The following is a 69,522-nucleotide window of genomic DNA, read 5'->3' on the forward strand; positions in this document are numbered from 1 at the left end:
TTCAGTGTGTGTAAAAAGACGATCCACAAGCAGAAATATGAGATCCACGAGCAGAGATTTGAGATCCGCAAGCGCATTTTTGGTCGACAAATACAAAATGGATTCACAAATGCCTGATCGAAAGTTGTAAATGTTAAAGAGATATTCACAGATCTTTTTTTTATTTGTGAAAATATTTAGCGTATTTGCAGATCCGTTTTACACTTTCACATTTATTTGTGAGTTTGCAAATCTTTTAAACACATTTGTGGATGGTGTTTTACATTTACAAATCACATATTTACACACAAATTATTTTTATGTTCACACAAATAATTATGAGACATAAATATAACTCAATACTTTCTATACGCAATACTCCCGTGATTGGTGGTAAACAGTAACAGTAACTGATACCAGCGTCAACGTTCCGTTAAGCGAGCTGTTGAGCATCGTAGTTGGCAAATATCAAGGTATAAGAGCAATAAACTGTGCTAGAATGTGAAATTACGTATCCGCAACGAGCCAGCAGGTTGTTCTGGTGGACTTGACGCCATCCCCCGCTGTCTCACGGAGAGATACATACCGCGGGTCCTTCCTTCCTGCAGCGGTCAGACTATACAACCAGCACAGCCCCTAGACGTCCCACAGGGGATACATTTACATTGTTACAGCAGAGAATAGCCAAAGACAGCTTAATGTTACCTAAAGCATGCATACAAAAAGTATTAAAGATTAAAACAAGTATTTTTTTTAAAGTTACACATTGTACATAATACACACCCTGTAACAGTTCTGCGGATTTAGCAGCCATGTATTGCACCGTTTTTAACGGCATATATATATATATATTGCACATATTGCAAATATTGCACATAGTTGGTATTTATCAACAAGAGGTGTTATAGTCTGTGTTGTTTTGTGCGGGGTCTAAAGGTATTCTGATTTTGATCGCAAAAATCAAGCCAATACTATGCTGCGTTCATGGAGCTACGTGGAAGTGGGGAAGGACAATGCTTGATTGAGGATACGTAATTTCACATTCTAGCACAGTTTATTGCTCTTATACCTTGATTGTTGCCAACTACGATGCTCAACAGCTCGCTTGACGGAACTTTGACGCTGGTATCAGTTTACCACCAATCACCGGAGTATTGTGTATAGAAAGTATTGAGTTATATTTCTCGCGCTACCTAACATCCATGAAGGCAACATGACAGAGGGAGGCCTGCCACTCAGGATGCCAAGCCAAAGCCAAACTACCCTTTGCTAAGCCCCGCCCCCTCAAGCAACATCAGGGCCAAAAGTCTGAAAGCGAAAAATAAAATTCTGAAAGCGAAAAACGATCTGAAGGTGAAAAGCAATGTGAAACCTGAAAAAACAAGATTTGAAACTGAAAAAATAATTGTTTTGAATCTGAAAAGGAAAAATCTGCAACTGAAAAAAAATAAGGATTCAAATATCAAAATATGTATAAAAGTGAAATCTGAAAATAAATATTTTTATTCAAAAAAAATTGCTGAACTGAATCAAAATAATATTCAACCTGAACAATTATTTCAAATACTTATTTTTATTTTGAATACATCATTGTATTTTTCAAAGTTCAGGATAAAAACTTGAACTTTCAAATAAATTGTATTTTTTTGAATGATCAAAACTTATGACCTTGAAATAGCTCCATACAGAACGTCTCTCATTATATGTGTTATAATGTTTTTTAACGGACGTTGTCCGATTATATAATCATATGCGCGAACCGCTAGAGTCTGTTGATCTCCAGAGCAGCATGAGAATAACCTGCCGAAAGTGTCGATGCTCCATGGCGGAGGCTCCGGTAGGAATTGCCGGGATTTGCGTTTTTACCCCCTTAATGTCTTACCAATGGTTGAACAGCATTTCCGTGCACATGACTTGTGTTTAAAGTTCATAGTCTGTTTGAGTTTTACCCGTGTGAACGCAAACCGAACCTTCTGAAAAATGAAACTTTTTTTTTCAGAAGGTTCGGTTTGCGTTCACACGGGCAAAACTCAAACGGACTAGGGTATAATAAAAAAAAAGCACTTACAAATCCCAAAACATATACAAAAAAAAACATTCCGGAAGTGCTCCAGGCCTCTAGGGGGCGCGCTACGTGGAACAGATTGATGTCTGACCAGACATAGAGAGAACGAACAAGAGTGCTACAAATTGAAACCGGAGGGAACAAAGTTGATCGAAGTGGAAAAAGTCGATATATAAGAAGGTACGTTTTGATACAAAGAGCGTCATATTTACCCAGCTAGCGTTAGCTTGTTTGGTAAAAGAGCTTGCAAGTCAAGAGACAGCATTGTGCACCTAAATGTAACTCTTGACATCATATAGATATATTAGGTGCAGAGAGGAGTTGGTTTATTGTGCCCCAATGTGAATCCTAATGTGAGAGTTAAAGGACGGTCAACAATATAATGTACCTTGGTCAGTTTGGATTTATAGTGGCATTTATTCTTAATTAAAAAGTGAATTTATTTTTATTTCAGTCAGTCATTTGTGTGTTGTATGCAGGTGTGAGACATTCCAAATGTTCCAAAAGTGAGCACTCCACGAATGGACAACAGTTTGCCAGGGTAAAATAAAACATTGTCAACATATTATTTTGTGCCACAAGAAGCAGAATGTTTTAACAGTACAGTAGTTTGAATATATTTGTTTACCTTTATCAGACCTCTCAGGCACCCACAACCAGCGTCTGATCGGGTAAGACTAATTACAAATGTAATTATACCATGTAGGTTTGAATTTGTGAACATGAAATCAATAAATACCTTTGTGTGCACTTATTTCCTGGGTAAAAATAGGATGGAGCACCAACCCCATCCCAGGAAGAGGTCCAGTCTGCCCCGGGTCAGAACCACTACTATAGGTAAACGATGTTGACAGTTGCATCGTGACACAGTTGTTTGCTGTGTATCTTTATTTTACATTTGTTTGTTTGTATAGCCTCCAATCACAGTGGGTAACATTGCTAGGAAGCAGAACAATTATACTTTCATACATTTCCAAATGACACCCACAACATCTGACATCTTAGTGAAGACGATACATAAAACACCCACAAATATTTTTCAAAGATCAGATATTGTTTGTTGCATCCATTTAAAATGTTTACAAGGATTGTGCAGGAGTATGACACAAGTGCTGTTGTCAGTTTAGAACCCAATGTATTAGAAAAACAGGAAGAGGATCGACATCCTTTTGTAAATATGACTGTCATGCATATATTATGTATTTGAAAATAATTATTCAACTGTCTTCTCACTGCAGCAACACATGTACTTATCATTATTGATAGCCAGTCTGAGCCAGAAGACAAAATGGAGCAAAGGTATTAATTGTTACTATTACCACTTAATTGTTCTATCTATACTGTAAATGTTATTACTAGCTTCATCATTTAATATTACAATACATCACTTTGTCTTTCCCAGCACAGAATACCTGACTGCGGCACACATTGTTGCAGAACTCTCTGCAAAAATAACAAATACATCTTGCAGCAGGTTCAATATGAATAGAGCCAATGTGTGGGATGGAGCAATCCGTGGCTTCAAAGGTGCCTCATTCGACCCCTCTCATGAGATGTCAGTTAAGTTCACTGATGATGAGGGACAAACTGAGGATGGAAGGGACACTGGTGTTCCTAAGCGTGAGTTCCTGACCCTCCTTATGGAATGCCTGAGAATGCGAAGAAAACATCACGTCAGCAACTGTTTGTGCCCCATGGCGGTGTGACTTTCCCAGCCACTCACTGTTTCAAAATCTGATTCTAAATGTATAATGTTCTCTATAAAGATAGAACTAATACACAATTATGAATGTATAATATAAGCTGTTTTGTGTATTTAATCATACAATTTAATGATGGCTTCTACATATTTCACATAAACAGACAATGAAAAAATGCTTCATGCTGATAACTAGTGTATGCATCTGCCAATTAGTATTCTAAACAGAGTAGTGTGTTGCTTATTTCTTGCATTTGAAACAGATACAATAAAAAAAAGTGAACTTACTGTTGTGTTCAACTTCTGCCACAAACTGTACATTGTTGCCACAGGAGCCACAGAACACTTGAACTGTCCCCAGATGTTGGCCACAGAAAGGACAAAACATGGCGGCCTGAAAAGACATACATTGATGTAGTAAATCCATTTAATCAAGTCAATCAAAAACACAGTATAAATAGTGGTTAGCTAAATAAATAGAAAGATACATCATGTGTACCGTTGAATCTGTGTTTAGTCTCTCTCTCTCTCCTTGAATGTCTTCTCTATATTTGTTCTTGAGCATGTCTAATGCACACTACTATCCTGTCATTACTTTGTCCCTCTTCACATTTTGTCACTTCTCTCTCTCTCTCAATTCAATAGCTTTATTAGCATCACCATAGTTACAGGCAATTGCTAAAGCTCTGTATAGTTGCAACATCTATACACAAATACATACAAACAAACTGCTAAGAATTCAAATGTCCTTTTTCCGCGGTACTCACTATGGCCCGTGTTATTTGCCTGCACTTGATTTGTCATCTCTTTTAACAATGTTCTTCCCTCACTGTATCTTCTCTTCACTGAAGCTCTCCTCTCCTCAGCTGGTGTAGTAGTAGTTAGGCACGCTAGCTATATAAATATGACGCTCTATGTATAAAAACAAAACTTACCTTCTTATATCTTTCTCCACTTAAATGAACTTTCTTTCCTCCCGATTTCCATCACTCTTGTTCGTTCTCTCTAGGCCCTTTCTCATTTCATCAAATCCCCCTCCTCGACTCCTCGACTCCTCGGTCCTCCGGTAGTGACCCGGAAATGAATTTTAGCGCGCCATGTTGAAGGACATCTCATTTCTCTAAATGCACTTCGAGGACCGAGGATCGAGCGTCGAGGAGGCTCTCTGGAGGAGCTACAGTATAACCGAGGATACACTGATGGGTCCTCCACGGCTCCTTCGTGGATGCATTTCCGGGAACAGAGATGTTTCAAAGAGTCGTGACGCACGGCCGGACTTATCTCAGCCAATCACAGCTCTGCATGCATCCCCTGGATATTATTTTATGAACTGCTCTCATCGCAACGCGATGTTTACAGTGAGAACAGCTGTGAGGTCTGTGCAGAAAGCAGAGCAGTGTTACTGTATAATATATATCACTCAGTATAACAGGCCTACATTACTCTCTGTAGTTGCTGTAGTTTAGTAGATATCTACAAACAGTCGATATTTTTCTAAAACCATTTAGTGCTTCACATAATAAAATACACAACGGCTGTAGCCTGATTATATGCTTTAGGAGCTGTAGGTGCGTGTGGTACAGTGTGTAGGTGTGTGTGTGTTGTACAGTGTAGTGTGTAGGTGTGTGTGTTTTGTACAGTGCGTAGATGCAGCGGACAGACAGGTCTCAGTTGGTTTGGTGTCCTCTGCTTACTTTTAATACTTGTAAATAAAACTTTTGGCCCGTAATTTATTTCCCTCATTGTAGCAACCAAAGAGGGGGGAGGGTATATATCCAGTCTCTGAGAGTGTTACGTTATTATGAGAGTGCTCTGTTTGATTCTGAAATGGTATATATTTATATAAATATATATGTGTGTGTATGTGTATGTGTGTGTCCACATCTGTAGACTGTTATTGTCTAATTATACTGCACTGTGAATTAATCAAAGTAAATATATAAGTCGTCATGAACACATCTGTCCATCAGACAGAGGGCTGCTGTGCCTCCTGTCATCATTAATGGACGTCTCTTTAAAATGACCTCTCAGAGGAGAGGAGTTCTCATTTCTCTAACCGCCTGCTGCTTCCCCTCCTCTCTCCTCGGCTCCCCTCCTCGACTCCTCCGTTCGCATCTCCTGTGGGCGGGACTAAGTCTCGAGGATAGGAGTCGAGGAGGGGAGTTAGAGAAATGAGAAAGGGCCTCTATGTCTGGTCAGACATCAATCTGTTCCACGTAGCGCGCCCCCTAGAGGCCTGGAGCACTTCCGGAATGTTTTTTTGTGTATGTGTTTTGGGATTTGTACGTGCTTTGGACTTTGCATATCGTTTTGGTATTTGCAGCGATTTTTTGTTGCGTTTGTTTTCGGGGTTTGTGTGTTGTATTTAGTTTGCATCATTTCTGTAAATGCAGCGTTTTTCTGTTGTATTTGTTTTCAGGGTTTGTTTGTTTTTCATTTCATTATTTGCAGGTGTTTCCTGCTTATGTATGCGTTTTGGGCCGTTGTTCCGCGTTTGCACCTGCCCTGTAACAGCTAGCCCTGATGCTCACTCTCCCTGAAGGTAGATATTTGTTTGAAACTGTGGGGAATTGGATATCATTCATGTTATCCAAAAAAACGTAATAGTACATCATTAAAACGCTTTACACTGTATCAAGACTGTCAATTTGTCAAAGTTAGCCAGTAACTACAGCTTTGTTTGTCACTTACCTTCATAATTGTCGACGTAGCTGGATATGTAGCTACATCTTGAACCCCTTTTCTCTTTTGCTCCTCGGGGCTGAGCCTGCCGCTTGTACCAGCCGATGTACATCACTAATGTTAACTTTCGGTAGGTCTTGGAGACATCGAGTGTAAAATAGTGCCTATATAATATCTATACGCTATCTATCGCTCTTCCCTCTACCGCTCTACTGTAGACCGGAAGTTTACAACCGCACACCCAGCCGCCGGAAGTTGATAGACGCCATCTTGTGCAACTAGCCCATTAAAGCCGTTATAATGCATTAAATCAAAAGTCATGAAAGAGATAAGGAGGAGAAAAGGCGTGTGGTAGTAAGCAATTAATGTAAAATGTCGAAATCCTCTGTTTAACGCGATGTCGGACATTGAAGACTAAGGCGGGCGGCCCCCTTCTACACAGCACGGAAGAGGATAAAAGCAGACGGCCGACTTTTGTCTCTTCATTACCTTCTGCTTGTTCTATTACCACGTTACTTTATTAAAGTACCCATTTGAACCTTTTCAGAGACTCCACTAGTCTCGTTATTTTAAGGTTGGCCCACTGTTCTGTGTGTCCAGCAGAGCGACACATGTAGACTCACCCAAATGCAACAAGGTAATATTCACCATAAAGAACAAGCTGCTGTTCAGTACACAGAATCTAGTAATGGGGGTGAATTGCCATCTAGTGGCTCCCAGATGCACGTTCATTACAGAAAATGAAATTGTGGCTCACACTAAATATTCACTTATTGTTGCTCTTTGGTTAATGCCGATACCAAAGCTGCTCCCTATCATCAGGCAGCCGTCCCGCAGGCGGTTTGGCCTGATTGTTTCCAGCCCGTGGTCGTGGTGCCTGTTAGCAGCTGATGTTGCAGCTGTTGCTAATGCAGCGTGTGTTGGGCTGATAATGGAGACGGGCTGAAACAAGACAGCCCAGAGAGGAAGAGCACAGACTGGTAGCAGACTGTGTGTTATTCCAGTTTCAGTGTTAGTTGTGGTTAATAGATGCCTGTAAACACCCGGGGGACACAGTGTGTACTACATGTGGTGTTACAGATGTTAGAGGATTAGGAGGAATTATCTGTGAACAGGTAGAGAGAGAAGGATTTAAAGGTGTTATTCATGTGCAAAGCCTCAGTGTCCTCACGCAGCAGTTATATTAATGCAATGCTGCCCCCTGGTGGCGTACAACAAACAACAAACCTCAACCAGTTATTGTAAAATCATTATTTATTCAAACATTTTAATAGAGAAAATGTGTTTTTCTTTATTCTGGGTGGTTAAATTCTCAACTCTATACAAAACCATGTGTAAAACTGTAGGTGTAACATTTACAAATATACAGAAGGAAACGGCACCTTGCTGAGTCGGAGGACACCGTCAGTCAATATTGAAAGTACAAATGTGTGTTGGTGGGCAGCTACAAAAATAGAGATCGCTTTCAGGTAGATGCAAGTTTGGTATATAATAAGGGTTTAAAAGCCATCTATTTAGAAATCAAATGATTTTAAATGAACGATTTAAAACATGAAAATATGAAGAATAAACCTCTTCTTCACGCACTAAAATCTATTCACCAAACTACAATGTCTACGTTGATTTTAAACATATCCTAAGCACGTTGCATTTAAACTACATGAAACGACTGAAGCTTCACATGAAATTAAAATAAATAACTAAACATTGATTTAAGCTTGAGTTTAGTAAATAAATATGCTGACAATAAAATCAAGTAGCCTACTGGAGATGACTACTGCTTCGTGAGTGACAGCAGGGTTAATTGCTTTGCGATGGCTATATGGCTTATTCATAGTTAGGAAGGCAACTCAGTAGGTTACACAGTTCGGAGTTCAAACTAATTCAGTTAAAAAGAAAACATCTACAATCAATATTCAATAAAAATGTGTTGTTGTCTATTAAAAACAAATGTGTCGATGTCCATTGTTAACACAAATCATCTGATTATAAACGTTACTGTTCTGTGCATAACTGAAAAGTGTTCATTCATAAACCCTCTCGTAACACACATCCATCTTTGCACTTTCTTGAACAGTAATTAGCATTTGTCCATTTCTCTGATCATTATTTGAGGAGAGAGGCCATCCAACGTGGCTGCTTCTGTTCATCAGATGATCAGGTTTATCTGGAAAACCTCTGCCCTCCTCATTTAAAAAGAGTCTCTCTGCGTGGAGGGAGCGTTTGATCTCTCCCCCCTGACACCCAGTCTATTTGAGAAAGCCCTTGTAGAGGAAATGGGAGTGACTGGAAAATCTCTCGTTCTCCAAACAGAACAGCAGGTCCCTGAGATTGACGCGTGTGATTCGCTGCCGCGTCGGCCTGGAGCCCGAAGCCCCGCCGGAGAGGGAGGGACCTGACCCGGACCCCTGGGGAGGAGAGAGAGAGGGGAGAGGTTTAGGGTGGGGGGTCAGTAATGTTTGTCTTTTTTCACAGCCCGATAAGTTGCCACAAAAAAATGTATCTCAAGAGTTTGACCATGCATGCACCTTCACAGACTTGTCTTTTACACTTTTAAAAGTTATAGAAACACAATATTTTGTATGAAATATGTTGAGCCACAAGGAGCAGCATGGTGTCCGAGTTTAAGGCACCATCATGTCTTCCCTGTGCACTCCTGTTTTACACTTAAAGTCCAAGGAAGTGCAGTCTGTTATCACTATTTATTAGAACCCCAGGTGGTAGCCCTACTTCTGCAGTTGTCAAGGCAGTATATAGAAAGATTTAGAAGGAACTCAACTAAATAGAAGCGTACTATTTGATTAATAAAATATCAACTTCATACTGCAATAGAGTGCAATAAAACTAGCAGAGAGGTTTGGCTGAAACTATGGGAACAATTGTTGAAATAGAGAGCCATTTGGTATGAATGGGAGTGTGTGTGAGTGTGTATCTGTCTGTCGATATGTGTCTACGAACTATTCAGATTCAAACTAGTGTGAGTGTGTGTGTGTGTGTGTGTGTGTGTGTGTGTGTGTGTGTGTGTGTGTGTGTGTGTGTGTGTGTGTGTGTGTGTGTGTGTGTGTGTGTGTATCTGTCTGTCGATATGTGTCTACAAACTATTCAGATTCAAACTAGTGTGTGTGTGTGTGTGTGTGTATCTGTCTGTCGATATGTGTCTACAAACTATTCAGATTCAAACTAGTGTGTGTGTGTGTGTGTGTGTGTGTGTGTGTGTCTGTCTGTCGATATGTGTCTACAAACTATTCAGATTCAAACTAGTGTGTGTGTGTGTGTGTGTGTGTGTGTGTGTCTGTCTGTCGATATGTGTCTACGAACTATTCAGATTAAAACTAGTGTGTGTGTGTGTGTGTGTGTGTGTGTGTGTGTGTGTGTGTGTGTGTGTGTAGTCTGTTAGAAACTATGACCTCATCCAACATTTCCCTAACCTCTTTCCTGATACATGCAGTGAATCCCTATGAACCCTCTAAATGCCCTTCTTTACAGCCCCTTTGCAGGTTAGTCAGAAAGCCCTGCCGTCATGGCCTCTGTTGCTTACAGACAAATACCATAGTGTTTTGTTAAAGTGTTATTCCCTGTTGTTAGGAACTTCCCCGCTAACCATTCAATGCTACAGCAAATTGGACAGAATACAAAACTCTGCGACATCTGTTTTTCCAATAAATATTATAAAAAAGAAACAAACACAAACTCTAAATGACTGCAAACTTTATCGAAGTAGGTAAATAAAAAAAGATATTGCACATTGTTTCCTGAATAATACCGGGCTATTTTCTTTCAGCAAATGGTTATACACTTATTACAGAGAACAGGCTCTCCTTCTGTTGATGCTCCCCAGTGATTCAAAACCACAGTAAACAATTGAATGTGGAGAGAAACACCCCCCCCCCCCCAGTAATCAGAGCATAACCCAAAGCACGGAGTATATAGCGTATATATATCAAAAACAACTATCCCCATGGCTATTAAAATCTAGCACAGACAGAGGGTTGAGGTCAGAGGAGAAATCAATTAACTGAATCAATACCAGTGATGAGCAGAGGCTCTGAGCGGTAGCTGTTCTCCAAGAGGTAAGGTGTGTGACGTTAGGAGGACCGTGTGATCGTGCTAAATGAGTGTGACTGGTGTGATAAGGAGAGTCGACTGACATGCTCTGCCAGAAGCAACAAGTGGCTTCATTATTTTATTTTCCGAGATATGCGAGGTGCACGGATGACTGACAGGTCTCAGTCAGTGTCAGCTCGTCAGAAACGTTGTCTGGCGGAGTCATACTTGCCAACCTTGAGACCTCAGAAATCGGGAGAATTTCAAAACCACCGAGGGGGGTGGGGGGGGTGTGCTAGTGGATCGGGGGGGGGGGTGTGCTAGTGGATCGCCGGAGCTGTACTAGATTAACACTAACATGCTTATTGTAGTTGTAAGTGCACTGCCTTGCGGCCTGAAGCACCACCCTTGATGGAGCATAGGTGTGGGCTGGACCTGTATTTTACAGGAAAGGATTGAGCAGAGGGTAGAGTTGTCGATTCTTGTTCTGTTTTCTGTGATATATCTTCCTCACCCTCTCAGACTTTCAGTTGCGCGCGCTACTAAAGAGACGTGCTACCATAGAAACCAAACAATGGTGTAGTTGTATTAAAGTCCGAGTGGAAACAGTCCTGAGTAAATCTGATTTAGTCAGAAATCGGGAGAAATGCGGGAGAAATATGACCCCGGGAGGAAACCGGGAGAGGGCGAAATCGGGAGTCTCCCGCGAAAATCGGGAGGGTTGGCAAGTATGGGCGGAGTAGATAACTGACTGTTAGTGCTAACATTAGCCGTTTCTATTACCAGTGTTTTACATCGACAGAGCTGGTGTCTTTTTTAAAGTCTGACTCATACGTTGCTCTCCAATCAGTCTCCAGGTTATACTAATTAAGTATCATAAAGAGAGGTTCTCTGCAGCGCAGCGTTGATTCTGTTAACAATGAGTGTGAAGAAATATGTTCACCAAGACCTTTTCCCCAAGACTATGACGATGAGCGGACGACAGTATCAAACACTAACCGTGACGATATCAAAATGCAATATCTTTGACGGAAAAAGACTAAAACATAGTTTATAATTTGGGTCAGGATTATTTTATTCATCATATTTTGGTAAATTAGTGAACGTTGACTCTTTCAATGGGCCAGGTGTGTACGACTAACCACTGCGTGCACTATATTACTCATGAGCAAAGCCAGATTCAAAGTCATTCAACCTGCGTTTTTCATTATAAAATAATAACAAATGATCTGAAATAAGTTCGAATAAAATGACAACTTTTTTTTAATCGGCTAGAATAAATGACGAAAACTTAATTAAATCTGAACTCAAACAGGACATTTGATTCAGCACTAAAGGGTAATGACTTTGTCGACTAAATCATTTTAATTTGTTATAACTAAAACTATGAAGGATAAAACGACTCAAATGTGAAATATGTTAATAAATCTAAAGAGCAAGAGTAAGATGAATATATGAAATAGCCGATAAAACTAACACTGTTGTCGGGTGAGGATGACAAAGGTTGTTAAGGAAGATGCCAAAGGTATAAGGTGACTCCATGACAGGGGCTTTGATCAGCTGTGAGCCCATCTGTATGGTACGTAGCGTTACCTCGGCTGCAGCGGAGGAGGACTGAGAGTCCAGGAGCTTCCTCTTCTTCCTCGGTCCGATGGCAGCGAGAGCCGTCAGGTTGGCCTCCCTCTGCCTCACCTGAGCCAGCTCCTGCTGCTGCATCTGGGAAACACACACAGCAACACGGATATCAAGCATACAGTGTGAAAACATACAACAGACACTCATTCCTCGTCCTCTCATCCTACCTCTTTCGCCTTCTGTTTCAGAAGCAGCTGCTCTGGGTCCTCTTGCCGAGCTCGAGACTGAAAGGCCAAAGAAAGACAGCATTGATCACTGTTGGGCAGGAGAAAGGCCAAATCCCAGGTCAAACAGGGTCAGAGATGAGGGGGACATTGCAGGTGTTTGCCCATTAGCTAGAACTCAATGAAATACTTTCTAATTTTGCAGAATCTACATCAACTACTTGTGAGTTCAAGTTTCTAGAAAATTCACATATCCATCAATAACTATATTTAAATGTGTAAAATATTATTCATTCCTAATCAGGGTATATGCAGGAATCCTGAAGTCACATGTAAGACCTTTTAAGACCTTTTTTAAGACCCTTTCCGTACATTTTAAGACCTCATCGCCACTTGGAGTTTTAACCGGTTACATTGGCGACACACTTTACCTCACATTGACTATATACAGTATTGATTGTCCTTCCTCCTTATCTTCCAACCATTTGGACGCAGACTTGCATTTCTCCATAACGATGTTGTTTAACAACCGGCGTAAACGGACCTTCGCGCGCTATCAAGCAGTGAGCGTGCGATGTCCTGTTCAGATGACGTCAAACCCAACGGGATGCCAACAATAAACTACACAGAATCACACTACACACCTACGCAATGATTACATTCAGGCAGACTGTAGAATACAACCTCTTTGGACCATTTATATACTTATTGAAAATAAGCTACAAAATGTAATACCTTGGAAAATGCCGTTTAATACTTTTTAATAGCCTTAATTTTCGCTAAATTGATTTATCAATACTCTTTAAGACCCCGCGGACACCCTGCTAAAGTCACATACCGAGTAGCATTTAATTTGGTGCTGTAAATGTGTTACCAGTGCCATTTAATATATCAAACAGTACATTTGTTAGAAAATGTTCCAACAGAACAGAGTTGAAATCAATCAGGGCCGACCTTTAGTAAAACTCTAAAGAATATGAATGTTCCTCTGGCGAAGTGAATATCTTTGAGAAACCAACACATTCAATAAACACAGAATATAACAGCATTTAAACTGCAGTCAGTCTGTTTAAACCCAGAGTATGTTCAATGGACTGCCTGCTGCATGTAGAGTCACTCAACCCAGTCTCATGGCATTTCGTGTTCACCAACACGATTTTTAATCTATTGATTCGTGTTCACCAACACGATTTTTAATCTATTGATTCGTGTTCACCAACACGATTTTTAATCTATTGATTCGTGTTCACCAACACGATTTCCCCCTTTTTTTCGTGTTGCACAGCACGATTTTAAAAGCAATGTATTTCTACTGGTAATGACGCTCATGGAAGCACGGCATTCGTTTGTGTCGGCTGCCCTTAAAGGCAATGTGAGCGTCCATTCTCATTGGATAACGGAGAATTGTACACCCAGAAGTAAGTATTCCCCTTACTTATTGATTGTACAGTGATATCTGCACTACTCATCGAATAAAAAACACCAGATTATCCTTGTTAATTACACAACATTGATTGGTTTAAATTGTGTGCAATCAATGCTTTTGTATTTTTCCCCTTCGATTCGGAGAAACAAATATTTTTTCGGAGTAAAGGATGGCAGAAGACACTACACTACCCAGAATCCCCAGCTATCGTTTGGACTACACCATGTGCTCTGTTTGACAAACCCCGTTTTTTGTCACCATTCATTCCAATGGCTGGCGTCTATGTCACGTGATCTTCAAATTTATCCCTGCAGAAAAATAAAATATGGCCGAACTTTTTTAAAGTTAGTTTGGCCATTAAAATGCGTGTTGATGTCATTTGATGCGAGAAATATGAGTTGTTATTTCAGATTATGTGTGCAGTGGATGTACATGATCTTTAGTTTGCTAGTTATTACGAAGATTACTTCAGGAAGTTTTCATTGTTACCAAGGTGGTTGCTAGGGACGCTGCTATCGATATTATTTCTGTTATGTTGTGTAACTGTTTAATGGTGTTATCTTTATTGCTACCCCCTTCCCCGTCAATGTATAGTGTTGGTCCACAGCGCAAACGTATTAGTTTAACAAAATCCGCATCTAAAGATACGTTATTTTCCCCTGTGCAATTCCAGTCTCACATCTCACAGCACATCGTCATTAACAAATACCGGAAACGGACCGAAAACATTTTTAAAAATAAAAATAATACTTTATTCCGAGTGTGCTTGCTTTTCTCTTTGAATGTCATCACATAACGGCTTTGTAATACACGGTTCGGCTGCATTAAATATTACATATCTGCCGTAGTTCTGTATTTATAGAGCCCTGATGAGAAGACTTCTCGACAAACATGAGGAACTGAAAACGTGACGTGGATCATAAATATATCAGCCATTAAACAACATCTTACATTTATTTTTACACAATACGTCTCCTTGCAGTATCAACACTAATTCGGCTGACTTTTATATTTGATCCAATTGGTAGATAGGCTGTATTTATTTTTGCACAGCTGATATAAAGGGACACCTAGTGGTTAAAGCACGTTATTGAATTTCATTATTTTTATTATTAGATATTAATAGGATCCCTATAAAGTATATTCATTACTCGTTATTCTCTACTAATAGTTAATTAAAGACTGTATATAATGACTATTTTGCACATCCCTTTCAAGATTTCAAGATGTTCTAAGGTTTATTGACATATCATATAGGCCTACACAACTATGGTGTAGTTCTGCATTGAATGAAAAACTTGGGACGCAGGTTCCTCAATAGTGCATTACAAGACATCTATCAATATTTGTGCGTACCTCCAGCAATGTTAACTATGTTGAAGCACTTATTTTAACTGATATGCAACACGAAAAAAAGGGGGAAATCGTGTTGGTGAACACGAATCAATAGATTAAAAATCGTGTTGGTGAACACGAAATGCCATGAGACTGGGTTGAGTCACTGCAACAAAGTGCATTGTGAATTTTGCATTAGATCAAATCTCGAATATTTTATTTATTCAGGTATACATTACAGAAAGGCTTTTATTAGGGAAAACATTAAATCCTCTGTGTTCATTTTCTAAGGGTATTTATGTCCACTCTATTCAGACACCAGGTTTCTGAATCCACAGATAATCCCCTAACTAGTTGACACAAAGAGACACCATTACCTTTGACTACCATTGAGTGTAAATGTGTGTCAGTGGAGCTGTACCTTAGCTGCCTTCAGGAGGATCTCCCTCTCCTGCTCCTCCTTCCTCTGTTTCTCCTGCTGGTCCAGCTGCTCAAAGAACTTGAGCTGAGCACGAACATCGCTGCTCTGCTCATAACTGTCGTCCTCCTGCCGACACACGGACAAGTTACAATGTTATACTTTAGCCAAGAAACGCCTTGCCTTGATTGCAGGAGACATTATGGCATATATGTGGACCCCAAAAAGGTATATGAGGTATCTGTGGTGTGCATGCTGAAAGGAGCAAAGTAAATACACATGAGCTTTGAATGTCATAGACAGGGTTTGAAATGATGTTTTATAATCAGCTAACACTGTGGCAGGCCACTGGCAACTCAAATCATTTGTCTGCCACTTCTGAAATGTATTTCAAATACAAGCATGGTCCTTCTTTAATAAAGACATCATTTGCAAATATGATGTCTGTCTTGTAACCTTAATCCCTGACTATTCACACCTTCGGTTTAAAATAAATGTTAGGTGGCAGGTACAAATGTCATTCCTTGATCCTCGCACCAGCAATATGTGTTTACTGCAAAACCATGGGGAAAGGTGAATTTAAACTTCTATACGTCTCTTGGATAATGCTGTAAACAAACCTTTATGGAGTAGCTCTTCTGCTGGGCTACTTGGGAAACTTTCTCCAGCAGGGTCTGTAGGCGCTGCTGCGTAGCGTGGGAGACGAAGGTCACCACGTCGGCCCCCAGGTCGGTCACACCGTACTTCCTGCCTGGAAAACAAACGGAGACACCCGGGGCTTTAGGGTCTGGATGGAGAGGAGCTGTATCGTCACTCATGTTGTAAGAGCCTCACCGATCTCCATCATCCTCCTCTGCAGGAGGGCGCAGGAGAGGAACGCCTCGTCCTTACAGGACCGCGTCACCGCTCCCACTAGACCAGAATTGGTAGCTAGGATGTTAGCGCTTTCCTCCGAGAGGTTCACTCCAGCCATGGAGGCCACATCGTTTATGTCGTCATCATCTCTGTAAACAAATGGAGGCGTTTCAAGAATCACAATATGTGTTTCCTACATAACCTGTTACAAGGTATGCTGACAATGAGATTAATAGCTTTCATTTCTACATTTATTTCTACCCGTCTAATTCTATTTGAGCTAGTTGTACTTATATTTTACTCTCTTTGCTTTTTAATAACTGTTTTCAAATATAATAGTTTTTCCACTGCACTTTATCTTACTGCCCTAAATGTTTTTTGGTATTTGGTAAAGCACTTTGAATTGCCTTGTGTTCGAAGATGCTATATAAATAAACGTGCCTTGCCTTCGCTGACTTAGTTAAAGAAAGTTCCCCACGGTATTTGTATCACCTTCGAGTGATGCTAATACGAGAACTTGTTAGAATAAACTACATGTACAGTAGGGTTGATTTGAAATCAGCTTTTCTCTTCTTACTTGAACAAGCCCCCCGCCTCTCTCAGCTTGTTCCTCTGAGCGAGGGTCAGCGCTGCAGCAGAGACTTGCCTCGGAAAAGGTGAACCCTCCGTCTTCACAGGAACTAGAAAAGACACATAATTACAATAAATAGGACGAGTCACCCAAGGAGCAGCACACACATGCACAGACAAATGTGTTATTAGCTTTTACCACATTGTGTTATATCCTTAGCTTTCCATTAGGTGGCGTTTTTTACATGTATGTTGGATGTTTTAGGGCCTATGTCCACAAAGCGCATTTTTCTGGCAGGAAGTCAAATGTATATGTATGAGCTTGCCAACGCTTAGTCTGACAGCCATATAGTGGGGGAGGGAGACGATAAAAGTCACACATTTAATGTCAACAACATCCGGTGTCCAGCCGACAAATCTGCACCAACAAACAAGACTTTTGGTCTTTGTTGTGATAGTTTGTGTCTGACAGATTCGGCCATAAACAAAGCTTCTGATGTCATCTCTACGACACCAGCGCTTTTCTGGAAAGTTGAAATACTTGAAGCGTTACAGCGGTCAACAGAAGAAGGCTCAGCGCTGGGAGAAAAGACGCAGGGCGCTGCGCTTTGGCTAGAGCAGTGTTTTTCAAAGTGGGGGCCCCGACCCCCCGGGGGGCCGCCAGGGGGCACCAGGGGGGTCACGCAAAGTTTGAGGGAAAAGGGATTTTTTTTTTTTTTTAAAGTTTTTTTTTTTCTTTTTTTTTCTAGATGTTATTAATAACTGTATATCTATCAATCGATGTGTCCTTTGATGCCAATCTTTTAATATTTTTGTTTTTGAATCACACGACCGCCCTTCAAGCCAATCAGAATCGATCTGCCGCTACTGAGAGTGAAACTGAGTATCTGCTCAGCTTTGGGAGCAAGTGAGAGCTAGTGAATGTTTCGCTCTGCAGCTGGACGAGAGCACGGATGTAGCAAATGTCGCAGAATTGCTTGCATACATCAGATTTATTTCAGAAGACAACTTTGTTGAGGAAATATTATTTAGCAAAGCACTGGAAGGTAGGACCACATGAAGAGACATTTTCCAAGTTTTAGATGAGTACATCATCTCAAACGGACTTGACTGGTCTCGTTGTGTGGGTGTGTGTTCGGATGGGGCAGCGGGGCTATGACAGGCAAACAAAGCGGAGTGACAGCTTTGATCAGGCAGAAGGCCCCAAATGTAGTGGCAACACACTGCATGCTCCATCGCGAGGCACTTGTACACATCATTTAAAAAATTTTTTAAAAATTGCAACAGGGGGGTCCCCGCCAGAGGATAATGCTATATGGGGGGGTCCTTGGCATGGCAACGTTTGGGAACCCCTGGTCTAGAGGAGGCATGCACTCTGTTCTCATTGGGATCATTTGAAAAAAGAAGCTGGTTTTATTCGTCCACTGCACATATCATGACTTTGTGTTGACCTTGAGGTCCTCACCTTGCTGCAGCTGGACGTGCTGCTGGCCCAGCATGATGCGGCCGGGGGCCTGGTTCCTGTGGGCCACCATGGTGGGCGTCGGTAAGGCTACCTGAGGTCTCAACATTGTTCTCTGCTGCTGAGGCTGGATAACCTGCAAGGTTAAAGGTCCACATGCTGATTATGTCATTATTTGACCATAGTTTCATGATTACTTAGTGTTGAAAATATTTGAGATGCCTCATTTGATATAAACTTTGCAGATTGGAGTGGAGCTGCCATCTGACTCGTGTATTAGTTAGTTTACCAGTGAGGGGGCGGGTCCTGGTTTGCTGATGCCTGTCTGGAGCTGGGGCCTGCTGACGGGGGTCATGAGGCGGGGAGAAGGGCTGCCCAGGACCACCGAGGTGGGGACGGGGGAGGTGGAGGGGACCGTACTACAGGCTGGCACCGGGAGCTGACTCAGCCGGATGAAGGCTGCTGAGTCTGGGGTGAGTTGCCTCAAGGCTGGGAGGCTTCTCTGCAGGAGAAACACAGAGCACACATAAAGATGACACATCTGTTATCTCCTGTGGTCCAAGAACATACACATTACTGGAAGGGATGTCAGTGAAAATGGATTTAGAAAATAAGCTTTCTTACCTTGAGGAAAGGCACAAGGTAGGGTTGGGGGGAGGAGTTGAGCTCTTTGTACAATCTGCTGGTGAATTCCTCAGCCTCCAGTCTGCCCTCCTAGGATGAAATAAAAAGGCAGAAAGAGCTGTGAGTGAGAGCGGCTCCATCTGCAGGTACAGGGGATGCTTGTTTTTGACAACACTGTTAAATCACAGCTGGTCTTGTAGCTTGTTGATTGACAATACGGAACTTTCTGTCACTGGGAGGCTTTCTATGAAACAATAAAGAAGACGTTTTGTGACGTTTTAAAGTAGTGTGTGATTTGTTGTCTTCTCCATCGTTGCAGTCAGTTTCTCCTGGGTAGGATTCCTTTCATGTTTATTGCACTGTTTTTTAGCGGGAGCAGAATCGTCCTCAGAGGTCTCCTAATCTTCAGTAATTAAACAGGTGAAAACACTAAATAAAGCTTCAAGTTTTTTTTTTTTGTCCAAGTGTTTCTCTGGTTTAGGTTTTCAAGATTCAAAGTTTTATTCTCATAACATATATATATAAAACTACGGTGTAATTATGAAAAACTTAAATCGCAGGTTCCTCAACAGTGCTATCTAAAAAGACATAAAACAATATAAAAGATGTAACATGGAAACGTGGCTTGAAGCTCACAGGCTCACAAAATGATAGATTTCTGTCGTAAAAAGTCTACTTGTGTCAATAACCTCAATCGTGAGACACATTATAGCAGTTGACAGGTAGACGTGTGTGTGTGTGTGTGTGTGTGTGTGTATGTGTGTGTGTGTGTGTGTGTGTGTGTGTGTGTGTGTGTGTGTGTGTGTGTGTGTGTGTGTGTGTGTGTGTGTGTGTGTGTGTGTGTGTGTGTGTGTGTGTGTGTGATGCTCACTCACCAGCAGGTCTTTGACCAGCTCTCTCACATTCGCTGCAGTCTCTGTGGACTGCTTCCCAGTGGAGGCCAGCTTGATCAGTGTGGACAGGAAGTTTTTACATTTCTTCACATTCTCCATTGTCTCCTGCCCAAAAACACAGAAGTGATTAACAAAATCAGGTCTCAATTGTGATTACAACTGTGATGCTGAGCTGCATGCTTCACCCGCTGTTATCAATCTGTAATTGTTTAGAGTACACCCTGACATCCAGCTCTCTCCGATCGCTCAACTCACTTTGCTCACTGATATCGGGGCAAGTTGGCTCCCAGCTGACGGGCTGGCGGTCCTGGGGGTCATTCCTGTTACTGTAGCCCCAACTGAACTCTGGGAAAACAGACATCAAAATCGTCACATGTTATTTAGGATGTTCAAACATTTCAAAACCCCAGTTTCAATTCATCACAGATGAGTGTGGGTTTTAGAGTTGCTTCAAAGTTGAGCCATGCATCAAACGTCGGGTCCATCAGAGGAAACATTTCAGTTAGGTGCTCGTTTTCTCAAGAAATTACCTCAGTGTGTCGGTTTGAAACATTAGGAAAAACTGTCAGCACTCCAGTATTATGATTTTATCATTTTGTGATTGATTTATTTGTTGATTTGCAAATCTACTGACATGTTTCAGTGCGTGTAACAAACTCTTGGAAGTTTAGGTCTGAACTCTTTCTTAAGTCCAGGAAACAAGGTTCACGATCACCAATAACCCAAGGCAGGAAACCATTTATGCAGAAAGCACATCTTTCAGAAGGAGTTTGCATCCTCTTCATTGAGTAAAAATGCACTCATAAGATCCTTCTAGTGTGACATCTACACATAAAATGGTAATATCATTATCTATAATAAAATAATCAAGCAGTAATAAGGAACTAAGTGCCAACATTACGTGTGCAGCTCGTGCAAGTGATGCACACATAACACTGTGCAACAAGCCAAATGAAAATAATAACTTATTTGACAGCAACACACGGGGTTACCTGAAGGACAGGGGGTCTGTGAAGAGTGGTGGTCGCAGAGAGGGGTGTTGGGGTCGGACCCCCCTGGCGGATGATGGTGCTGGGAGCCACTTGTCTGCTAATGATGGTGTTTCCAGGAGCCTGAGACAAGGCATAAAGCAAGATGTGAAACACTCAGTTTAATCAAACCTGAAAATTCTAAATACATAAAGCTATGTATTTTACAACAGCATGATGGAAAGAAAAGAAGAGTGTTTTAGCCTGTACTGCAATGCTTCTCAATCTTAGGGTCACATGAGGGAACTTTATCAGGATGTTCTCTACTGGTAGGGCTACCATTGAGGAAACTGCAAAAAGGTGTTTTCCATGTAAGCAGGGGACATTATCATATTTCATCTATCATGGCCATTAAGCTGGGGTTTTCCCACCATTGTGGCAGGATGGTCAACCCCCGACAGCCCACCAGTGGCAGCTCACAAGTTTCCAAATACCAACACATGACCTCTAACATAACTATTTTGTACTTACACTGAAGCTGAACATGTTCTTTGAAGTGCTGGCCTGCAAATGAGGTAAGTCATATAATGCTTCCTCTGACTGTGTGATCCTACCTGAACAGGAGGTACACTTGTTGGTGTGGCGGTCCGTGGTGCCATGCCTCCCTGAGCCTGGGCCTGCATCTGGGCGAGAGCCTGCTGAGGAATCATCAGCAGCTGTCCGCTCTCGCTGCGTACGAGCACCATCCCTGAACCATAAATCATAACAGTTAAGTGTTATTTAAGGAATCTGGTGCAGACACATAACCTACTTTATATAGTATGATTTCTGTATTGGTTAACCAATATACAATCATTCCATGTCTCATTTTAAGGTAATTAAACAGAGGCAAATTCATCATAGTGTATTTATATGGACCAATATCAGGAATGTTACATTTGTCTCAGGGGTCTTTACATTTTATACAGAATATGAACACGACACGATGTGTCTTTAGACCCTCACAAGTAAAAACCCACGGTTAAAGGGGAAACATGAAAGAAACCTCAGGGAGAGCAACAGAGGAGGGATCCCTTTCCAAGGACGGACAGACTTGTAATAGAAGTAGTTTGTAAATGAAAACGATACACCATTTACAACATAGATAGCCCAAATTCTAGAAACAAATCAATATGTCTATGTATTAGAAGATTAAGATGTATCCAGGTGGATGTCAACAATCCTCTGGGTGCCATCAAATGAAAACAATAGTTTGGAGTAAATAAATGCCTGTGCACATACAGTAAAAAAGTTCTGATTTCACTCACCCGGGGGTAGCTGGATGTTATGAACGTTGGGCTGTCCCGGGGAGGTCTGCTGGAGCCTGGGGGCCAACATCTGAGGCGTGAAGGCTCGGATCAGGCCTGGACCGGGAGCTCCTGTCGTGGGGAACCGGGGAGAGCTGACGACCCCCGGAGTGACAGCCGGCTGTGGGGCTGTCTGTATTATTGTGGTGGGGGGCTCTGCCTTGATTATGTGCGAGCCTGCGCTGGACGCATTGTTTACAAGCGGGCTGTGTGACCCGATGGTACCTGTGTGACCCAATGCATTGGCCACCACAGCAGCATGACTCGCATTATTGTTCCCATTCAAAGTTGCTCCCGACCCCGTGGTTTGCATAGGCGGCCTGACGAGTGTCACAGTGGCTCCTGTTGTTGCCGGGCTCAAAGCAGTCTGGGAGTTCATGAGCGGCGTCTGAATGACACTGTTGGACGAGGGGTGCATTGTAGCAGCACCGAGCAGCCCTTTCGAGACCCCCGGTCCACTGTTGAAAGCGGTGACAGATATCGCATTGCTGTTGTTGTTAGTAGTGCCACTTGTCGCTGTCGCCCCTCCGCTTCCTGAATTGTGAGAGTCCATAGTGTGGCTCCCATTGAAAGTATGCACTACTTTCCCCTGGTGATTGGGGAGATAAGTTACTCCGTCACTAACAACAAGTTTTTTGCCAGGTTCGTGTCCCGAGCTGGAGTCTGTGCTGTGCGTCGGTGCATCCATAGTTGAACCATGGGGAGCTCGTTATATGATGAGAACCCCCTGCACTCCAACTTGTTTAGAAAGCAGCACAAACACTCTTGAATGTGATGGGGCAAGACTCTTTCACATGTACTGTTTTTATCAGTCAGCTCCTTCGCTTGCTTTTCGTGTTTTCTCGGAGAGACAAAGAGGAAAACAACATTAGTAGTTTACAGCGTACCTGCTTTGGCAATCGTCTTGACCAAGTCCCAGCTGGACATTAGCTCGCCATGTTATTACCGGCTGCTTCGTGCCTACCACAGTGGTTGTTGTGACACAAGAACGACAGGTGTGACTCTACAGACTGTTCGGGATGACAAACCACCGCTTTATTCACCTCTGTGTGTGAAAAAGGCTCGTCTAGCATGCCAGACCACACCGCCATCTTCACACTCCTGTGAGCTTGTGAGAAGTGAGGGACTTACCGAGTGACATGCGCCTGCGCACAACGACTAAACGTCTCCGTGCGGGGATTTTCGAGAGCTGTGATTGGCTGTTCGGCATTGTAAAAGGCGGTACCAATGGCTTCAGCTGTCATTCCAGGGGATGCATGAGACGGAACAACATCGTACCGGAGACGAAAATGTTTTCATCAAATGTTACATTGCCGCCAGCGTCTTTCTGCCTTCACGATAGCTATTCTGTTTCAGAATTGCACCGTGTGACTATTGGGAGAAGGATATCGGGGTTTACGACAAGCCAAAACACCTAATTTTAGAGTTTACTCACTCTTGATGCGCTGAGCAAGATGGCTGCAGTGTTTTGGCCAACAAGTGAAGTAGCTGTTGTAAAGAGGCGTTTGAGGGCGCCCCACCCTCCTCCAAGAGAGGAAATAGCCTATTGTACAATGCTGTCAGCAGTCATGGGACTTACGCTGACGTATAGATAAATGCAATGCAAATAAAGTGTGTTTTTCTTTCTTTCATTTACGTGTTAAAATGTGAATCACAATGTAATTTATAAAATATGTTAGACATGTTGCAGTTCTAAATGACAACCTTCCTATAAAATCCTTTTATAGCTGTGAGGAATTTTGCATGACAAATAAACTGTTAAATTGTTGGCTACTTTTCAGATAATAATGCAAATGTGAAACATAACCCAAAGGGCAATGCAATTTGATAGCCTATATGACAAATACTATGGACATGTAAAGAAAGGGATATTTATTAAACTACAACAGGAAATAGAATAGCTCAAATTTAATATTCAATTTCTTATTCAGTTACATTTCTAACATGTAATCAGGCTATTCTATAATGATCTTGAGCAGTGCACAAATAAATAAATTTAATAACAATAATAATAAGAAGAAGAAAACATAGATTTATAATAATGAATCGGTTTATTTGAAATGTTCTCTTTTAACAATGGATGACATTTACTCCAAACATATTGTTACGTGCAAGTCACATGGTACAGATGTAAACCATAAACGAATTGCTCATAGTTGTGTCTTCAATGTAGTAATATAAATTAACATTAGTGTAACTGTTTATGCATTTGTGCTTATCATGCCAATAGGGTGTGCAGTTTTTCTAAGGCTATAAACTACGCAGACTCGCTTCACACTTACGTCTTGATTACTTATTGTGGTGTACGCCGTGTGGCTAAAGAAACGAACCCATTTTTACGCACAGGTGCATGGGCCATCAGCAAAGAGGTGCGTGCGTCACTGGCAATCTTATAAAGCGCACAGGTGCCTGCTAATTGCGGACACAGCTGATTAGATCTTGTCTGATGGTGTCGTGGTTTAATGTTCTGTGATTGAGAGGCTGCTTTTCACTTAGAAACACATTTTTGCTGCAAAGATGAGCTCCGGAGGAGGAACCCCATATATTGGCAGTCAAATAAGTTTGATATCCAAAGCGCATATACGGTATGAGGGGATATTGTCTTCTGTCGACACTGATCGGTCCACGGTTGCGCTAGCCAAAGGTAAGTACAGAGGCCTACACGACATGTGGTTTTAGTCTTCGATAATTATCTCTGCACAACTTAATGCATAATGACTTTGTTCATGTTTGTAGACTTGACATTATATTGGAGGTAAACCAAACTTTTGTCCAACTTTATATCCGAACAGTTAGATCCTATGGGACAGAGGACCGGCGCGCAGATAGACCAGTGCCACCCAAAGATGAAATGTATGAATACATAATCTTCAGAGGAAGTGACATTAAAGATATCACTGTGTCCGAGCCTCCAAAACAACACCATGGACTGCCTCGGGACCCTGCTATTGTACAGGTGAGTGGCTCTGAGAAACTCAATTTCAAATGAGTATATTCATTTATAATGCAAGTTGAAAAAAGTTGTACTATGTCTATACATTCTTTTTGTAGTCATCCATGGGCAGCTCTTTGGCTGTGTATCATCCCAGGTGGAGTTCATACAGAGACATGATGCCCACCTACAACCAGCTGGCTGCTACGTCTCTACTGAACCAGCAGTACAGTGCAGCACTAGGCCTAGGTACAATAGATTTTTTTTTTTTTTATATTTTAGACATTTGTTAGAGATTTATGCAATCATAGGGGCTGTTTCTCACATGTATCAGCAGTTAATCAAGCCCCACCATGTTTGTTCCTGCTCCTTATGTACCAGGACTCCATGGCATCCCCAGCCAGAAGAGCTCCCATGGTGGAGCAGGCTGTTCAGACCGTGCCTTTGGATGGGGCGGCCCAGAAAAAAGGAAAGGCTTCTACCCAGCCACAGGACAAACAGCCTGTTCGACCAACACAGCGCTCTGCCGAGGTTCAGAAGGAGAACGTACCCACCAGTAAGCAACCACTTGAGGAATACATAATCAGTTTTTTTTTTGCATTACTTCCATTTTAAAGAAAAAGTTCCAAACATTACATTTTTACATCCTTAGGTCGGACACCATCTCAGCCAAGTGCAGCCAAGGTTGAAGACCAAGTTGCTGAGAACCAGAAACAAAGGCAAAAACAAGGTACCAACATTTGAAATGCACACACTGTTATGTCTGGCCAAATGGCAATCTTTGTTTTGAGTTAGAAAGAATTATCGGAGAATGGAAGAACGGCAAGACAAATGAGGATTGAATACAAGGTCTCCGTCCTCACCCACCAGTGTATCCATGGAACTCCTCACCCCTCATACTTCCTTGCGGACCTCTCGCTCCAGCAATACCAACTTCCTCAAACCCCCCAGGACCAAGCTCCGTATTATGGGAGACCAGGCCTTCTGCTCAGCTGCTCCCATACTGTGGAATGCTCTCCCCGACCACATGAGAGCACCACATACCGTGGAGGCTTTAAAAAAAGGCCTCAAACCCCATCTGTTCAATAGAGCCTTTTCGTAGGCTGTTATCTTGTTTATTACTACCCTTTTATTTATTGTTACTGCTTTTTATTCATTCTACCGTGTTGTGTACTGTTTTTATTTTTGTTCCATGCTAAATGCGTGTAGCACTTGGGATCTGAACTCAGATATGAAGTGCGTTATAAATTAAACCCATTATTATAAATGTCAAATTATGCTCACCTGTCTGTTAGAATTATATCAAAGACTATATGAACCTGTTCTAAATGGTTACTCAACCAGTTTTACAAATATCTTTGTGGGTTTTCTTCTTGAACTTTCTGTTGCTTGTGTGCAGGCAACCGGAGGTCTAGGAACCGAAGCAGAGGCCAACTTCTGGTGAAAAACTCGAAGGCCACCACCTTGCAGTTTGATTCTGATTTTGATTTTGAAACTGCAAATGCTCAGTTTAAAGATGATCTCAAGAAGGATGTTGTGGGTAAGGTTATTTCAAATTATACAAGTCAAATTACTTTCAGTGCACATGTCAAATATTTCAATGTGTGTTATTTGCATTTTGTTTAATTTCTGCAGTCGAAAAGGTGGATGCCGAGGATAACCTGGATGTGCAGGAGGAAGAGGACACTCAAGGAGAAAAGTACTACGACAAAGCCAAATGCTTCTTTGACAACATCTCTTCAGACCTTAAGCCCAGGTGATTATCTAACTTCTGCTGTTTTTACCTGAGGCGTTTGGCATGCTCAACAATATATATTTTCTTTGTGCATTTTCAGGAGAACCACCTGGGCGGAGGAGAAGAAAATGAACATAGAAACATTTGGAGTTCCAGGCCGCTTACTGAGAGGCAGAGGAGGCAGAGGACGCAGAGGACGCAGCGGGCAGAGCACCACTAAGCAGAGACCCCTCCCAAAAGTTGGCAGTGGGAGGTTGTAAATGCGTTTCGTTTTTCCTTTTGTTAACATTTACTGTAAATATTGTAGTTTTCTACTTATTTAAAAAGTACCTCCCTTTTTCCTCTATTTGAAACTAAGATTTATTTTCTTAATCCCAAATGAGCATTCAGGGAATTTTGTAATTTAAAGTTTTATTATATGAAATGGGAGCAATTTATTTTTACACAGCAGCTACATGCTAGAAGCAAATGTATTAATTGTTAGGTAGTCTGGTAGAATGCAATGTGGAATTGTCTTTTCAGCAGGCACATAATTTGGTTTTTGATTTCTGTCTACTTGACTGACCAAATGTAACTCCAAATGTATTTTTGGAGAACAGCTGTACTTTATTTTCATCCTGTAAAAAGAAAACTGTGGAGGACTTTGTAACAGTTGCTAATAAATAACATATGATTAACAGAATGGATTTCCTCTCTGATGTGAATTGGCAAAAGCATTCAGTGACAAAATGTACCCTTTTTTTAATTTCACCCCTCAACAAAAAAATATAAAACATAAAAGCTCAGTTTTGTATATGTGGTGGCTTGCAAATGGAGGCCAGTTGCTTGAACTTGGGGCCCAAGTTGTTGAGTGCTTTCTGGTATGAATCCTTGTCAGGAAGGATGATGTTCTCCAGCTCTGAGAGCACGTCAAAGTCGCCCTCCTCTGCATAAACGTGAGGCTCATAGTCCAGCAGGTCAGCCTCTTTCCCCTGGAGAGAGGAGAGCCGCTAAAGGAGTGAAAACATTTAAATAAATATAATGTTTGGCACCTTTTTTTTCTGCAAAGTAGACGTGATTCTGAAAGTGCACTGCCCACCTGATGAAGCAGGGCTTGGAGAGCTGCATGGAAGTTCATTGTGCTCGTTTCCTCACGCTGTACGAAAAGGTTCACATAAATATCAATTTTCTTCAGCGGCTGCCTTAACGTAACAATGAGCACAAACCAAACTATTACCTGATGGGTGTGATGTTGGCCATTAGAGAGCTCCAAGATGTCTGAGAATGGAGACGGAATTAATATTTGAATGTCCGGATTATAATTATCTTTAAATGGGTGCATATTACCTGGCTCCAGTTCTCGTTGTATGGATGGGACATATCTTCTAAGTGTTCGTAGATGAAATTTTGCTCCATTTCCTGTTGATGTAAATGATGGGAACAACTGTGATGCAGAGCTTAACTAAGTTACAATACGTCCACATTTTCAAAGAGAAGGGTTCATTTTACAAGCCATGTTTCTATGTATGTATGAGAACCTGTAAAAAAGCAACTTTGTCAATCCCTCTACAAACCTGCAGATCACACACATGTTTCGTCACCTTGGAAAAATTGCTGTGTTTTATCCCATGATGCTGACCTCCCCAATTAGATGGGTCACTGTGGGTCTCCTCAGTAAACCGTGCCACTATATCGTCCGGTACGACTACCTTGAAAGAGGGTAAACGTACTGATATTAGCAAAACATTTAGATCAAAATCACTTGTTTTATCTGCAAGTTTTTTTCAGTACGGACCTTGCAGTCTGTTCCTGGATTCTCAATGTTTGATGGCAGGAGGGTGGCTCCAGAGGAATCACTGGGCTCCAGAGGGACGAACTCTTTTCTGCAGGTCATGAACACTGCCATTAGAAGCAGACCTGTCAGCGAGACAGAGACGACAAGATTCAACCTGTATTCAGAAATGTAACAATACATTTTACAGTGATGCAAACTAAAGGAATTTGGTATCTTACACATGATCAAAAGTAGTGAGGCGAACACTATGGCCAGAGCCCCGGGAGCAGCTGTTGTGGCAGTGCTTCGGGGGTCTCTGCAGTTTGGCGTCACACTGCAGTCACACACTGTCACACTGAGGTTGTACACGGCAAACTGTCCCTGCATGTCAGAGATCTTCACATCAACTGTGTGTGGTCCGGAATAAACACCAGGCTCCTTCACCAGGCCGGCTGTGTACCCTGTGAGAAATAATCACACACAATTAAATAATATTTGTCTTTATATTTTACATATTTTACCACATATAACTAGTTCTACCATGTGAGGGATTCAGCTTCCATTTTCCTTTGACGTCACCCAGCAGTTCAAATGTGAAAGGCCCCGCGTAGGGATGATCATCCAGGTCAAAGGCTGAGATGTTGGTGCTGGAGGGGCCGTCGGACACACACACATCCACAAAGTCCACTGTTGGCTGAGGCACGTTGTCGTTCTGGTCAGTCACATGAATGTTCAAAGTGGCTGTGCCTGTCATGGGTGGCACTCCTATCCAACATAGAAACATAATGCAGTTATGCTAGCAACACTTTAAAGGTCCCATGTCATGGCCATTTCTTCTGATCATAATTCCATTGTTGAGGGAAACTAGAATAGATTTACATTGTTCAATGTTGCAAACTCACATTGGTTTCTCATACAGCAGCTCTGTATAGTATGTGTATTCCCTCTCTGTCCTAAATGTTGGAGCTCCTGGAGCGCCACAGTTTCCACTAGCAACCCCCCCCCCCCCTCCCCCCTCCCCCCTCCCCCCAGGGCGTCACAGTTTCGCCGCTGAGAGAGTATTTGGGCATGGGCACGTCACTGTACCCAGGAAGTAAAAGAGAAATCTCCAACGATGCGTTCTGGGGAAGCATAGACAGGTCTTTTCTGTGTTAGAGTTTTACTCGCTACAGGGTGTACTTTGAGAGTTTGTGACTCTGCAGACCGTTTACATGCATACAAAGCTACATAACACACAAGGGGACGGGTAATAACCGGAAAAGCATGACATGGGACCTTTAAGGCTGTACTTCCAGCTGAATACTATCATCATGCATGCTAACACACACACACTGATGTTGCAGACATGTTTATGCTCAGCAGGTATGATCAAACCATTTTCACTGTCTTAGATTTGCAGGATAGAATGAAAACATTTGCTAATTGACCTTTTTCACTGAAGATGATTTTTTCTTTGGAAGGTTACTGTGACATGACCAGGAAACATCTAAGCAATGACCTGGTCTAATTCTCTAATGCTGAAGAAAGGTACTATGATTCTTTCCTTTTTCTTATCTCCTCAAACACAGCGTACTCTCGACCGTCCTTTACAGAAATGAAAAAGATAATGTTGTCGCATAATTCCATGCCTTGACATTCACATCTGCTGTTGCATAATTCATAGCCTTGTGAACGTTCATTTGGATTTTACTTCACGCCTTCACTTGACCTAATGACGTCTGCCATTAAGGGAGAATAAAATAAATAAGAATCTTGACTATTTAACCACATCCCAGAAGTAGGGTGTGTGCTTGCTCACTTTCATAAACACAAAGAATAACAAAGGTTGGGTATAGCTGGTATTTGGGCAGAAAACTAATATATTGGACGGATAGAATTGATGACCTGATGGTGGTGCTAGAGTTATCCTGAGGTGAGGCTTGAATGTGTGTCAAATTTCATGAAAAACTACAAATGTATACCTCATATGATCACCGAAGTTTCCAGGGTTAATAATCTGGGAAACATAAAGGTCAGTACCAAATTGTGTTCAAAATCCATTGAGATATTTCACAGATGGAGTGAAAAGTCAGGGGCCACTAACGCCAGCCCCAGAGACACAAATAGTGTCACAAAGCAGTGAGGATTTAAATCAAATATATATTTGTTCATTTAAATACGGTTTGTGTCAGTGCCAGTCAGCATCAATTTGAGTTGTACCATCATCCAAGGCATGCAGTAAGATGGTGTAGAAGCCGTCGCTGACATGAGGAGATTCTCTATCTGGTGTCCCGACTGTCGTGATGTCTCCTGTTTGAGGATCCACCGTCACCCAGCCAGCAGGATCGCTTCCTACCTTGTACCTGTGGACAAATACGACTTGCTTTAGTGAAAGAGCTCCCAGATAAGCTAAAACATGTTGGATCGAACGTCCCACTTACACAAAATCTCTTGAGTCAGGATCCACGGCGGTCACTTTCTCCACCCACGTCCCGATGGGTGCGTTTTCCTCCAACGCGACCTCTTTCACACTCACACTGAACACCGGGGGGTCGTTGACATCCTCCACTTCGATGCTAACTTTTACAGTGTCCGGCGGAGGAACGTCACCTTTACTGGTTTCAACTTTCCAGAGGCCCGATGGCGGCCTCTCCTTCACTTTACAGGAGAAATATGGCGCCTCATTTTCCACTGAGATGGTCAACTCCCTCAGGGCCTCCTCCTCAAAGTCTAACGGCTGAATCATACAATACATACAATACATTGTCATTAGAGACACACAAGGACAAACATGGCTGATGTAAAGGTACAGTAATAATACACATTACACCTAATTACACACCAGACTACAGATGTGTCACTGTAATGTAAAGTATGCAGCTGAGCAGCTCTCACCTTTACAACCGTCAGGATCCCATCGTTGGTGTCCGGGTCTGTTTCTATTTTGAAGTGCGCTCCCTCGTCGCCCTGAATGGTGTATTTAGCTCTCCATGCCGCGCTGTTTGGCGTGTCTTTGTCTGTCGTATGCAGCCGCAGAGGAGACGTACCGATTTCATGTTCTTTTACTTTCCCAGAGCCCTGTTGTATGATTCAAAAGGGCAGAGGTCAAGGGAAAGGAATCTGATATAGAGCATCTATTTATTTCCCGTATAGGAGTCGATGAGTGTAGATTATACTGTTGTTTATTACTAACAGAGCTGGAATGGCTTATTTTAAAGTGTAAAGTAAATTAGTTACTCTGTGTTTTTTTAATGTGAGTTGAATCAGTTGTATTTATTCCTAATAACCTATTTGAATATGTCTTATCACTTGTTTGTATCCTTTGTTTCTCTGGTTGTTTTTCTTTTTCATTCCAACTATGTTTAAAACAAAAATGTAAGTTACCATTGACAATTGTAATTGTTTCTTTTTCAGTTTCTTAACCTTCCTCAACGTTCTCCCTTATATCAATCATTGTAGAATTTCTTATACTCATTTCAGATCTAAACATAATCCTATTTTTAAATGGCAACACCAACATGCCATGTCTAACATGAATGGACATCAGCTTCATCATATGCATGTGTGTGTGAGTGTAAAGCACCAAGAACTGTGTGTTAATGTGTAATCATTGTTATGTCAACAAATAAAGAAAGGATGCTCACTGTTTGTCCGCTGATGGCTGGGAGGTGGTTGTTGCCGTCCTGGACGTGGATGATAACAGTGCTTGAGCTGGACAGACTGACTACGTCACCGTGGTCCTTGGCCTCCACCACCACTGTGAACATCTCAGCCACCTCAACACAAGCAAATCAAAAAGATATAATTAGATTTCTAAAATACAGAACTGGGCTACCATCCAGTCAGGGTCCATTTATCTTCTTTAATGGTAATTGTATTATCAAAAAGTGGCATTATCAGCACAATCAATAGTATATATATATATATATATATATATATATATATATATCATATCATCTTCAGATTTTAAAGAAGGTCAACTCACTCTGCTTCACATACAACAGGTGTGTTTTCAAACATAAGTTAAATGTTTTCAGACTGTAAACAGAAAAACAGCATATTCTGTGGCTATATATCATGTGTCACGTTGTACGATCCAGTGAAGACCCTGCAGAACAAGAACTGCTGCAATAAACGAACTTACAGCAAATAATGTACAGACACTTGCCTCATGATCCAAACACCCTTTGAAGGACATTGTCCCAGACTGAGAATCAATAGTGAACTCAGTGTCCGGATGGTTTGGAGACACAGACTTAATTTCATAGTGGAACGTTGAGTTTGGCGTCCCTCTCTCGTCTTTGTCGTAGGCTACCATAGTCTGAACATGGCAGCCTGTTGGGAAATGACAAAGCAAAGAAAGGGATGTACTTACCAGATATTGTGAGGAAACAAGAAAAGGCATATCACTTTACTATATCCTCTACCTTGTGTTGCGTCCTCATCAACGCTGATTTCAAACAGATCCCTCTGAAATCGAGGTGGGTTGTCGTTGATGTCTGATATTCCAATTTCAACTCCTAATTTGGTGTCAATCGACGAATCTGTCTTCATTGCCTCAAATCTCAGCTACAGATTGAAAGATGAGACTCAACATTAGTCATAATGTAAAGAAAACATGTGATTAAACGGTAAAAAGGTGTTATATGAGAAGAAGACATGATAATCTCAACTGAATTGCAGGTAAGGATCCTAAAAATATGTGTATTATCTTTGCGTTGTGTATTATTCTTGATTTCATACAAGATAACAGTAACATAACTTCCTACATATCCAAAATTTAACAATTTTTTAAGTTTTGAAAATGTAACTTACAATACAATACATTAAAAGGATGGAATTGATGTCTTGAAGTAGGGTTGAATGTTGATATCTATATTTATTCTATGGCTATATCACTCTATATCAGTACAGTATATTTGAAATATTTCCATTACTGTCAGCCAGCTCTCTCCTGAAGCCGTTATATCGTTTTATGCCTTTTTAAATTCCTTTTTTACCTCACAAAACACAGTAACGACTCATTTAGTTTGACCAGCAACCCCTGTATTCGTTGTGGTAAAATTACAGTTTTGGTCAATTGAAACTGTTGATCTCCCGGGTTTAGGTTCTTATCAGAAATAGCTGTCAGAATTGCTGAAAATATTGTAAGTATAACTATCCTCTGAACAGAATTCTTTAGGTGTGCCTTTCTTTTTGTTCTTCATACAAGCTCATTAAAAAAAACACCTAACTTTTCCTTTCCAAACTCTAATTGCTAGTAAAAAACCTTCCGCTGATTACATTATGCTTTGATTTTGGTCTGATTTTACTATAAAACAGCAGCAGAGACGAAACATAAACAAAACAGATGTTAAAAAAAGTGAATTCAAACTAATCGCTTAATTAGACACATTATCTAATACTAGTCTGAGCAATACAGAGTGTGTTTGGTCTTTTGAATACCAATAATTATGACAGACTGTGCATCCCTTATCAGTGTGTAGGCCTTTTTAGGTGATTTATAAGAAAGTGGTTGACTAGTTGTTACTTTATGTTGATATCTATGTCTAACCTTCAGCACTGTCTTCTCCTCGTAGTCCACGGCCCTGTTGACATACAAGGTGCCAGATTCTTTATCAATGGTGAGGACTCCCTTCGGCTTCTCGTCCATTCCTTCCCCATACAGATCAAACCTCACTTGATAGTCCCGATCAATAGTTATCTAAAACACATCACCAGACACTTTACGCTTGGCTTTGGGGAGCCTGAAACTTGTATTTGTCCAAGGAAAAAACATGACCTACATTTGGTTAGGAGCAATGAAAAATGAAAGCAAGTCCTAAGAGCTTTGCATACCAATGGTAAGATTCGTAACAGCAGTTATTAGAATTAATGGGTTTGTTGGCTAAAAGGTTTATTTCCTGACCAGTGGGGGTCTCTCACCTTTCCCAGCACATAAGGGAAGGGCCCGGGATGCCCCTCCTCTATGGTGAACGAGTTGATGATCCAAGACCTTCTGTGACGACTCAGCAGCTCTGAGCATGCTGCGCTCGACAAATAATACACCTGAAAGACTAAGAGCCAACCAAACCTGAAGTGCAGGGTACTCACAATGTACAACAGTATGCAAGGTATGATTTTGTTGAGGTTGGAGCTAATAGTTAATGCCTCCTGTACACCTGTAAATTAACCTCTGCTGCATAGTTGGTGAACCAGGTCCACAGAAGCAGCTACATCACATGGAAAATTGTACTTTGCACATTATGTTTGACAATAAAAAATAATTTGTACATCTTGTAAGAGACGGAAACACAGAACGCAGATGTGTAGAAAAGCAGAGTGATGAAACATTATATTTACTAACAACAAGTGACTAATTTCCATAGATAATAATGGAAATTATGCTGCCTCAAAATGACATTGTGTCGTACTTGCATTTCCAACACAAAGACAAAAAACAAGTGTAATTAAAATGAAATAAATTCAGAAAAGCCGGTGTTGCTACATACCAAGAAGAAGAAGCAGAGCATGATGCTTGTTCAGTTCAGCCGCCTGCAAGTGTTTGAGGACTGACTTTTATGAGTAGTACGAGAACCTGCCCACTCCTCTTTTCACGCCCACTGCGAGAACGTATAAATCACTGGTGTGTGTGTGTGTGTGTGTGTGTGTGTGTGTGTGTGTGGTGTGTGTGTGTGTGTGTGTGTGTGTGTGTGGTGTGCGTGTGTGTGTGTGTGTGTGTGTGTGTGTGTGTGTGCGTGCGTGCGTGCGTGTGTGTGTGTGTGTGTCAATATTTAATTACAACCCTCTACATTCCATTGTTTTCTCATGAGGTTTTCTTCAGAGTTATTGCAGGGACGGGACTTCCGAAACAGCGTCATACAGTCACCATGCAGTCAGCCTGGCTATAAGTCAAGATATATGTATTGATCTGTTTGTCTTGTGTTTTATCTGTGCAAATATGAATCATGGAATGAATGAATTCAATAATTTAAAGAGTTGTATGGACATCTTAGTTGTAAGAAAATGTATAAAAAGACTGTATTAAGTTGTTAGATCGCCAGTTCAAATCCTATACGGAAGAGGTTTAGGGCCACATGAAAAAAAGATTCTGATTCTGAATTCAGAAAAATATACTTTTTTCTCAGAACAAAAAAAAAATACATTCATTTATGCTGGTATTTTTGAGTTTCTTTATTATTACAAACCCATTAATTGCTTTGTATGTGCATAGAGGGGGGATAGGGTTGTTGTACAGTGTGAAGCACTTTGCGCTACATTTTAATTGTATGAGAAGTGCTATACAAACAAAGTCTGAACGATGATAACTCAACATACATAGTAACGTCTCACACAAATAATAGCCAGTGTGTTTGTGATTCACAGGTTGTAGTTGTAGCGTCATCAAGTGTTTCCATGGAAGAAAACGTATCACTACCTTTCCTGAAACACCTTCAAATAACCAGGAACTGTTTTGTTAATAATTTGGAACACGGTGGTGTTTTGCCAAATGTAGCTTAAGTCATGATTCATCGTCAACAGGTCCAGTGAGGTCAACAACAGGGACACAAATCCCGTCTGTTACAACATGCCAAAACATGAATAGAAATAGTTGAGGGTTAATAAGAAATCCCAGTATTTACAGCCTCTAAAACGCACACAGAACCCAACCCTATAACTCATAAATCAAATGAAAAGCTTGAAAGCAGTGAGAAGAGCCAGTGTGTGGAGGCTCTTTTATTGGCTCTCATCCAGAAGTCCATTTTTCACCATCTGTCTGTCATCTAGGTGCTGCAGGTGGAGAGGGCGCGTCCTACGAAGATGCTGATGGAGTATGACTCTTCACTCTCTCCATCTCAGGAGGCACGGCTCTCCGCTTGATTGTGCTGGTGTGTGTTTTCTCATCATCTGACCTGACTTCACAGATTTCTTCTCGGTGGGCGTCCAGACTCTGGCTGTCAGAGGAGGAGTTTGAAGACGTGGACGACATGCGGGACTTGGCATCAAGACCCTCGAGGACATGTCGAAAGAGTCCATTGTTGATGACCTCCCCATTGTTGTTGTTTCCTTGGACTGTGAGTTAGATACAAAAAAAGTGTTAGGGATGTTATTAAGACAATCCACATTCAAAGGTATTATATTTTGTATGTTTACTTCCTGCACAAGCCCTGAAGTGCAGGACCTGTTCTTATAAAATCTTATGAATATTGTGATTTGGGTTGAAATAACTATGGAAATGCAGTTTTCCAAAATACGAAAGATACGTAACAAATACACCATGTTTGCATTTGGGTTTTAAATGTGACATGAACAATGGTCTCCTGAACGTCTGGGGTTTTCGGACCATCCACCCTGACTTCCTCCCTTATTCAAACTACGTCACCTAGCATGAATCACGACTACGTTGGTCACATACATATTGTAGTGCATTACTTTTGTGTGTAAAGTGTATTTTAATCTCTGCCCTGCTTCTGGTTTCCATACCTGGCAGCGGGGAGGTCATGGACCCCTCTTCTGCACTGGAGCTGAAGAACACATCTAAGGCCTCCTGGTCCGAGACGTCGATCAGCTCCATCTGATCCATCATGTCCACGTTCACCTCCATGGATGAGATGCTGCCAATCGGAGCTGCAGGGGAAGGGGAGGCAATGAAATAATCTGTATGAACATTAATTGTGGAGCCATGGAGAAGCCAGCAGTCTAACTCACGTCTCTTAAAGTCTCGGATACACAGGTGTGCCGAGGACAGGTAGACGTCCGCATCGTGCTGGAAGACCTCCTCGAAGAAACGCTGCCTCTCTCTTAACTTGAGCTGCTGTGCTGCGTCCACATCTGGGAGCCTCTGGCCTCGCTCGGTCTCAGCTGGAATCACAACATGGAGGACAGGAAGTTAGCAAGACATAAATTCAGGTAAAGTTTTGTAACTGATACCTGGAAATTGGAGGCTGAAAGGCAAGTTAGTCAACATTTCAATCTAACACCGTACAAGATTATGTCACAGACAAGTTCCTCCACTCTGGATGTAGGTGTTACCTGGTATTTATTTAATTACGACAAATCGTTTGAGACCCATTGCACGGGGTCAAAATACACAGGGGTCAAATGCAGGTTGCCAGAAGGGGGAGACATTGAGCTTTAAGTGAGAGACATGAAGTGGTCGGATCCTCTTCTTATGGACTTATGCAGAGGTTATGAAAAGTCTTATATAATATCACATGAATTAAATATATTCCTGGTCAGCTGTTTCCATTTTATAATGTGCTTTCATTCCTAAGGATTATAGTTGGATCCACTGCTGTTCTTAAAAAAGCAAAAGCAAGCAATCAGGTGCTTCGCTAAGTTGATCTTCTTTTACACATGCGATCCCATTTTCCAGATCATCAGCATGGTTGCAATAAAGCTTAGAACAAGGTCGTTGTGTGCAAGTGGAGGAGTGAAATGCAGTGTGACTGCACGAGGAATGATAAACAGGGAAAATACTGGTCTGTACTGTTCGTTTGAGTTACAATACCAAATGTAAAGAAAAACAACATAGAGAAGAGTAAAATGTGTAGGAAGGAAAACAGCTAGCCTGCTTATTTTTAAAGGTGACATAATCTGCTAACCAGTACCACTAAAGCTCACTAAACCCTTACAACAAGTGGTACGATTAGACATAAAGGTAAACATGTTAATGAGATATACAGATTATGTTAGGTGGATAGAGCAAAGCAGCTGTTTCCCCCTTCATACAGTATGTGTGCTAAGCTAAGTGTGTTCTGGCTCTAAATTAATATTTACCTCACACATACATAAGAGAGTGGTATTGATCTGCTTATCTGACTTTTGGCAAGAAAGGCAACTGTTGCTCAGTGAAAAAAATAGTCAGCAAGACATTTTGTAGACACGTTGCATTTTTCGGCACATATTGAGCGTGCACTGATACATGTTGCAGTCTTTTAAGTGCATGCGTCAGAACAGCAGCATGTGAGTTTTGAGGAGCTTTTACCTGCAAGATAACTGTATGAGGCTTTCAAGCCATGTCTATACTGGGAATGATGTGAAGATTATTCAGCCTGTGGTGAGCGCAGCACAGCAGCTCTAAATACACCGCTGGGTAAAATAGTACAATAGCAGAAAAAGATTCCTGGGAGTCTCTGACAATGTTTAGAGACAATGAATCTCATAATGAGCCATAACCTAAAGCCTCCTGCCATCAGAGTTAAGCTGCAACACTGTTAGTCCCCCAAAAATGAGGATTGTGCCTAAAAGAGTGCTGTGTCAGTGCAGTGCTGTACAGTTTGTTGTGACAGCGGGACAGGAGCATGTCGCTGCAGCTCGGCTCTGTTGACAGGATGCCTCCTGGGTGCCTCACTGTGTCTGGGATCAGAGAAACAGACAGCTTTGGAGAGGACAACTGAAACCTTAGGGTGGGAACAGCTGACAGTTCATACAGGCTGCAGTATGTGTGAGCATTGCCAGAATGCCCCCCCCCCCCCACAAAGACTAAAACACAAACATCTAAAAGCAGACTGACAGGAAGACGTGACGTCTACCTGTCAGACTGTGTGTACTGTCACTGTATGTGTGTGTTTTTTTCTGTACGCCATGTTTTGTTTTGCTCACACTGATGCATACTTACAACAATCTACCATTACATTTTGTATGATCTTGTCAATGACTATAATGGTCATTACAAGCTTAGAAACATGTCAATAATGTGTATGAATAGTACTGTGCAGACTCTTTAGTCCAGTGGCGGTTCTAGACCAATTTGACTGGGGGGGCCACTGGGGGGCCAGTTATTTTCTGAGGGGGGCACAATAAATGCAGGACGAAAAAGAGAACTAGACAGTATGAAGTAATTGCGCATAAGAAAACAATGCAATACAGTTATTGGTATTTGTTTCAGTACACTTATTTATTTCAGATAGATCTTATAGTTATTACTGTTAGCTTCAGCTTAAGTTATAGTGCAATGTTTGCACTAACACCATATTTATATAAAAATAAAGGCAATGAACAGTTGCATCTCTACTTTACATAAGGGTGTCTGCACAATCTCACATTACAGCAACAAAATCCTGCGGTTTTTGGCAAACCGAGTACCAGAAAATATACATTTAAAAAAAACAAAAAACTTTTCATTGTTAGGGTGGCCACAGGGGGGTCAGAGATCAGTGTTAGGGGCACTGGTCCCCCCTACCCCCCCTAGAACCGCCCCTGCTTTAGTCTGTTCCTTAATTTGGTTATTATTCAAAATTGTGAAGCAGAAGAGTCTTTCATTGAAGTCTAAATATAATCAACTCTAGAGCCCTAGTTAAAAAAGAGATAATCCTCACAACATCATTAGAGCTGTTTTATTTTATTTTGGATAACCACATACATTTTGCCAATGCACTCATTTATTTGGTTAAGCTTTGCACTCATGAAACTTTGTTGTACTCAAGGCACAAAGTAAAAAAAAAAGGGTCAAAATGGAAACAGCAGAATCAGAGATATTGGCCGTTTCTCAATCTCGGGGATACTGGCTTCCAAGCCAATATTTCAAGGATACTACGTCATCAAGTGCCGGCGAAGGACTGTTCCAATCTCCAGCATACTTGGAATTCCACCGAGGCCGCGTCCTTGGTTTGGGGGAAATTTCGATGCTGCACATGGGTAGACTTCGCGTCCTTAAAATCCCCACAATGCTTTGCGCACGGACCAATTTCAAAAACCCTTGCGGAGAATTGCTGAACCGAAGCAGCACACATTTAAATGTAACTATGTAGTGGCGTAGAACATGTGTTGGTAAATATGTTACTTTGTTACATTTGTTTGTTATCACCAAAAATGTGTTCCGTGAAAGTAAAGCAAGTTCATAATAAGATAGACATCGTGAGGTATTTATTTTAGGTACAGTTTATGTTGAAACCGTTAGAGAGAGTGGCACACTTGTTAGCCTGTTCCATTCTTCTTCGTTTTCCGAAGCCGTGGCTTGGAAGCATACTAGCTTTGTTTCTGAAGGAAGTGACTTGGAAGTACGCGACTACCAAGCCAGCATCCTCGCGATTGAGAAACGGCCACTGACTGTGCAGCTGTCACAGGAAACGGGTCTTTCTGAAATCTTTCGTGGAAAAAAGAGAGACCCAGAGATTGCAGGTGTGAGTCGTCTTTATGGCATTTCTGTCTTTGTGCGGATGCGTTTTTCCGCTCTCCTCTCCGTGCACTGTTAAACAATAAGAAGCACTTTTGTCTTCCGGGCCTTCCCGTAGCAAAAAGGGAGCAGCGCTGACAAAGCAACATGTCAGTTACAATCAGGAGCTGCCAGACGTGTGTTAGAACAGCTCCTTGTTAATGTGACCAACCGAGGACATCGTGTTAAACAGAACACTGAATTTAACGGATGATTGACTTTGCTTCTTAGTTTTTTTTAAAAGATCAGCAGGCTTAACTTTAATCGCATTCTCCACCCAATAGAAATCCAGCTTTTGATTACAGGCTACATGTTTACACAAATTGCTTACCCTGGAGTTTTTTTCCCACTCAGTTATACAATGATTGATCACAGCATTGATTGTTCCTACTTAGAGCTGAAGCCTGTGGAGAACCAAAGGTTAGCTGCAGATGGATATCCTCGCATTGATTTTGCTTCCCTATCCAGCCCTTTTTTCCATCGAATCACCTTGATCGATACGTCCTCCCTGGCTGCTGACGACCCCGGTGACCTCTGATTAGCGCAAGGACTCACACGGGTAAATCGTCTGTCACAAGAAAAGCCGACCACAGTGTCCACTGGTGATGAGATCGCATGTCAAACCTGCCACAACTCAAAGTCTTTAGTTTCATACCAGAAGACGTCTGAGGTCTGTGGCTGCTCAGGAGAAAAACAACCTGCAGACTGAAGCTCGAACTGAGAGTCTGTCTGTCTTTCTTTGTATTAACTTATCTAACTCTATCTCTGCTTCCTTGCCCTTTCTTTCGACCTGTCTCTCTTTTTGTCTTTTCTTCCAATGTTTGTGCCTTCAGTCTTTCTTTCTGTCATCTCTTTCTGTATGTTTGTTTATCAGTGTTTTTTCTTATTTTGTCATTTGTCTGTCTTCAGCTTTGGCATTTCTGTCTCTCTGTCATTCCTTCATTCAGAGTTGCTCTTCTTTACTGTCTCTCTTTTTGTATATGTCAGCTGTTTTGTTTATCTTTTTCTACATTTCTTTCAATCTGTCTATTCCTCTCTCTTTCTTTCTGTAAAACGTTCTTTCTTTCTGCCATCTCTCTCTCTCTCCTTCCCTCCTCTGGGCGCTCAGAGACTAAAGGGAAGAAAGGGTCCCAGATCAGGGTTCAGAGGCAGTTGGACACGCAGAATGACTGGAACAGAAACAAAGATAGAGACAGACACAGCAGGCCGGACGTGTGACTCTCCCCCCCCCCCCCCCCCCCCACATAAAGACAAACCCGGATCCTCCGCTTGGGTAGCAGAGAGAAAAAAGAGTTCATTCAGAGGCACACAAAGGCTCAGATGTGAGGGAAGGGACTGGCCTGCATTACTCAGACATGATGCCATTTATAGGACATCATTTGAGGGTGAATACACCTAAACGCATACTTTTAACTGTTACATCATTCACTGTAATGATGATTAAATGTTTGGTAAATTGTCAAGTTGATTGTGAGTGCAAACCTCCTTCTGAAATTCTTCCTGTTCTGCACTTTTTTAACTTTTATTCTTAATTGGTTGAATCGAATTTCCATAAAAATGTAATTACATTAACCAAGATAGTTCAATATTCATCAGTCTTCAGCTTTACTATGAATCTATTTACTATTCTATACAGAGTCAAAACAACAAATGCTAAGAATCAGGTGTCTTTCTCTATTTTTAGCTATTCACAAAAAGCTCTCGACTATGGGGGCAAAGCTTTCTCAAATAGCACGATCAGATATCAGTAAAATTGGGGCCCATCTATTCAATTCAATATGTTAATACATATATATTGTAATTGTATTGAATTGAATTGTAATACCAAACAAGTTGCCTCTTAATATCGAATAACAGATCAGTAAATGTATGCATATTTGGGACATTTTATTTTACAAAATGTGCAAAACAACCTTTAAGTCAGGCCTAATGTTGACTTTTACATATTAAGAAGGATCCCAGTCACTTCCACACAATAAGTCATGATTACTCAAACACTGGTATATCCTCAGCAGACAGTATCGCCCCATATTGAAGCCCATAATTGCACTGAAAAAGTAGTATTGAAGCATCCTCTCGTGTTGCTATCTGCATAACATGTGCCTTTTAATGGACGGGACCCTGAAATAGTTTGGCAGCACTAACAACCCAGGAGGCAGCACATTGATTTGGAGGCTAAATGAAGGCAGGGGAGGGCTCTGTGTCGCCCACAGGCTGCCATTAGCTCATCACTGTGCTAAATCAAAATGTGAGCTCGCTGGTAAACTCTCCTGTGATGAGGAAAGGACCAGATCAGGGCAGAACGGAGCAGGAAACTACATCTCTAGATGATACAGTTGTTTTTACACTCGGTTGAAGGAGCAGCCATGGCTCTAACCCCTCTGTAAACTGTAGTGAATCAGAACCCCTGATGGGAACCGTCACTTCCCACTCCGCTTTGATTATGGAGCAGTTTGCCAGACTCTATTCATCTGAACCAAAGCCTTTTTCTGAGAAGACGTTGTTCAAATAGATGAGGTCATCACTGTTTAAATGGCTGTGGTGCTGCTACATACTTCCATGTGTTGCCTCAGCCTTCCATCTTTGAATATAAAGAGAAGACTGCAAAGAAAACGCACTGTGGTATCTGTGGTCCACAATTAGTGCTTTTCCTCTGCTCCGTGTGCAGATAACACACTTTGTATGGAAGACAAAAAATGTCCTCTGAAAATAGTAAATAATCTGTTAAATATGTTAATAAATAAATAAAATGGCAATGGATCAAAGAAAATGTGATGCATCACATTTTTTCCGGTTCTGCAATTTTTCAATATTATTCTGGATTTTCGATGTTCCACTGGAAACACAACTGCCAACAGAATGGAAGACAACAAATGACTTAATCTTCCAAAAATATTTTTAAAAATCTATAAAATAGATATAACTTGAATAATTTCTTAAATATTATAGTAAATAAATGAAAAGATGTAATCAAATCAAGCAAGAATAGCTAAATATGGCATGTATTTTCTGATTTCATTTATTCAACAATGTATTTACTTGTAGGTGAATAACTAATGTTTGTTCTTCCCCTCTGTCTCTCTAAAACACAGCCTGTAGTTGTATATTGAAGAGTTAAGGCATGCATGCACTGAGCCAGACGCCTTCAAACTCAGACAGACGTGAAACTCCATGTGAGACGACACTTTTTTGGGATGAGGACACTACGAACAGACAGGCTGCCCTTATCACTCAGGCACTTTTTGTCAGAGGAGATTTCATTGTGCATAGCTGGGTTCTCTAGACCGTGATCTCGGGCAGATCATGCAAAAGCAGGCAGAAAGTGGCTGTTAACACAAAAAGGCAGCAAGAAGTGTGAGGGAGGAAAGATCAGGGAGGATGGGAACACTTGCAGGAAAAACAAGGAGGGTGTCATAAAAAATCAAAAGTATGACGGGATAGAGGTTAGCCAAAAGTGAGTCAACACAAGGGAGTGGGTTGTAGAGATGGAGAGGATAGAGAGGAGGAATTCTGCACCGGCTCATTAGCTAAGGAGGGTGTCTTGTTATTTTTTACAGAGTCTCTTCCGTAGGTTCCAGCACAGAATTGACCAGAGCGGCAGCAGCAGGCTGTTAACAGTGTACAGCTGGTCATTAGTGGATCAGTCTCTGTGAGGCTGTTACAGTAATTAATGGCGGTCATGAGGAATGGTGGAGCGGCTGGTTGGCTACAGGTAGAAGATTTATCCTGCTCCAACAGCAAGAGCAGAGGAATGCATGTGCTAATTTATCACAAGCTTTAAAAAGCTGATGTTGCATGCTTCATCCTGCACATCCTATATTTACACTTATCATGATTGCACTTCCACCACATTGCTTGTATCTTTTCTCAGTATGCTTCACCACTAAAAGGAACAGACAAGGGGCCTCACTTGTAAAACATACAATAATAGACTTTGCACTTGTTCTGTCTTACAATTTTATTTTTGGTTCCACAAAAGCCTGCACTTACTGGGCTCAAGTTGCAAGGACAGTACATTATTTATGGCAGCAGTCTATGGGTGTTTGTGTGTCTGTCTGGTCTGTTATTTAGGGCATGCATGTGTGAGTTTTTATTTGCAAATTAGATCTGGCTGTTTTCGACGGGACAAAGCGGTGTTCGGCCCCATCAGTGCAGCCCGTCAGTACAACAATGAAATCAGTGTTAACCCTCTCCTTCCTTCCCTTCTGCCAGGAACACAACCCGCCTGACAATAGGACTGTTTGTAGGTCAGTGTCCTGCCCCACTGCCCTCCATAAGCCCTCAAACTGAGTTGGGATCAACACAATGGGCTTCACCAGATGACAAAGTAGTTTTTCAACATTTACAAATCCTCTTTCCCAGAATCCATAAACAGTAGAATACCATTATTGACTGTTGTTTACGAAATCCTACAAAGCCAGTGATGTTCAAAAGCTCTGTATGTGCAAGATAATCAATGCTAAACAAAAGAAGAGAGTAATTAGAGAACCTTTCTACTTGGAGGACTAATCACCAGGTTTCCATCCAGATGTATTGGAATTATTTTTCATGTTTTGATAAAATCTTCAAAAGAAAATGAGAATGAATGCTAGTTTCCTTCCACTGCTGTTAATCAAATTTAAAACAGGAAATATAACATTTTCATGTATTTACAACCCAGTCTCATGGCATTTCGTGTTCACCAACACGATTTTTAATCTATTGATTCGTGTTCACCAATACAATTTGCCCCTTTTTTTCGTGTTACACAGCACGATTTTAAAAGCAATGTATTTCTACTGCCTGCAGCACGTCTTTTTCTCCGGTCGGGTCGAGGAAGACCGGAAGCTGTGTGGTTCATAAACACATGTTCTTACTCAATATCAAGCCACAGTTATTGCTTTTATTTGAAATCGGATAATTTCTGACTTTTGTTGCCGTCTGTGAGGAAAATAAATGGGGCTCAGAGCCTCAGGATACTGAAATCTGTATTTTTAAAATCTTTTTTTCCTTCTAATTTGTTATTCTTTTCAAAATAACACACTGTTATTTACTCACCAATAACACACAATTATCCTTGCTTTTATTTATTGGTTTAATTCCATAATCTCTGGCTTTTTTGGCGTCCGTCAGGAACTGAATTTCAAAATAAAAATAACCGGAAACAGACTTAGGCATTTCGAGCGATTACCCAAGATCCTCAGCTATGGTTTTAAGCTCGTTTATTGGATGTTTTAGCCGCAATGCATGCTGGGATTTGGTGTTTATATGATATGAAATCCGGAAAACATTTTAAAAGAATAAAATAATACTTAATTCCGAGCACTCTTGCTTTTCTCTTTGAAAGTCATCACATAACGGCATTGTAATACACGGTTCGGCTGCATTGTATATTCCAGATCTGCCGTAGTTCTTTATTTATAGAGCCCTGATGAGAAGACCTTTGGAAAAACTGAGAAAATGCCGCCGAAACTGAATACTTGACGTGGATCATAAATATATTCAACAATTAAACAATATCTTCAATTTCTCTTCACACAATACGTCTCCTTGCAGTATCAACACTAATTCGGCTGACTTTTACATTTGATCTAATTCACAGATAGGTTATATTTACACCATAACGGTGCACAGCTGATATAAAAGGACTGTAGTTTTTAAAGATATTACTGATTTTCTTTGAATGTAAGAATGTAAATACTGAGTCTGAAATAGTATAGCAATATGCTGTAAAATTATGTGAAAGCATGATTAAAACTACACATCTTCAGATGTTGTACGAAAACAAAAGTGTCCTACACTAATAATACAAAGTTATTATGGCTGTGTGTACCTTGTGTGCACCTCCTAGTGGTTAAAGCACGTTATTGAATTATTGTGTTTTATTTGATAAAACAAATATTAAGAGTACATACTTTCATAGGGGGAAAGTATAAATATAGAATATAAAAAATCAAGAAGATACTATAAGTGATCTCTACAATAAAACAGTTTAGTGCAGAATGTACAAAGATATTAATAGGAGGAGGTGCAAAACAGAAAAACGAATTAACCTTTATTTAAACATTAAATAACAGATTAAGGTCTTTTTTTAAATAAGAAAAAAACGTTGGGGGTATCTATCTACAGATAAATATTAAGCCTGACAAAGTACTTAACGTCTAATATATTGCTTTCCTGCAATGTTAACTATGTTGAAGCACTTATTTTAACTGATATTATACATATGAATTATACTCTTATGTATGTAGATAGAATAAGAAATGTGCAGAATATGACAGTTTAATGGTGGAGGTACACACATATTGATAGGTGTCTTGTAATGCACTGTTGAGGAACCTGTGACCCAAGTGTTTCATTCATTGCATAACTACACCGTAGTTGTGTATATGATATGTCAATAAACCTTTGAAAATCTTGAAAGGGATGTGCAAAATAGCCATAATATACAGTCTTTAATTAACTATTTGTAGAGAATAACGAGTAATGAATATACTTTATTACTCGTTTCCATTCATGTCAATTGCAGATACATGTTTAGTCTTCTCAAGCACCAACTATCAAATATCTCTCCTGATTGTTGGCACTTGACAATCACCTTACCTGAATTTTACTCAGGTGTAACTAAAGTCTGATTTAAGGGTTGTTTATATTTCACATAATTAATCAGAATCTGCAAAGTAACTAAAATAAATGCAGTGGAGTAAAAATACCAGGTTAACTTCTGAATTGTAGTGGAGTAGAATTACAAAGTAACAATGAGCTGTCATGTGGGTATTAATGCTGCGCATTATGGACACAAGCGATTTTCACCCATTTATTAATTATATGTTTTACATTTGATAACACCAATATGTTTAATACTGGCAACTTCTAATTGTGGGAAAAACGAAAACGTTCAGTAGAGATGTCCCATAGAACATTTTGCGAAACACAATAAAACCAGCATGTGTAGTTCTGGGGGGCGTGCGATTCCAGTTTTGGATAGTCTGGCGTGGTTTCGTTCCATTTCACACAGCTGTTTGACGCTCTGCGTAACCTTACGGGGACTGTAGTCCTAAACGATAGCTGGGGATTATGGGTAGTGTAGTGTCTTCGGCCATCCTAAACTCAGAAATGTTGACAATCGCAATGATGCTCGAAATGTCCCTTATAGGCCTACGTCTGTTTCCGGTTATTTTTATTTTGAAATTCAGTTCCTGACGGACGCCAAAAAAGCCCGAGATTATGGAATTAAACCAATAAATAAAAGCAAGGATAATTGTGTGTTATTGGTGAGTAAATAACAGTGTGTTATTTTGAAAAGAATAACGAATTAGAAGGAAACAAATATTTAAAAATACAGATTTCCGTATTCTGAGGCTCTGATATGGAGTCAGATTTGGGTCAATATTCTCGCGCGTAAAACAAGCTACTCACGAGCGGAAAATGTGCTTTTACACGCGCATAAAATGACCCTCGCGCGCAGATTAAACCCCCGCGAGCGGCTCTGCGCCCGCGAATATGGAAAGCCATTTGCGTCACAATTCGCGCATTTATTCGCGCGTAGTTTCACGCGGATTAACGGGTAGGTCCGTTTATTCGCGCGAAACTACGCGCGAACAAACGGGGAGGTCCGTTTTATAAACGGGGAGGTCCGTTTAAGTTCAAAGTCTCAGTAACCAATCAGTGAAGAGCAAAATCAGACCAAAGCAATCTGTAGATGAAAAGTTCCTGACATTGTGAGGCTGTAAATTGTACGTTATTCCAGATTCAGGGGACTATGTATTCATTTGGCTTTCAATATAATAAATATATCAATCAATATAACCTGCCTTCATTGTCTTTTAAAATAAAATCGACTTATCTTACTGAAGTGAAGGGTATTTATGTCTCCTTAAATCACCTTTTAAATGCACTTCGTATAACATGGCATGGTGTAACATATCAAAATGTTCAGTCTCTGGTCTTGCTAGAAATGCAATGTCACTCACCTTAGAGCACTGTCTTATGAGATACTTAGCTTAGAAATCAGATTTTTGGAAAACTTAAAAACTCTTGTGAAAACACAGATGTACTCATGTCATCCATTTTTTTTGGTGTTTCAGATTTGGTTTACCAACGTTTTTGGTTCACAAAAGTAGTGAAATATATGAATTACACTATAGGCCAACATAAATGTGTTGTTCATGTCTAAAATGAAAATGTGTAAATTAGAATTTGGAGTAAAATAGTTCTATCACTCTACTTTCACCACAGAAAAGTTACATCAGGACTGATTCATGACTTCATATTCCATACTGAGGTTCATGTGATGTGTACAAATACAAATTGAGCATTACAACTTTTTTTTCAACCAACTATTTATGTTAACATAAGAAACTGTAAAATCTCAATATTTACAATACAGGGTTCATACACTTTTTCACCAATGATTTTAAATGACTCTTTCATGTGGCTAGCATGCGCTGCCTCGCCCATATTCGAAATATTGAATATGTTACAACACAGTTTGCATTTAGCACGTCTTGGTAACCACAATTGGTACTTATTCTTTAGAAGCCATACATTGTTGAAACTGCACTTCCCTGGCATATTTATATCAAATAGTAGCTCCTGTAGACTAGAGGGCATGATTGTAAACATCTCTCACCAGCGAAATACTGCCACAGTTGCCATTTTACGTTTCATTATACGATACAGTATTTATTATCATTATAGTATTACTATTTCGGCGATTAGATAACATATAAATTATATTTGATGCAACTTTAGTTATATTTCCATGACTTTTCCAAAACTTTGGGAAAAATATTGCATTCCATGACTTTTCCAGGTTTTTAATGACTGTACGAACCCTGACAATATCAGAACTTTCTCAACCAACTATTCATTATAAATGTAAAGACAGGGGGAGCAGTGCCATGGTCTTTGTCTGTCTTCCAAGACAGTGGGTCTGGCTGCTGTGTAGGTGGGGGTGATGGTGCATGGGCTGCTGGTGGCTGTGTCGGCGGGAGGGAGGTGTGCTAGGCGAGACTTCTTTGCTGGCTGGGTTGATTGTGACCTCCCCGTTTATTCGCGCGTAGTTTCGCGCGAATAAACGGACCTCCCCGTTAATCCGCGCGAAACTACGCGCGAATAAACGCGCAAATTGTGACGCAAATGGTTTTCCATACACAAGCGGCTCTGCGCTCGCTCGCGAGAGAGACAGCCCTCTTGCTTGCTCGCGGGAGTGTCAGCCTCGCGGAGTCTGTCTACGCGCGCGTGAAAAGTTGGACTTTGATTGACAGCTGCCAGGAAATCCGGGGTTGCCAGGTTTGATAAATGCCTGAACTACCAAGAGCCGAGCAGTGACGGCAGCAAAATCTAAGTGCGTACAGCAGACAGTAGCTAGCAGTTTTCGACGGACACAGCCCACTGAAAAATATATTGTTTTATATCAAATTAATGTATATTACATTATATTACATTGCATTTAGCTGACGCTTGTATCCAAAGCGACTTACAATAAGTACATTCGACCAGGAAGACACAACCTTGAAGAAAACAGAATAATATATATATATATATATTAGCTTTACACTTTACGAATATAATAGTTTTTTATGGACAACTTTACCATTCAATCTCGTCCAACTGATTTTGCTGCCGTCACTGCTCGGCTCTTGGCAGTTCAGGCATTTATCAAACCTGGCAACCCCGGGTTTCCTGGCAGCTGTCAATCAAAGTCCAGTGGCTCCGCCCCAAAGTGCCAGAAACTTTTCACGCGCACGTAGACAGACTCCGCGAGGCAAGCAAGAGGGCTGTCTCTCTCGCGAGCGAGCGCAGAGCCGCTCGCGGGCGCAGAGCCGCTCGCGGGCGCAGAGCCGCTCGCGGGGGTTTAATACGGGGGTTTCAACACGAAAAAAAGGGGCAAATCGTGTTGGTGAACACAAATCAATAGATTAAAAATCGTGTTGGTGAACACGAAATGCCGTGAGACTGGGTTGGTATTTACTATTTCTTGTCGAGTAGATCATAAGAGCTCAATGCCTTTCCATTGCAGTTTTTAACATTTAGCACTTACACTTACTATACTTAGGCTACATTTGGATATTTCAAGAATTTTCCAATGTTTCGGTTTTTAACTTAAGTTGATTGAAACGCACCTGGGTAAAGACCTTTTAATAGACTTTAATGTAATAGTGCTCAGGGTGCAAATGGTGCATGTGGAGCGGCTGCCAACAAATTACACTGACAGTGTTAATTATATCAGTAATCAAACCTGAAACATTAAATAGTTTGGTAAAGGTTAACTTCATACAGTGCTGACGTCTCTCATTGCAATCACTTCAACATTCACTCAGCTCTCTTTCCTTCCCGGGACCAGCTGCCTCTCCCCGTGTTTCTGAGGGAGGTTTAAAGCTATTTTGATTTCAGCTGGGAGAACTGTAGGAATGTTTGTCTAAACTAAACACAGCGTCTCAGACAGTCTGTTTGTTGAGGCTGAACAGAGGCAGCGTGCAAATACCGGCGGCTATAGAAGGCACATTTTCTTCCAGTACTGACCGGTCAGAAAGATTAAACTATTACTTAATAGCATTATCACTGTTTACAAATATTTGTGTGAAATATAAGATTATAGTATTCAAACCATTGGACAGCAGAACTATCCTTTTTTTACTTGCATTTAGTAACCATAAGAATAGCTCTGACTTTGTGCTTTTGCTTATTCAACTCCTATAAACACATTAACGGTAAATAGGTGGACGTAGTCACCCATTTGTTTGGGTTCCAGTGTTTTGAGGCCTCAGATGTAGCATTTTGCCACAGCCTCTTGTTGTTTTAATTTAGAGTCAGAGGTGGTCATATTAGGACATGAGAGTGGAGCTGCGCAAGACGAGGCCCGACAGTGCCAGGTACCGTTAGCAGCTAACTCTAGTCTAGTGCTAGCTAACTCTAGTCTAGTGCTAGCTAGCTCAGTCAGCAAAGTGCTTTCTTGAAACACAATGAATCTACAGGTACAATTAACAGCAAACTCCTTCGATTGTTTTAATGCTTAACAATGCTATGGTGGCAACTTGTCAATCACAAAGTAGCAAAGCCCTAAACCACATTACATTATATGTCACTTGTTAGACGCTTTTATCCAAAGAGACTTACATACAGTACTGTGGTGAATCCCCACAGGAGCAATTTGGGGTGAAGTGTCTCAGGGACACAACGACATGCTGGCTGCAGTGGGGTTTGAACCTGTGCCACCCTGATCCGAACACCAACGCACTAACCACTGTGCCACACGCCTCCATCCTGTTTTATTTACTTTTTAATATAAATGTGCGCATATTGTACAAAATGAACATCATAACATATTAAGACTTTAAGTGATTAAAAACATAAACTCATTAGGAAACTGTTAACTGAGGTTAGAAATCAATTTATAAGTAGTTTGAGTTTCACAACTTAAAGAAATAATCAACTCTACGCAATCAGACTTACTTTTTAAAACAGTGGAGTCCTCCTCTTTTGGACACTAGACTTGGAGTTTGTAGCTTGATTAGAACTGATTTAATTTTCATAGATAATCTTTGACTGTAGAGGACTTTAATTATTGCCTTATTTATCTTTTTAAAGTCAGAGGAATAATATGTCTCCTCCTTTCTTCTCCAACTCCAAATCACTCACAGGCCAAACAGGTGAATGAATGAAAACTTTATTACAGACTCAGGGTCCAGATAAAAGACAAGACATTACATAGATTAGGTGAATCTGTGCTACATTGGCGCTACACGGTGTATCTTTTTGGAAGAGTGTTCAGGTGATAAATTGCTGCCGTCTCTCTATATACGCCTGGAGGCGTTCGCATTGTCTCACACAGAGGATTCAGCTCAACAGCAAGTAGATTGGTTTGTTAGAGAACTAATGAGCGGAGCTGGTCTGTGTCCCCGGGGCTTCTCAGCTCAGACTGTTGAATTGATGGGAATCTTATTCATCCGTCCACGCAACACTGTTTAGTGTAATCACACACAAACACACACATAATTACTTTGAAGTGCTAACACAAGGCCTTGCTTACGTAGGACTAATATGTGCATTTTCGCCTTGCTGTCCTTCTTTACACTGGACAACAGTTATCCTGATAGTTTACAAGTGCTTCTAAAAAGAGCATAATAGAGTTTAAATACTTCCTTACAAAAACAGCGACTGGATTGCTAAAGTAAGACATTTATATTTACTCAGAGAACAACCTTTATGGTAGTATCTCAGTGCCAGTATTTACAAACTGTAATCCAATTGCAATTAGAGGCAAAATACCCTCTCGAGTGCAAGAATTTGGTTTGTCCGTTTTGGGCTACTGTAGAAGGACAACAGGCCATACTTCATGAAGAAGAACCGCCCTCCATGAAGATATAAAAGGTTCTCAGTTTCAAGTAATTATACACAAATGAAATCAAAGTTATAACTATTATATTCCATTTCTGCCTATACATCCCGCTCAATCCTCCTTGTTTGTGTCTAACTGGCTGTAATCCTGTTGGGGCAACATCAATCTGCTGAAAGCACATGTTTTTGCCACTGGCTCATATTGTTATCATTATCAGTGTCTGATAACATTATAAAAAAGGAAACTAACTCACTTGCACCGGTTTGTAACTGTGTTTTACCAAGTTTAGCTAAAGGAAAATCTTGCTCTGAAATCTTGTGTCGCATCCGCTTCATATTCAACCAAGACATTGAATATATTTAAGATAGCACAAAGATTTCTTAACAACAACACTTCAAACTCTTTCCGGCTAACATACATAAAAACATGTGAAAATAGGGTCCAGGTTGAAAAATACCATTACATTTTATTTAACTGAGGCTTATCCAAGGCGAATTACAATACGTGCAATAAAGCCATTGTAAGTGGTGCATTAATTTAAAATGGACTATACTCTTTAAGTGCTAATTTCTTTGTTTTACCCTTTGAGCTCCATCACTGGACGAAGATACACACAGTACATGATATTGACTTTTACCTTATTGTACAATGCCATGTCTTTTATGCTGCTGCAACACAAACATTTCCCAAATAGGGATCAATACGTATACTATCCTAATATATCCTCTCTAATTCGATCATTGAACAGAATCTACTCTTCAGTTGTATCTGGGTCACGTCCAAGGGGAGCGAGTTTAGAAAAACGTGGAGAATAGAAACGTTTCCACCCAATACCCAGCTGTCTGTAACATGCTATGGACAGCTGGCTGGCTCCTTCCCTCCACAGTACAGCAACGTGATGCTCTCTGGCTCATTCCCACAACAATCAGAACATGACAGAAGCCATGGGCAGAGCAACAGATGGGAGGCGTCTTCAAGATCCACAGCCGTCTGATCCCTGTGAAACCATAGAGTGATCTTACTGGGACTAATGAAATGTCAGGGCTCTGTGTGTGTGTGTGTGTGTGTGTGTGTGTGTGTGTGTGTGTGTGTGTGTGTGTGTGTGTGTGTGTGTGTGTGTGTGTGTGTGTGTGTGTGTGTGTGTGTGTGTGTGTGTGTGTGTGTGTGTGTGTGAAAAGCTACAGTCAGTCAGTCGACTGATGAGATCTGCAGCACAATCCCATTAGAAATAAGAAATCTTTGTCTGAAACCCTGCACTGGCCCTAATCCAAACCTGTGCGTGCGTGTGGGAATGCATCACTGTTTTTGCTCAAAGCGAGTGTGTCCTATTCCCTTGGTATTAGTGGACGTTACTCAGCGTGATGATTCAACATTCCTGTCCGATTTTTGGCTGACTCAGAACTTGGACCGTTCACTTCAGGCAACATCAACATGAAGGCAGCTACTTAATGGACTGACTTCTATATTATATCTGACACACACACACACACACACACACACACAAATACACACACTAAAATATGAGGCCATTAGGAGGCTTATGGAGCAGTGAAACAATTCAGTGTCATTGATAAATAGATTAAGCAAAGCAACTTGCTTGACATAACTTTGACATCATTTAACACACACCCTAAATAAACAGATTTTATATAATAAAAAGGATTTATGACATGTCAAAAGATGCTGCATGAAGTAGATAAACAGTGGAAATTGTATTTTCTGTTTTCTTGCCTTAAATGCTCAATCTTTGCTCTGACAACGAATAATGGAAAATCATGTTGTCCTCTCTAAGGTCCTGCTCCACATAAAGAGATAACACATAACATAAAACGGTGTTATTGGAGCAAACTTGTACATATCCCTCTGCAATTAAAGACATGTTTCTGCAGAAAGGTTCATAAGTTTAGGAAATGACTCACAGGGCAGGCGTTTGTTGTGGAGGTTTGCTGAGGAGGAGCTCATGATGCCGGAGAGTCGCAGGACAGATAATCACTCAGAGAGGATCAGGATGCTGCCGATCATCTCCTCCTCTTCTGCTCCAAGGTGACTGATGCTGCTGCCAACGTTGCTCTGCTTCCTCTCTCTCCTCAGTGGACTCTGAGCCACTCAGAGGAGGGGAGACAAGTTCAGGGCTTTGTGGAGCCGACCAGCTGACCAATGACAGGGAGGAGGGAGGAGCAGAGGAAGGGATTAAGAAGAGGGAAGGAGGGATTTTATGTAACGGAGTGGGAAGTACCAAGGAGAAACATCAGGCACATGCCTTTGTTATTTTTGCTACACCCCCCTCCCTCCATCCTTCCTCCCTTTCTGTCTCTTGTTCCCTGTCCCTTTTTTTTTGCAGCAGATTTAAACTCCCTCCCTGTCTCACCTTCAGGGTTAAGTGACGTTTGTATATGTTTGTGAATTGAAATAGTGTTAATACTCTAAGAAATAAGGTTAGCATTTGTTCAGTACAGATGTATACAATCTGAATCGCCATCTTACCTTAAATAACTCATTATACCCTACTGTCCCACTAGGGCATTGCGTTCCAAGAATGCAGGGTTGTTGGTTGTTCCTAGAGTCTCTAAAAGTACAATGGGAGCCAGAGCCTTTTCTTATCAAGCTCCACATTTGTGGAATCAGCTTCCAGTTTGTGTTCGGGCGGCAGACACCCTATCCGTTTTTAAGAGTGCGCTTAAGACCTTCCTTTTTGATAAAGCTTATAGTTAGGGCTGATTAGATTCAGCCCCTAGTTTTGCTGATATAGGCTTAGTTTGCACATCTGGGAGTCTAGAGGAAATATCTACTTTCACATTCAAGCTAAAAACATTATTGATTAATCTGTCAGTCAATTGACATAACATTACATCTAGCTACTATTAGACTTTTGATTGTAAAGCCACAAAATGTTTTGCAAGAATGCCAAATGTTTACTGGTTCCAGGAAGATCCAGTGAGGCCATTGGCAGCCATTCTCTGGTATATAATAATTTGTATTTTGGTAGATCTTTGTGTTTTGAACTGTTGATTTGACAACAAAAAAAAGCATTTAGATATATAACACTTAGGGAATTTAACAACAGACCAAACCATTTCTAATTAGGGAAAATAACCAGCAGAATAACCCCTATAGTTGCAGCACAATTGAACATTTATAGTTGCTCTTTTGGTAGTAGGGATTTCTTAATGTGTTTTCTAAACAGTGTTGAAACATATAATTCTTAATATGTTTCATTGTACTGATCATTGGCTTAACCCTTCTCTTGCGTTAGGTCATACCCCCCTTCCCATACTATTTTCGGTCAAAATTGACCGGTGTGTTTTGCAGTGATATCTCTGGAACCCCTTATACAATTTTGATGGTTGACATCTCATTTGAACAGTCAAAGCAAGTAGAATCAAGGGGTGACAGACAGAATGACACAAGGGGTGAATTTCATGTTATAATTTTGCAGTAAGTTCAAAGACAGTGCTTACTGTACATTAGTGTATATTATATAAAAAACTTGCCATGTAGGCTGTGTTTACTGGAGATGGAAATGCTTTAGTTAGTGTTGTAGCTGAGATTCTTCCCGTTCCAATGATGTATGGGATGTATTGATTTAATACAAGCAAGTCAGTGTCTCATTGTGTACTTTCAACTAAAGTATATGGTCCGGACCCACCGGTGGGCCCATCAAGTTCAGCATTCACTGCATTCACTGTGATGAATATAAAATAAGACACTGATACTGTTTTCCTCAACGACCATTTAGAGAAAAATGAATATTCAGGGCTCCTCTCCCTCAGGGGGCCTCTCCCTGGTCTGTTGACTGTTGGTCAGGCTCATAGTCTGGATCGCTGTTGTCTTCCATTTCTGAGACATCATCCTCTATTTCTGGTTCAATCTCCTCTTCATCTCATTCAAAACATTGGTCCAGAGCCTCTAATCGGTCGCCCATACTCATTAGATTGAAATGTTGACTAACTTGCCTTTCAGCCTCCAATTTCCAGGTATCAGTTACAAAACTTTACCTGAACTTATGTCTTGCTAACTTCCTGTCCTCCATGTTGTGATTCCAGCTGAGACCGAGCGAGGCCAAAGGCTCCCAGATGTGGACGCAGCACAGCAGCTCAAGTTAAGAGAGAGGCAGCGTTTCTTCGAGGAGGTCTTCCAGCACGATGCGGACGTCTACCTGTCCTCGGCACACCTGTGTATCCGAGACTTTAAGAGACGTGAGTTAGACTGCTGGCTTCTCCATGGCTCCACAATTAATGTTCATACAGATTATTTCATTGCCTCCCCTTCCCCTGCAGCTCCGATTGGCAGCATCTCATCCATAGAGGTGAACGTGGACATGATGGATCAGATGGAGCTGATCGACGTCTCGGACCAGGAGGCCTTAGATGTGTTCTTCAGCTCCAGTGGAGAAGAGGGGTCCATGACCTCCCCGCTGCCAGGTATGGAAACCAGAAGCAGGGCAGAGATTAAAATTCACTTTACACACAAAAGTAATGCACTACAATATGTATGTGACTGTTACGTGCCATAGTGTTTGTGTGGTCGTGTGTGTGTTTTTCTCTCTCTCCCTCTGACTCCCCAGGTGCAGCCTGATTGTCCCCAGGTGCAGCCTCTCCCCAGGTGCTCCCAATCCTCAATCAGGGCCTCCATATAGGACAGGAGGAAGGTTGCTGGCGCTCTCCCCCTTCTCCCCGGGCTGGATGTGTGCAGCGTGGTGTCCATGTCTCCAGTATATATATTTGTAGCTAGAGTTGTTTTGCAAGTTGGCTGGTGCGCCGTGTTCCTGTTTGATCATTAAACGACTTGTTCGTACTCAGAGATCGGTTTCTCTCCCTTTTTGTCGTGCTTGGTCATCCTTGTGTGTTATTACTTCCCTTTGTACCCCCTAGATTTAGAAGGGAACGTAACAGTGACCAACGTAGTCGTGATTCATGCTAGGTGACGTAGTTTGAATAAGGGAGGAAGTCAGGGTGGATGGTCCGAAAACCCCAGACGTTCAGGAGACCATTGTTCATGTCACATTTAAAACCCAAATGCAAACATGGTGTATTTGTTACGTATATTTCGTATTTTGGAAAACTGCATTTCCATAGTTATTTCAACCCAAATCACAATATTTATAAGATTTTATAAGAACAGGTCCTGCACTTCAGGGCTTGTGCAGGAAGTAAACATACAAAATATAATACCTTTGAATGTGGATTGTCTTAATAACATCCCTAACACTTTTTTTGGATCTAACTCACAGTCCAAGGAAACAACAACAATGGGGAGGTCATCAACAATGGACTCTTTCGACATGTCCTCGAGGGTCTTGATGCCAAGTCCCGCATGTCGTCCACGTCTTCAAACTCCTCCTCTGACAGCCAGAGTCTGGACGCCCACCGAGGAGAAATCTGTGAAGTCAGGTCAGATGATGAGAAAACACACACCAGCACAATCAAGCGGAGAGCCGTGCCTCCTGAGATGGAGAGAGTGAAGAGTCATACTCCATCAGCATCTTCGTAGGACGCGCCCTCTCCACCTGCAGCACCTAGATGACAGACAGGTGGTGAAAAATTTACTTCTGGATGAGAGCCAATAAAAGAGCCTCCACACACTGGCTCTTCTCACTGCTTTCAAGCTTTTCATTTGATTTATGAGTTATAGGGTTGGGTTCTGTGTGCGTTTTAGAGACATGTAAATACTGATTTCTTATTAACCCTCAACTATTTATATCTGTAACAGACTTGATTTGTTGCCCTGTTGTTGACCTCACTGGACCTGTTGACGATGAATCATGACTTAAGCTACATTTGGCAAAACACCACCGTGTTCCTAATTATTAACAAAACAGTTCCTGGTTATTTGAAGGTGTTTCAGGAAAGGTAGTGATACGTTTTCTTCCATGGAAACTTGATGACGCTACAACTACAACCTGTGAATCACAAACACACTGGCTATTATTTGTGTGAGACGTTATTATGTATGTAAAACATACACACACACACACACAATTCTTATAGTGATTCCTCAGATTTATTTATGCTGGTATTTTCTTTATTATTACAAACCCATTAATTGCTTTGTATGTGCATAGAGGGAGGATAGGGTTGTTGTACAGTGTGAAGTGCGCTACATTTTAATTGTATGAGAAGTGCTATACAAACAAAGTCTGAACGATGATAACTCAACCATCTGCAGGATGAACATAATACACTCAAACCCATTCATTACATTACATTGCATTTAGCTGACGCTTTTGTCCAAAGCGACTTACAATAAGTACATTCGACCAGGAAGACACAACCTTGAAGAAAACAGAATCATATAAGTACATCAGGTTCATAGAGCCAAACATTTCAAGTGCTACTCAACTGGCTTTAGATAAGCCAGTCCTTTATTAGTATATAAGTGCTTTGTTAATAGTTCTATCGCTCGAAGTGGAGTCGAAAGAGATGAGTTTTCAGTCTGCGCCGGAAGATGTGCAAGCTATCTGCCGTCCTGATGTCAATGGGGAGCTCATTCCACCATCTTGGAGCCAGGATAGCAAACCCACGTGTTTTTGCTGATGGGAACTTGGGTCCCCCTCGCAGCGAGGGCGCAGCGAGTCGTTTGGCTGATGCAGAGCGTAGTGCACGCGCTGGGGTGTACGGTTTAACCATGTCCTGGATGTAGGAAGGGCCAGATCCATTCGCAGCATGGTAAGCAAGTACCAGTGTCTTGAAGTGGATTCTAGCAGTTACCGGAAGCCAGTGAAGGGAGCGGAGGAACGGCGTGGTGTGGGAGAATTTAGGAAGGTTGAAGACCAGACGAGCCGCTGCATTCTGGATGAGCTGCAGAGGTCGGATGGCACATGCAGGTAGACCAGCCAGGAGGGAGTTGCAGTAGTCTAGGCGTGAGATGACGAGAGCCTGGACCAGAACCTGAGTCGCTTTCTGGGTCAGCTGGGGACGCATTCTCCTGATGTTGTAAAGCGTGTATCTGCAGCAACGGGTTGTAGCAGCGATGTTTGCAGTGAAGGACAGGTTGTTATCTAGGGTCACACCAAGATTCCTTGCAGTCTGAGTCGGGGAAACAACTGAGGTGCCGATGTTGATTGTTAGGTCAAGAGTGGGACAATCTTTTCCCGGAAGGAAGAGCAGCTCAGTCTTGTCAAGGTTGAGCTTTCATTTCCTATGGCGGTCATTTCTGACCGAAAACATCAAGGGTTTCACTGTTGAATAAATCACAAAGAAATCAATGCAAGTGGTGATCTGATCTTCAAGTGTATATGTTCAGAGGCCTAGTGTGGAGGATAACATAAGCTATTGAGGCAATTGGATGAAAACACAATATTTCTGATCAAAAACAAAGTCACTCGGTCACTTTTGACCCGAAACGCAAGAGAAGTGTAAAACAAGTTCAGGGTGCAGTACTGGCCTAGTGCTGAAGACTTTTAATAAATCAAAAACATACAAAAAAACAACAACATACATTTGGCTTTAAAAACTTCACTCCTGTTTCTCATAGGACACAGCCATAGGACACAGCCACAGTATATCACCTGGTGGTCTGTGTGTCCCAGGCTCCCTCTAGTGGACAACAGATGACACTAGCAGCAGTTCCTCCACCTGATGCAGAGGCTTCACAGAGCATCGTTACATCACTGCCTTTTCCAAAACACAGCATCTCGGTCTTTTGAAGAGTTGCAGGCAGGAGAGGATGTTGTAGTCATTGCGAGAATCTGTGCGTGAGATTCAGCACTTCAACTTTACTTTGATCATATTTTCAAGTTTCTTTTTATTTCATTATTTATTTTAAAGTTTTTAATATCCATTTACATGCATTTGAATTAATTGTATTTCTTAAATCTGAAAGTCATCACCATGTCCTGTGTTTTTGTCCTCAAAGCCATCTTTTGCCACTGCTCAGGTGGATCACCCCTTCTTCTTTCTTCTTGTTTTGGGGATTTTTAGAGGCGGTTGGCATCCAAACATTAGCGTCAACTACCGGATAAATAATAAACTGCCTTTTCCAAAAACGCTATTATGACTAACGGAAACGACTTATATACTTATACTATATATATATAAATGAAAAGGGACATTAACTAAACATAATCAAGCTTTATACTCTTATCTCAAATGAGTACTGATATCATTGCTGCAGACTGTGAGAGGGCATGAAAGCCTCTCTCCCCGGCACTTCCTCTCCAATAACTCCCACAATGTACAGAAACCTTCTTGCAGCATCAACAACTATTTCAATTCTGTCAGCCTGTCTTTCTGCCTCGGTAGCACAGTTGACCACCATGGCCAGAAACACTAAGAACTTATTCTTGACCTTACACAAGCAATAATAATAATAATCCTACCTGCTGTACACTCCCTGTCTCCTAGACTCTTCCCTTTCTTTGGTTGTTCTTCTCCATTTATTATTTTCTTGGACCTATTCTTTATTATTTTACTCAGATCTCCATGATTCGTGATTCCCCCACACTGACTGCACCTGGTCTCATTCTCACAGTCAGTTTCTGCTCTGCACAACTCATAAGATAGGATAAAATAAGAGGTACTTTATTGATCCCAATTTGGGAAATCTTTGTGTTGCAGCAGCATAAAAAAAAACACAAGAAACAAGGCATTGCACATAAGTAGAAATTAAAGAGTTAAAATAAAAAATACTACAATTTAAACATCTCAAAATAGAATAAAGCAGCATTAAAAAGTAGAAAATATACAGTAGGCCGTGAAGATAATAAATCATTCACACATTTTCACAAATCCCCTAAGCATGTCTGCAGATTAAAGAGCTGTGACCAAACTTCCAGCGTCATCTGCACTGTATTGGCTTGAAACATCCTCACTGGGTAACTGATGTGATCCAGGAATACTACGTGTGTCATGACCAGTGTTGTGCTAGTTACTGAAAACCAGTAACTAGTTGCCATTACTAGTTACTTACACCCAAAAGTAACGTCGCGTTACTTAACTAAAGGGCTCCCATTAATGCCCTTATAGCCTTCATTTCAGTACTGTTATTGCATTGGAGAATAATACAATATGTTGATAAACTTGACATGCATTATATGCAATCTGGATTGCATCGATATTAGCTGGCTTTCCATTTTTGTATATTCTTTCTCCAGGTAGTTGGAAAAAGTGTTCCGTCCCATATGCCGTGTGCCACCCGGACATGCTATCATGCTAACTAGCTCCCTGAAAGCGGGTGACTCCACTGTAGCAATAGCCTGCATGTGTTCTACAACATACCGTGCAATGGCTTTATCGACTTTTCCCTGGCTAGCAGTCCCTTGGTTAAAATCCAGCCGCTGTTGCTTAGGTGGAGGTGGAGTGGCGTCGGCTGAGTCTCTGTGGTCTTAGCTACTAGCTTCGTCCCAGCATGTTGTTTTTGCAGATGTTTTAACAGATTTGAATTACTGGTTTGGGCAGTAGATAGGATCTTTGACCCGCCAAGACACAACTTACATTTAACAGAAACTTTCTTTTCTTTGTGCTCGACAAAAGTGAAATAGTGAGAATATCTCCAGTTGGAGAAACTAGACTTGAGCTCCGCCGCCGCCATGATAGTCTTGTTAGTAAACAACACAAACACGCCCACAGCCCGTCTCCGCATGTGACACAGGAAGTATCTACGTACATTTACTCAAGTACTGTACTTAAGTACAGTTCTCATCTCTGTTCGCCTGGCTGTTGACTATATAAAAAAACTAACGGAGTAACGCACCATGTAACGGTAACTGAGTTACTGAATTTAAAAAGTAATGCGTTAGAGTACTAGTTACTGCCAAAAATAAATTACTTTGTAACGCGTTAGTCCCAACACTGGTCATGACCAATCCTGTTTGTGATCTTTCTCAGTCACTCATCCTGTACATGCTTAGGGCTGTCACACGTTTTGAATCTTTTGAATCCTTGTAGTGGTGCTCTCTTAGAAAGTTGGAAACTCAACATTTGGAATTCGTCCAATGATGTTCATCTCAACGCTTTTTTCCGTTGTGGTTGTGACACACACTCCACAATGATCAGCCCACATCCACTGAGAGAAAATATGTTCCCGCAAATTAAACAGTTTTCCTACATTTTGCTTATAATACATTTACTTTTACCATTATTTTGAATGCACAACTTTAACTTGGTATGGAGTATTTTCCCTGTGTGGTATTTCTTTATTCCTCAAGTAAAGGATCTGAATACTTTCTCTCCACTAAAGGCCCCACATTAATAGCAAACCTCCATATGTTTGTGTGCATAAGCACTGAAATGTAACTGAAACTCACACTGTGAGCCATGCTGAAGAGCGAAACTTCAAACAGCGGCTGCAATGTAGCAGTTGGGAAGTGGTGGGAGTGACTGGCGATTTCTATCAATATAAACAAACAGTTTGTAAATGTCAGCGGTTATGGTGGTTTAGACTAAATATGCTAGTAGTGGCAAAGACTGCGATTAACAGTCTGTCAGTTTCTCCAGTGTGTGTGTGAGACAGAGAGAAGAGCGAGAAACAGAAAGAAAGAGAGAGTGGGCAGAGGAAGCATGATGTGACTCAAAGTGAGAAATCCTCTCCACCTCAAAGTAGATTATGCGTGGGCTTCCTCATGACTGGGGGTTCACCTGCTGAGGCCGTGCAGAATCAATAGCTGAGAACTGGGCTGCGTGCTGCTGAGGCAGCCATGGAGAAGAGCAAAAAGTCCTCTGTCTTGTGTTTTAAAAATGATGTCAAGAAGATGAAAGGGAAAGACGAGAAAGCAAGCAAGGAGAAAGTGAGAAAGAAATGTACAGAGAGAAAGCAGGCAGGCCGCAGGGCGAGGGTGAGGGGGGTGATGTTGTTCCTGTCTGCACATCCATGAAAGAAGGTTGACTTTAGTGCTTGATGTTGACCTTTGGACACTTTGCTCCGAAGCATTTACTTGCCATTTCAAAGCATTCTCACAACTTGGCGTCACGCTCGTTCAGGATAGAACATCATAAGTGTGAGAAGAAGAAAAAAGAGGATGCTTAAGCAATGCAAGATTTCTGTTTTGCAAATGTGTGTCCAAGCTGGAGTCTAAAAACAACGTTCTCCCGCCCTCACTACGCCAGGCAAAGCGCCAAAAACCATCAGGCAGTCATACGCCTACCATCAGCTGAGGAGTCTCATTTCTAATTATACACCAAACAACAGAGAGCGAAGGAGAGAGGGAGAGCGTGTGGAATATGGAGAGTGTGATTACAAATGGAAGAGAGGCTGAGAGTGCTACTCAGCAGCAAACACAGGGTGGACAAGTAAGAGATTCAGAGAGAGAGAGAGGTGGAAAGTAAGGGAGGGAGAGACGTCAAATCTGTCTGAGAAAGGTTAACAGGACTGACTGACTGACTGAGCAGAGTGGGAGTGTAAATGTAAAAAGCGAGTAGGAGGGTAAAGAGAGAGGAAGAGAGAGAAGGCGAAGAGAAAGGGAGGAGAGTGTGTCTGTCTGACAGTCTGTGGAGCTCGTCTGGATGCTTCTGATCGCTCTGTTATCACCTGCAGCCTGGGAGGAGGACACCAGCCAGACAGGTGTGTGTGTGTGTGTGTGTGTAAGGGAGGAGAATCTGTGGACATGAATTTCTGAAGATGGGTCGCACAGAGGAACAGATGCACAGATGGAAGAACGTGTAAGTAAGTCTTTAACAAATGTTTTTTCTTGATTTATGTAACATGTTCTTGTCTTCAAGTTTAGCGAGTGCGATTTGTGATTCATGCCGAATTTGATTCTGAATGCTAGTTTTTAGGGAACTCTTTGCAGATTTGAACAAAGGATGTTGTATTTAGTTGTATAGTGCTACATCTCCTTAGATAGAAACATCAAGCTGCCACTATATGCAAATCATCTCAGATTAACATTATCACGATGGCAGCAAACACACTAAACCCTGCTGTGTATACAATACATTTCCATAGTTAGTGACCGGCAGTGACCTCATCACCTTATAAGTTTGTTCAGCACAGTGTCGGGCCTGTTTGGGCCATGATCCGATCTCTGTGAGTAAGCAGCCCGCACCTCCAAGCTTCTTTGAATGAATTTACATCTTCACTGTAGGCATTAACTATCTGTGTATGTGTCATGCTATAATGCTCGCACAGGAATGCAGTGTCTGAACCCACACACATTACAGAGGAGCAGCTCATATCAGAGTGAAAGCGGTCCATTGAGCGGCGCTGCATGGCTATATGATGATGGCATAATGCCGGGCATTGAGATGAGCTTTGCATCGAAAGGCTGTAAAAGTCCGCTTTTGATTCGGTCAGATGATGTGTCTTTGTGAGAAGCTGTTGTGTGTGTGGCCACAAGGTGCTTATATTTAGCCCCCCTTCAGTGAACTGACTCACTGTTGTGCACGCATGGAAGGAGGATGATGGGGTTTCAGTGGCTCGAGGTGTTGGAGACCACTTCAGCCCCATGAGAAGAAATGCACGCTTTAATAACCAGTGCCCATCCGTCACTTAATACACACACTCAAGGCCATGTCTTGATTCAATGTTAACCTTGTGATACAATCTGTTAACTTTACATTAACCTCTTGCTTTGCATTGTTCTAACCTTGTACCGCCATACTGTGCAGCACTTTGTAACCATGGTAACTTGATGTGGTAACTGTCCATCAAACTAAGACTTCATTGAAGCAATTGGTAGTTGGAAAGTGAGGTCAATCTTGTTGAAAGAGCAATGTATGTTTATTGTTGGCTTGTTAGTTTATTTTGTTATAATGCAATAATATTCTTGAACACTTAGTGGTGGGTATTAGCTGCCCAGATTGTATAAAAAGGGGCATAAGTGACCAGAAAGGGGGGGCACAGGTAGAGTGAGAGCACACATAGATGCTAACTACGGACTACAGAGCTTCAGCTACAACCCGATAGCCATTGGAAACCTTGTATTGTACAACCTCTGCAACAAACTTCAAACTAAACCTCATCCAACGACCGGAAAATCATCGGTTTGTCTCTGCGTAAGATCACTCTCACCACTCACCACTCACCACTCACCTGTGTAAACAATGGCAACCGGTATATAGGACATTGGATTGCCATTACAATTGTTTTGTGAGGATGATACTGGCAGGCAATGAATAGGTGGTGCATTAAGTCATTAGTTAAACCATTTTGAAGGAGAAAGACAGAGACTGAATACAATCCAGATTCCTCTGTTTGTGCATTTGACATTTGTTTTTCTTCTACTTTCCAGAATCGTGACGACCTTGGACCTGACTATCCACAGCGCTTGCCAAAAGACTGGAGTCTGTGTCACGTGACCACAACACCTCCTCAGCTTCAGCAGGAGGGCATGCAGTGCCGGCGTGAGTGACAGGCAGCGCGGGCCAATGAGCTTCACAACCAACCCAGCTCTGGTCCCGGACAGGGACAGACTCCCGCTCAAAAAGAGGGACCAGAGGCCGAGCCCGCCTCCCCAGCAGCAGCAGCAGCAGTGTGATGCGGCAACATTCAAAGCCCCCTACCCTTACAAGGGCCACAGAGACTTTAAGACCAAGCACACAGGCCCCTTCCAGCCCGTCCCGAGGAGGGTTCCTGCTCTATACCAGCCCTGGACGCACCCCCACCCCCCCCACCAGGTCCAAACCTCATAACCTCTCTGCATTCAGGGATCATCACAGCTTGGCAGAGTGGAGAGATGTGAACCCCCTGCATCCTGGGTGGGCCTTTTCTCCCCACTTTCAGCACCACCTGTCTGGCACACCTGCTCTCCACCTGGGCCATCCACCCCCACCCCCCAGATTCAGCCCAGCGTCCCTGTCCAATGAGGGTTTTCAGAGGGTGTGTGGAGGGTACGGCTGGGAGCAGTTAAAGACATTAAGGGACAAGAGTTTGATCGCAGAGAGGCACAGCAACGGGAGGAGTAAAGGGCCGTATGTGAGGAGAAAAGACAGGAGAGTGGAGCTTTTTCCCAGGGGTGGAAAAGCAACACTTGAGGACCGGACGCACCAACACGATGTGTCGCACAAATTATCAAAGGCTGTCAAACATCCCTTCTCTGGACAATCGTTTGTACGAGTATCACCTGATAACTCAAACTACATCTCCATGAAGGAGGAGCAGTCACGATCTACTTCCCTCCCCTCCTCTAAGCAGGCCTCTCCTAATCATTTCCCCTGGCTGCTCCCTCACTTTGTGGCCGGCTCTCTCATCGAGCTGAGAGACGGGCGGCTGAGGAGGGTGGAGCACCTGCAGACGGAGGACTTCCTGCTGGGAGCGCTGGCCTGCCCGGACTTACGCCTGAGCAGCTGCACTGTGCAGAGCATCTCCCCCTCAGCCTCCTCCTCCTCCTCCATCTCCATCTCCCGCTTACTCATCCTGCTTCACGACCAGCAGTCCCAGGTGAAGGGAAACCACTCTGTAGTATTCACCATTCACAACAGACACTTCACACGTAGCTGTAATTCGTTTTCTTACGTAATACATGCACAAAATGTTGCATTCTGGCTGATGGGGGATGCCGTCTTGATATTTAAGCACTACTGAATGAAAGTGGTTACAATATATAGCACACATTATTCCCAATTCTGAGTGAAATAATGCCTTTTTAGTATTTTTAGATGAGGCTCATAGTAATTTACATTGTTTTATAGTAAGCAAATACAACAAAGAATTTACTCTGAAGCCAAAGCTTGATGTACCATATTCCTCTTTGCCATAAATAACCCACAACTAGGTGACAATGAACATGTGCACTCCCTCAGACACAGTCCTTGTGCCAAAATACACTAGTTCACACAATTTGTGTTAATTTGCAGCTGAAAATAGTTCCCATCTGCACCAAGTACTTATATGTGTGTAATGTTTGCTAAAAATAATACCCAGCAGCATTTTCTTTTTTAACTTAAATTATTTTTATGACCATGTTATAGTTTGCAAAAATACAAGGGACTGACTGACACACAGTGAAGATGTATAACACATTAAAGGTGGGGTAGGTAAGTTTGAGAAACCGGCTCGAGATACATTTTTTGTTATATTCCATGGAATGCTCTTAACATCCCGATAGCAATGAATATCTGAAGTGCTTTGACAAAAAATCCATTAAAAATGTCATCTGTGGAAGCCGTAGTACTGTAAAAAGCACGACCAATCATTTTAGCCGGCCCGGCTAAAATAACTGGATGGCCTACCTGCCTGTCAGCCTTCCATCTGTGCATAAATTTATCTCGTGCCCTCATTGGTCATGTGCGCGTTCGTGTGTGTTGGAGGAGGGGCTCTGTAAGGAAGTGGCAGATTTTTTCCATCTGTGTATTTTCAAATTCTAGTGCACTCGAGCTGGTTTCTCCAAAATTTGGATTTTTTGTCAAAGCACTTCAGATATTCATTGCTATCGGGATGTTAAGAGCATTCCATGGAATATAACAAAAAGTGTATCTCGAGCCGGTTTCCCAAACTTACCTACCCCACCTTTAAATTATTACCAAAATACTGAAGCTATTGACTTTTATTTAAATTGTTTTGCAGTTTATAAAGCTGAAAAACAATCTAAAGGGGGTTGTAGTTCAGCAGAAAGAAAGAAGTTCCAACTAAAAACTGCTTACAACGATGTCTGTATACAGATTATCTTGATACTCATGATTTCTGTAAAGAGACATTGCGGGTTGATATTTTTTAAATGGAGCTTTGATCACCACAGTGCGGATGCCATTTACTTCCATAAGATTTGAGAGGGCAGACATCTCCACTGCCAGTATTGCCAAGATATGGCCAAAACAACCTAGATTGAACTACAGGTAAAAGCATGTTTTTAGGATGAACTGAGCCTTGAGCCTAACTTAATGATGTGTATGTTGAAATATGGTCAGTTATATATCAGGGGTATCAGAGTCAAATTGAATCTATTAAATGATTAACATGTTTAAAAACTGACTGGTCCAGTAGTGCCCTCTACTGAACACGTGTGTAGCTGCGTTTCTGTGTCTCATCCTCCTGTGTGTCCTCCTCCAGGAGCTGGTGGATGTCTACGTGGAGTACCCGTTCTTTGTGCGAGGGAGGGGCTGGTCCTCCTGCAACCCCCTGAGGACGGCTCGTCTCTGTGGCCTGCACTGCCGTCAGCTCAGTGTGGGGGACATCTGCCTGGCTCTCACCCCCATCTCAACCCCCCAGCCTCCCCCGTCAGACACCCTGGAGCCAAAGACCTCACCCAGGAAGTCAGAGGGAGGGTGTGAGTCCCTGAAGGCATCACAACAAGGACTGGGGTTAGCAGAGGGAACTAAGAAGAAGGGAGAGACGGTCCGCAGGAGACACTGTTCGGCCCCTGAGCTGAGGGGCCCGGGGACTAACTGCATGAAGTGAGGAGGGGTTGCTGTTTTAAAGACAGGAAGCATGTCAGTCTCTCTAAACTCTGCTTTAATCAGCCTATATTTACCTTCTTTCTACCTCCTGAATCATATCTGTGCTTGACTGTCGTATTTTTTAATTGTATCTAGGGGTAAAAGGAAGGAAAAGATGAACTCTCAGGATTTCTGAATGTTCTGTTAAGGTAGTCAGGGATTAAACACTGGATATTTAAGTTGAGTCAACTCA

General features: G+C 41.6%; 7 protein-coding genes and 1 long non-coding RNA gene across 10 annotated transcripts in view; 4 read left to right on the forward strand and 4 right to left on the reverse strand.

Annotated features, from left to right (window-relative positions):
* The first annotated feature begins 2,147 nt into the window (after positions 1-2,147).
* LOC117543799 (G2/M phase-specific E3 ubiquitin-protein ligase-like) lies at positions 2,148-4,130 on the forward strand. Of its 2 annotated transcripts, XR_004568604.1 has the most exons (6): positions 2,148-2,224; positions 2,524-2,585; positions 2,682-2,715; positions 2,817-2,881; positions 3,283-3,343; positions 3,447-3,734. XR_004568604.1 is itself a non-coding variant. In XM_034212370.1 (3 exons), exons 1-3 carry the CDS (start codon positions 2,818-2,820, stop codon positions 3,748-3,750), a joined length of 429 nt encoding a protein of 142 aa, XP_034068261.1. In that variant the 5' UTR covers positions 2,783-2,817; the 3' UTR covers positions 3,751-4,130. The 2 variants fall into 2 exon arrangements, 1 of the variants encoding a protein (XP_034068261.1); XM_034212370.1 differs by lacking the exons at positions 2,148-2,224; positions 2,524-2,585; positions 2,682-2,715 and having other exon boundaries at positions 2,783-2,881; positions 3,447-4,130.
* On the reverse strand, positions 2,442-4,739 carry LOC117543800. Its single transcript, XR_004568605.1, has 3 exons — positions 4,679-4,739; positions 4,032-4,137; positions 2,442-3,693 (listed from the first exon to the last, which is right to left on the reverse strand). It is a non-coding gene; the product is annotated as an uncharacterized LOC117543800 (long non-coding RNA).
* Positions 4,740-8,674: 3,935 nt separating this feature from the next.
* On the reverse strand, positions 8,675-22,853 carry LOC117543773 (transcription initiation factor TFIID subunit 4-like). Its single transcript, XM_034212331.1, has 15 exons — positions 22,127-22,853; positions 21,434-21,567; positions 20,844-20,963; positions 20,107-20,196; positions 19,834-19,956; positions 18,959-19,048; positions 18,624-18,836; positions 18,338-18,470; positions 16,880-16,982; positions 16,282-16,451; positions 16,068-16,198; positions 15,451-15,576; positions 12,272-12,328; positions 12,063-12,185; positions 8,675-8,833 (listed from the first exon to the last, which is right to left on the reverse strand). The coding sequence occupies exons 1-15, from the start codon at positions 22,851-22,853 to the stop codon at positions 8,675-8,677; spliced, it is 2,499 nt and encodes an 832-aa protein (XP_034068222.1).
* A 1,755-nt stretch (positions 22,854-24,608) lies between these two features.
* On the forward strand, positions 24,609-27,511 carry LOC117543774 (protein LSM14 homolog B-B-like). Its single transcript, XM_034212332.1, is given in 9 exon segments — positions 24,609-24,809; positions 24,958-25,121; positions 25,217-25,346; positions 25,479-25,492; positions 25,494-25,653; positions 25,750-25,827; positions 26,497-26,637; positions 26,733-26,853; positions 26,933-27,511. Coding segments are annotated over 9 exon segments (1,095 nt in total). The 5' UTR covers positions 24,609-24,682; the 3' UTR covers positions 27,093-27,511.
* On the reverse strand, positions 27,416-35,076 carry cdh27 (cadherin 27). The gene is made up of 17 exons (XM_034212214.1): positions 35,056-35,076; positions 34,490-34,612; positions 34,119-34,268; positions 32,992-33,133; positions 32,733-32,899; positions 32,209-32,340; positions 31,460-31,642; positions 31,006-31,301; positions 30,785-30,927; positions 29,126-29,350; positions 28,825-29,046; positions 28,607-28,728; positions 28,413-28,520; positions 28,159-28,230; positions 28,049-28,089; positions 27,911-28,013; positions 27,416-27,821 (listed from the first exon to the last, which is right to left on the reverse strand). Exons 1-17 carry the CDS (start codon positions 35,074-35,076, stop codon positions 27,615-27,617), a joined length of 2,457 nt encoding a protein of 818 aa, XP_034068105.1. The 3' UTR covers positions 27,416-27,614.
* Positions 35,077-35,712: 636 nt separating this feature from the next.
* On the reverse strand, positions 35,713-55,140 carry LOC117543698 (dysbindin-like). The gene is made up of 4 exons (XM_034212155.1): positions 54,942-55,140; positions 37,253-37,405; positions 37,028-37,171; positions 35,713-36,616 (listed from the first exon to the last, which is right to left on the reverse strand). The coding sequence occupies exons 1-4, from the start codon at positions 54,982-54,984 to the stop codon at positions 36,357-36,359; spliced, it is 600 nt and encodes a 199-aa protein (XP_034068046.1). The 5' UTR covers positions 54,985-55,140; the 3' UTR covers positions 35,713-36,356.
* LOC117543720 (dysbindin-like) lies at positions 54,986-58,556 on the forward strand. The gene is made up of 5 exons (XM_034212215.1): positions 54,986-55,065; positions 56,459-56,481; positions 57,066-57,218; positions 57,300-57,443; positions 58,253-58,556. The coding sequence occupies exons 1-5, from the start codon at positions 54,986-54,988 to the stop codon at positions 58,510-58,512; spliced, it is 660 nt and encodes a 219-aa protein (XP_034068106.1). The 3' UTR covers positions 58,513-58,556.
* A 5,465-nt stretch (positions 58,557-64,021) lies between these two features.
* The window catches only part of LOC117543758, a 6,414-nt gene continuing 913 nt past the window's right edge, over positions 64,022-69,522 (forward strand). The window contains exons 1-3 of one of the 2 annotated variants that reach the window (XM_034212310.1): positions 64,022-64,620; positions 66,188-67,335; positions 68,944-69,522. The exon at positions 68,944-69,522 is cut by the window's right edge and continues 913 nt beyond it. In XM_034212310.1, coding sequence (XP_034068201.1) covers positions 66,433-67,335; positions 68,944-69,291 — 1,251 coding nt within the window. In that variant the 5' untranslated portion in view covers positions 64,022-64,620; positions 66,188-66,432 and the 3' untranslated portion in view covers positions 69,292-69,522. The remainder of the gene's footprint in view (positions 64,621-66,187; positions 67,336-68,943) is intronic. The other variant, XM_034212311.1, reaches the window with a different exon arrangement.

The sequence above is a fragment of the Gymnodraco acuticeps genome, unplaced genomic scaffold (genome assembly GCF_902827175.1).
Source record: "Gymnodraco acuticeps unplaced genomic scaffold, fGymAcu1.1, whole genome shotgun sequence".
NCBI lineage: Eukaryota > Metazoa > Chordata > Actinopteri > Perciformes > Bathydraconidae > Gymnodraco > Gymnodraco acuticeps.

Coding starts and splice junctions, on each gene's coding strand:
- LOC117543698 (XM_034212155.1), bottom strand. CDS start 54,984: ATGAGCTCCTCCTCAGCAAACCTCCACAACAAACGCCTGCCCT. Junction 37,172..37,252: donor TATCCGAGACTTTAAGAGAC/GTGAGTTAGACT, acceptor CTTCCCCTGCAG/CTCCGATTGGCAGCATCTCA. Junction 36,617..37,027: donor CATGACCTCCCCGCTGCCAG/GTATGGAAACCA, acceptor TCTAACTCACAG/TCCAAGGAAACAACAACAAT.
- LOC117543799 (XM_034212370.1), top strand. CDS start 2,818: ATGGAGCACCAACCCCATCCCAGGAAGAGGTCCAGTCTGCCCCGGGTC. Junction 2,882..3,282: donor GGTCAGAACCACTACTATAG/GTAAACGATGTT, acceptor TTCTCACTGCAG/CAACACATGTACTTATCATT. Junction 3,344..3,446: donor GAAGACAAAATGGAGCAAAG/GTATTAATTGTT, acceptor TGTCTTTCCCAG/CACAGAATACCTGACTGCGG.
- LOC117543773 (XM_034212331.1), bottom strand. CDS start 22,853: ATGGATGCACCGACGCACAGCACAGACTCCAGCTCGGGACACGAACCT. Junction 16,452..16,879: donor GAGGCGGGGGGCTTGTTCAA/GTAAGAAGAGAA, acceptor ATTTGTTTACAG/AGATGATGACGACATAAACG. Junction 16,199..16,281: donor GAGGAGGATGATGGAGATCG/GTGAGGCTCTTA, acceptor TTTGTTTTCCAG/GCAGGAAGTACGGTGTGACC.
- cdh27 (XM_034212214.1), bottom strand. CDS start 35,076: ATGCTCTGCTTCTTCTTCTTG. Junction 28,521..28,606: donor ATCCAGGAACAGACTGCAAG/GTCCGTACTGAA, acceptor CCCTCTTTCAAG/GTAGTCGTACCGGACGATAT. Junction 27,822..27,910: donor TCCAAGCCCTGCTTCATCAG/GTGGGCAGTGCA, acceptor TCACTCCTTTAG/CGGCTCTCCTCTCTCCAGGG.
- LOC117543720 (XM_034212215.1), top strand. CDS start 54,986: ATGCCGGAGAGTCGCAGGACAGATAATCACTCAGAGAGGATCAGGATG. Junction 55,066..56,458: donor TCCTCCTCTTCTGCTCCAAG/GTGACTGATGCT, acceptor ATAATTTTGCAG/TAAGTTCAAAGACAGTGCTT. Junction 57,219..57,299: donor TATCCGAGACTTTAAGAGAC/GTGAGTTAGACT, acceptor CTTCCCCTGCAG/CTCCGATTGGCAGCATCTCA.